Below are 72,089 nucleotides of genomic sequence, written 5' to 3'. Positions count from 1 at the left end.
AAGATCTGAACTCTGCTGGATTCTTCTAAGGTCACCCCTGTATGAAGGCTCAGCTGAGGGACAACGGTACCTCAGTCCAGTCGAGGACCACCATTCTTCTGTCTGTGTGTATCCCACATCCATGCAGAAGCTTTGGGGCTAGAGTGGTCTGAATCTCAAAGTCGTGACATGCAAATGGCATCCTTGATTCCCTGAGGTATTCTGATCCCTACAGCATATGCAGACATGCCTGGATAATGCCCAGACCACTATGGATAATGGACATGGGACCACAGAGGACAGGTCCCTACCACCAGTTAAACTGACACCAGTAAGCATGATGAACGGGCCAGGTGAACCCTGCGTGCTCAGTCGCTTCAATCGTGTCTGACTCTTTTTGACCCTATGGACTGTAATCCACCAGGCTCCTCTGTCTATGGGATTCTCCAGGCAAGAATACTAGAGTGGGTTGCCATGCCCTCCTCCAGGGGATCTTCCCAACTCAGGGATCAAACCTGAGTCTCTTCGTCTCCTGCATTGCAGGCAGATTATTTATACACTGAGCCACCCGGGAAGCCCTGGGACAATAATTCCATGATGTAGCCATGGACATACAATCTGGGGAAACATTGAGTTAAAGTCAATTATATCAATTTCTTTATGTCAGGACATCTAAAAACTCAGTGTACTAATATACATGGTGAATTTTCACAGGCTTCCCCAGTGGCTCAGCAGTAAAGAATCCACCTGCAATGCAGGAGATACAGGAGACATGAGTTCAATCCCTGGAATGGGAAGACCCCCTGGAGGAGGAAAAGATAACCCACTCCAGTGTTCTCACCTGGGCAATCCCATGGACAGAGGAACCTGGCGGGCTACAGTCCATCAGGTCCCAAAGAGTCGGACACAACTGGGTGACTGAGCACACATACACATTATGAATTTTCAAGAAGTTTTATTGGCCCATAGGAAATGTATTTGATCATAGGGAAAAAGTAAGGGAGCTTCCCTTGGGACATTCCTGAGGAATTGCTTTGGGAAATGAGAGTTAGAAAATGTCTAGTCTCTTCTCATATAAACTCTACCCTCCGAGTCTCAGGTCTCTACTACATGGGGATGAGTCTAAACTAACCAACAAGACTCAGAGGTGAGATTTAAGCCAACCATCTACCTACGAGCTAAGAAGCAGATTTTTGTGAAGCCTTTGAGTGTTCCTCCTGCTCCCTCTCCATCACCTCACTGGAGTAAGAAAGTGACTTGGTGCGAAAGAAAAACCAAGAGAGGACTCTAAAATACTAAGTTTCAACTTTTATAGGTGTGTTTTAGACATTTTCTTTCACTACTTCGTATATAAAATATTTGGATTCAAATATTCTTGCCAGCAGAAGTCTGCTTTGCCTGGCGATCCTTCCAAGAGGACAAAGCACCTTGGTGGAAACCACTTTTTCTTAAAGAACAGCAGCCATTACATTTTGTAAATGGATATTCAAACAGTGAGCCCAGAATCAGAAACCGTGTGACCTCTTCTACTAATTTCTCTCACTTGCTCTTTAAAAGAAATTTTATTGGAGTGTAGCTGCTTTACAATGTTGTGTTGGTTTCTGCTGTACAGCAAAGTGAATCCATTGAATGTATAATAGATCTCTTTTTTTGGATTTCCTTCCCATTTAGGTCACCATAGAGCACTGAGTAGAGTTCCCTGTGCTAAACAGCAGGTTCTCATTAGTATCTATTTTATACATACTGTCAATAGTTTCACTTGCTCCTTAGGCTGTGATACATGACTTAGTTTGGCACACTACCAAATCCAGCAGTATTCAATGTTTTTGGCTACTGGTGATGTTGTTTTCTAACATCTTAAATGCTTTAATGTTCCAAAACAGCATATTACTGTTACTTCACCTGTTACTTTAATTATTACCTGTTACCTTAATTATATATGCTATGATTTCATTATATCCTTTGATATTCACAGTATTAATATACTGATGAAATAAATATTGTCAATAGTCCCCTTTCATAGGTGAGAAAACCAGGTCTGAATGACGTTAAGTAATTATCCTAGGTTACACAATTAGTTGCAAGCAGAACCAGAATTTGAGCCCAAACCATCTTGAAATCAAGGCAATGGCAACCCACTCCAGTACTCTTGCCTGGGAAATCCCATGGACAGGGGAGCCTGGTGGGCTGCAGTCCATGGGGTCTGGAAGAGTCGGACATGACTGAGCGACTTCACTTTCACTTTTCCCTTTCATGCATTAGAGAAGGAAATGGCAACCCACTCCAGTGTTCTTGCCGGGAGAACCCCAGGGACGGTGGAGCCTGATGGGCTGCCGTCTATGGGGTCCCACAGAGTCGGACACGACTGAAGTGACTTAGCTTAGCATCTGAAATCAAAGCCTTTATCCTTCCCACCACCATAAATTGCCTTCTGTAATTATTGGAATAAGATTGAGAAAGAAAATTTGAATGTTCAAGATAATTCCTTATATGAAACCTCAAAATGCTTTCAAATAACCCATCATTTAAAACTGGAGAGGGTTGGATTCTTGTAATATCCAAACACGAAGTTAACAGACTAAAAAGATCCAGAGTTTTCATAATCTGCAAATAATCATATCACACTGATGACAGATTTTACAGCAAATAAATAGACAGCTCCAGAGATAAAAGCTCACAGCCCAAGGGGTGCTGCAACGCCTCAAAAGTACACTGTGAGATGGACTCCAAGCTCTCCAAATCAAGGAGTTTGTTTAAGAAAACACTGTAAAGAATCTTTAAAAATCTTTATTTCTGGGCCACCAAATTGATTTTAAAAAAAGAGAGAGCCAGCGAGAGAGAAGTTTACAGTTTGGAAAATGCAATTAATCTTCAAGTATGATTTGCAAAGCTCATTTGTAGCAATTAACTTCATCATTCTACTTGAAAGATTTCTCTTTCTCTCTCTCTCTGTATTCCAACCTTCTTTTAAGTTTTAAATCCAAGCCATTTTTACAGCTTTATTTCTCATTAAGATTGCAATAATTTGTCATTGGTGTGCAGACACTTTCTTAACTATTCCTGTGTTAGAAATAAAAGAACCAGTATTGCTCGGAGGTTATCTCTAGGGCCCTGCAAAGCCAAGCACTATAAAATGGTTAGACATTAAGATGAGGGGAAAACCCCATAAAACAACACATAAAAATGTGTCTTGCTTTGCCATTTATATGGAAAGATGGTGCTGTTCAATCTTTCAAGCCAAAGACTATTTTAGAATTAAAGTTTCAATCAGGACAGGAGTGGAGAGAGGTTTCACTCTTTTCTTTTTGACCCTCTTTCTTTGCTTGTAAAACTGCCAAAACAAAAATCATGTGCTGTGTTGGCTCTACCGCTGGCCTTTTGATCTCTCTCTCTTTCTGCTTTCCCCTCCCTCTCTGTCTTTGTCTCTTTGTCTGTCTGTCTGTCTCTCTCTTTCTCACACATATATAAACACATACACACACACACACACTGCAAGGGAAATCTGCTTCTTCCAGCTCAACAAAAACCTTTGGTAAATCAGACCTCAAACTCTTGGAGAAACAACTTTGATTTGTTTGTTCGAGTAGACTTAATTTTTTTTAAAAAACACTTGAGAAATGCGGCTCTGTTCATACTCACTGGAGAATCACTCTGGTTGCCCACAGGAGAATGGGGTCACACTTACTGACTACAGTAGGAACTGTGCTGGCTTTCTCTACGCTGATTTCACACAATCCTCAGTGTGTCTCTGTGAAGCAGCTGTTTTTATTTTCCATGTGTTTCAGAGAGGATATGTCTAGCCCCAGGTCACCCCGTCAAGTTATGGAGGTAGGGTCTGAATCCAGCTATAGCTCGTCTCAAAGACGGGGCTCTAAATAAACCTCAGGACACTCCTGAGAACCTCTATGTAAATTCTCTCCCAACTTATTACCCAACGCTTGTTGATGTTCTCAGGGGTCCTGTCATTTGTATTCACAGAATCCATTGTATTCACTAGATGGCTACCTAGTGCAAATTTGGGGCTTCTCTGGTGGCTCAGCTGTAAAGAATCCACTTGTCAATGCAGGAGACATGGGTTTGATTCCTGGGTCAGGAAGATCCCTTGGAGGAGGAAAATGGCAGCCCCATTCCAGTATTCTTGCCTGGGAAATCCCACGGACAGACGAGTCTGGCAGGCTACAGTACAAGGAGTGGCAAAAAGTCAGATACAATTTAGTGACTGAACAATAATGAGTGTGACTTTGAGGTTTTAATAACAAGGGGCTTTGTCTGGGAGGGAACCCTACTTGCACAGGGCTGCAGGTGTGCCTTCTTCTGCTCATGAACCGATTGTACCTGTTTGTGAGTGATGCTACATTCTCAGCATTCTGTGGGCAGGTTGGAGGGACAGCAGGGTATCACCCAGCACCAGCGTAACTTGGGATCCTTGAGTTTCTAGAAATTCTTTCAGTAGATTCAGGCTGGTGCTAAGCTTTTGACTAGAATCTCAGTGGTGTCCTTATAAAACCCTATCGGGATCTTCTGTGGACACTTGTCTGGGAAAATCTTTGTGCAAACGCAGAAGATTACAGTGTATCTTGGGGAACTTCCCTGGTGGTCCAGGAACTAAGACTCTGTGTTTTCAATACAGGGGGCCTGGGTTCCATCCCTGGTCAGGGAACTAGATTCCACATGCCTCAACTACTGGAGTGGGTAGCCATTCCCTTCTCCAGGGGATATTCCCAACCCAGGTATTGAACCCAGGTCTCCTGCATTCTTTACCAGGCAGATTCTTTACCAGCTGAGCCACGAGGGAAGCCCAAGAACACTGGAGTGGGTAGCCTATCCCTTCTCCAGTGGATCTTCTCGACTCAGGAATTGAAACAGGATCTTCTGAATTGTAGGTGGGTTCTTTACCAGCTAAGCTACCAGGGAAAGGCCAATTAAGACTAGGCACAGCCAAATAAATAAATAACTAGGTTTTTTTAAAGTGCATCTTGGAACAGCCATCCCTGCTTCCGGCAGCTTTAATTTTTCTCACCATAACTGACAAGGATGGATCAACTCTGTCCTTAAATCTCTATAAAAAGAGATACCACAGGTTTTGCATTTCAGGAACATATTTTCAGGTTGAATTTACAGAAACATGTCACTCTCCGCATACCACCTGGAAACTAACCAACCCCAGCTCCAAGCTCCAGCAATTACAGTTCAGTTCAGTCACTGAGTTGTGTCCAACTCTTTGTGACCCCATGGACTTCAGCACGCCAGGCTTCCTTGTCTATCACCAACTCCCAAAGTTTGCTTTCCATCAAGTCAGTGATGCCATCCAACCATCTCAACCTCTGTTGTCCCCTAATCCCCATGACTTCAATCTTTCCCAGCATTGGGGTCTTTTCCAGTGAGTCACTTTTTCACATCAGGTGGCCAAAGGATTGGAGTTTCAGCTTCAGCATCAGTCCTTCCAGTGAATATTCAGGACTGATTTCCTTTAGGATGGACTGGTTGGATCTCCTTGCAGTCCAAGGGACTCTCAAGAGTCTCCTACAACAGCACAGTTCAAAAACATCAATTCTTCAGCACTCAGCTTTCTTTATAGTCCAACTCTCACATCTATACATGACTACTGGAGAAAACAGAGTTTTGACTAGATGGAGCTTTGTTGGCAAAGTAATGTCTCTGCTTTCTAATATGCTGTCTAGATTGGTCATAGTTTTTCTTCCAAGGAGCAAGCGTCTTTTAATTTCATGGCTGCAGTCACCATCTGCAGTGATTTTGGAGCCTAAGAAAATAAAGGCTCTCACTATTTCCATTGTTTCCCCATCTATTTGCCATGAAGTGATGGGACCAGATGCCATGATCTTAGTTTTCTGAATGTTGAATTTTAAGCCAACTTTTTCACTCTCCTCTTTCACTTTCATCAAGAGGCTCTTTAGTTCTTCACTTTCTGCCATAGGGAGGTGTCATCTGCGCATCTGAGGTTATTGATATTTCTCTCGGCAATCTTGATTCCAGCTTGTGCTTCATCCAGCCTGAGATTTCACATGATATACTCTGCATATAAGTTAAATAAGCAAGGTGACAATATACTCCTTGATGTATTCCTTTCCCTATTTGGAACCAGTCTGTTGCTCCATGTCCAGTTCTACCTGTTGCTTCTTGACCTGCATACAGATTTCTCAGGAGGCAGGTCAGGTGCTCTGGTATTCCCATCTCTTAAAGAATTCTCCACATTTTGTTGTGATACACACAGTCAAAGGTTTTGGCATAGTCAATAAAGCAGAAGTAGATATTGTTCTGGAACTCTCATGCTTTTTCAATGATCCAATGGATGATGGCAATTTGATGTCCGGTTCCTCTGCTTTTTCTAAATCCAGCTTGAACATCTGAAAGTTCACAGTTTACATACTGTTGAAGCCTGACTTGGAGAAATTTGAGCATTACTTTGCTAGCATGTGAGATGAGTGCAATTGTGCAGTAGTTTGAACATTCTTTGGCATTGCCTTTCTTTGGGATTGGAATGAAAACTGACCTTTTCCAGTCCTGTGGCCACTGCTGAGTTTTCCAAATTTGCTGGCATATTGAGTGCAGCACTTTCACAGCATCATCTTTCAGAATTTGAAATAGCTCAACTGGAATTCCATCATCTCCACTAGCTTTGTTCGTAGTGATGCTTCCCAAGGCCCACTTGACTTCACATTCCAGGATGTCTGGCTCTAGGTGAGTGATCACACCATTGTGGTTATCTGGATCATGAAGACCTTTTTTGTACAGTTCTTCTGTGTATTCTTGCCACCTCTTCTGAATATCTTCTGCTTCTGTTAGGTCCATACCATTTCTGTCCTTTACTGTGCCCATCTTTGCATGAAATGTTCCCGTGGTATCACTAATTTCCTTGAAGAGATCTCTAGTCTTTCCCATTCTATTATTTTCCTCTATCTCTTTGCACTGATCACTGAGGAAGGCTATCTTACCTCTCTGTGCTATTCTTTGGAACTTTGCATTCAAATGGGTATATCTTTCCTTTTCTCCTCTGCCTTTTGCTTCTCTTCTTTTCGCAGCTATTTGTAAGGCCTCCTCAGACAACCATTTTGCCTTGTGTGTTTCTTTTTCTTGGGGATGGTCTTGATCACTGCCTCCTATGCAACATCATAAACCTCCGTCCATAGTTCTTCAGGCACTCTGTCTATCAAATCTAATCCCTAGAATCTATTTGTCACTCCCACTGTATAATCATAAGAGATTTGGTTTAGGTCATACCTGAATGATCTGGTGGCTTTCCCTACTGTTTTCAATTTCAGTCTAAATTTGGCAATAAGGAGTTCATGATCTGAGCCACAGTCAGCTCCTGATCTTGTTTTTGCTGACTGTATAGAGCTTCTCCATCTTTGGCTGCAAAGAATATAATCAATCTGATTTCGGTGTCTACCATCTGGTGATGTCCATGTGTAGAGTCTGCTCTTGTGTTGTTGTAAGAGGGTTGTTGCTATGACCAGTGTGTTCTCTTGGCAAAACACTGTTAGCCTTTTCCCTGCTTCATTTTGTACTCCAAGGCCAAATTTGCCTGTTACTCCAGCTATTTCTTAACGTCCTACTTTTGCATTCCAGTCCCCTATAATGAAAAGAACATCTTTTTTGGGTGTTAGTTCTAGAAGGCCTTGTAGGTCTTCATATAGCTGTTCAACTTCAGCATCTTTGGCGTTAGTGGCTGGGGCATAGACTTGGATTACTGTGATGTTGAATGTTTTGCCTTGGAAACAAACAGATAATTCTGTCGTTTTTGAGATTGCACCCAAGTACTGCATTGTTGACTATGAGGGCTACTCCATTTCTTCTAAGGGATTCTTGCCAGCTATTACAAGTCCCTGCAAATCCCCCACAGCTTCCCAGATGCTCCCATTCACTGTCTTGTTTATTTAATGATCTCAAATTCCTTACAAGTTTTATTACCTGCAATAATCAAGACAGATTGAGATGGCTCCCTGGCTTACAAGGATGCCCCCACCCCCATAGTGAGTCACTCTTCCTGCCACGTTCACTCTTCTTGCAAAAGGTGGTGAACCCATAAGGTGGTAACCCGTCCACAGTGTCCCACCACTGGTTCCCCTGCCCCAATTCAAGGACTGAATGGATGATTTAGAACTGGCCAATAAGAGTTCTTAGGATATTTTTTCCTAATTAAACTAGAAGGGTAAAAGCCTTTTCCTTTCTCCAGACATGGAGGTATTAAGATACGCATCTGGATCTGCTGGGGGAATTCCCCTCTAGGCACTTGTGTGGCATTGTGATGACTAGCCATGAGCAGAGGGAAGCAGAGAATGAAACTGAGAAGTTTGGATGCTATTCATGTCCTTCCTTAAGAGGGCTTACTCCCTCTCCACTTTGGTGGTTCATGTGAGTCACTAAATTTCTCTTCCATCTTTAAAATGCTTTTAATCCTAACTAGATCCAACCTTTCTTGGAATAACAAAGAAATAAATTAAAGAACAAGTAGAAACATTTCAAATGATGAGACAGCATAACTGCGTAGGAACATTTTATGGTCAAGGGAGAGAACAGGGGAGCTAAAGGGCAGACACAGTGTATACTCTGAGTGTTCACAGTAGCTATCCTAAATCTTTGCCAAAAATTTTATGTTCCATAGACTCTATTTAAGTCAAGAATAAAATATCTTAGAAATATTGGGTGGGCCAAAAGATTTGTTAGGGTTTTTCCATAAGACGTTATTAAAAACCAAATGATGTGCTTGGCCAACTCAATATTTAAATCCAAATGGAGACTTTTTTTTAAAATCAGGTGTTTGAAAGACTGAATGCAGTTATTAAGAACCACAGGCTGAATTCCAGCTAAAGTATTTTTTAAAGGGTCAACCATATCCGATTTACAATTTCTTCCCACACTGAAATTGTTTTCTCCAGCGGATACCAGCTTCTATTCCAAATGCAAACACGTGGATGAACTTGGGTTTCTTTTCTCTTCTTACATGTTTCTTCTTCTTGTTCAGCCCTCCTCTGTTTCATTGTCTGGGTTACCTGTACCTCACCTGCCCTACCTTCAGTGCTAACTGTGTCCCTGTCCACAGAAAGGAGAGTATTACAGAAGGCGCTCAGATTCAAGATGCAAGAACTCTACTTTCTAGCTTAGGTTCAAGATGCAAGAACTCCACTTTCTAGCTTAGGTTCAAGATGAAAGGACTCCATTTTCCTTGAAGTAGGATTCCAGGTTGTATTAATATTAGGAACTAGAGAGGAAGGTCTGTGAGTTAACAGGGTCTCCCATGAACCTAAAAGATGCTTGGTCCCCTTAGGATGGAGGTGCCGCCATGTTCTTGATGGTTCCCTATAAGGAAGGAGTCACTTTGGCAAATTTCAGTTGAGCAGCTGGAATCTTGCTTCCAGACTCCCCTATGCCAACTCCATGATTCTCCAGCGATCACATTCCTCAGATGGGCTCTTCTCCCACCCACCAGGCCACACTTGACAATGTTACTGGAACCCGTTTACCACCTGTTCTCTCCAACTATGCTGTAAGACCCCACATGCCAAGTGTCTTTCCTTATGACCACGTCCTCTCCACTCTGCCAACTCCTGGCCAGCCCCTCTGGGTCCACACTGCAGACTCCCCACAGCAGCTAACATTCCCCTGACTTTATGTTATTTGTCTTCTTGATTCCATTCTCTGAGTTTTTCAAAACTGTGTCTCAATGCACCATCTCCCAATCCCAAAGTAGGTATTTCTAATCTATACCCAGCTTCTTGTTTCCATTTATATTGGGTATTACAAACCCTCTTTTATTAGTGTGATTTCCTGAGTACATGATTCTCATACACTTTGGCATGTGAATCCTCAAGGGTTTTTTTCCTCTAATTATTCTAAACTTTACATAGATTTTCCAATAACCTGTAATGAGTATTACATTATATCTATCAACCCCTGGATCATCACTCCCTACCATCTTCTTATAACGTCTACCCGTACTTGTGATTTTTATGTCATCTGTCTGTATAAAACTTTCTTCTTCCCCCTTTCAAATGTGGTTTTTCAGCATTATGCCATTCTCACCACATCGTTCATTTCATAATTCCACCTCCTTGGCAAAGGAGGATTCCTACTCTTCAACATTTCCTTTTAGGTTAATATTTATCACCAACCCAAAGAACATGAATTTGTGCAAACTCTGGTGGTAGTGGAGGACAGAGGAGCCTGGCATGCTGCATTCCATGAGGTCTCAAAGAGTCAAATATGACTTAGTGACTGAACTGAGCTAAATTTTCTGAGAATTGAAAAATTTACTGAGAATCTTACCCTTTTCTTTCAAGTCAAGCCATAATTTAATACAATACAAAATACATACTCATTTATCATTTAGCACTTTCTCTTATTCCAGTGGTTGGCATGAGAATCACCTTCACACTAATTTTTGTTATTTCATGAAATATTAAAGACAGTCTTCTTCCAGGAGACCACCTTACTGACATCCAGAAAGGCAGCAGAATTTCTTGATTCAGTTCATCTGATACTTTCAAAAATCCTCTACATATGCATTATTCCTGCTCTTATTTTCATTTTCCACTTATTTTTCACACATATGAAAAGTAGACTCTTTCTGCATATCAGATACTGGCAGCTCCTGAATTTCCTGTTTTGCACATCCTCCCCATCCAGCTTCTGGAAACTCTGTTAGGCACCTCTTTGCCCCACTCCCCTTGTTAGTCTCATCCTTCAGTCTCACAGTGGTTGCCCTGAAACATCCCTGTGGGTGTGCGTGCTAAGTCATTTCAGTATTGTCCAACTCTTTGTGATCCCATGGACTGTAGCGCCAGGTTTCTCCATCCATGGGATTCTCCAGGCAAGAATACTGGAGTGGGTTGCCATCCCCCCACCTCTGAAATATCCCTAAGGAGTTTCAGTTTGCTTTCCAATAAGGGTGTCTGTTCTGAAACACCGAGTGCAACTATTTTAATTCTAAATACATCTTTGTATCATATGACTATAAAGAAAAAGTCATTTTCCTTAAAGAAAACAGAAAAAACAATTTGCAAAGATAAACAGCAATAGAGAAATAATCAAAGACTGGGAAGAGATCACTGATTTAAAAATTCAAATGAACCATAAACATATCAAAAATATTCTCTCTCAGATTCAAAAGTGAAAATCAAAATCACAAGATGCACCTTCCATCTATCAGATTGGCAAGACTAAATACATTCTCAATCTCAAAATTGAGGAAACTTTCTAAGAAATTGCATTTTCATTGCTAGAAAAACCACTCTCTCTAGAAGGCAGCTCAACAAAATATACCAAAATTCTGAAACTATGAGTCAAATTCATGCCAAATTTTCTAAAAACTTAATTTCTTTGTTAAAGAAAATAAATAGCAATATGAGTAAAATTTTATCCATTTGTATAGTTATAACAACATTATTTAGAACAGTATAAAAAGGAAAACAGAAAAAAATGTCCATCAACTCAGGATTGGCTGTATCAGTTCTAACACAACCATGGATGGAAACCATGATGCCATTAGAAATCCCATCTTTAAGTATGTGCTAAGTGAAATAAATCAAGCATGAAAATAATATCAGTTCAGTTCAGTTGCTCAGTTGTGTCCGACTCTTTGTGACCCCATAGATTGCAGCATGCCGGACTTCCCGAGTCCATCACCAACTCCTGGAGCCTACTCAAACTCATGTCCATAGAGTTGGTGATGCCATCCATCTCATTCTCTGTCATCCCCTTCTCCTCCTGCCTTCAGTCTTTGCCAGCATCAGGGTCTTTTCAAATGAGTCACTTCTTCTCATCAGGTGTCCAAAGGATTGGAGTTTCAGCTTCAGCATCAGTATTCCAAAAAATATTCAGAACTGATTTCCTTTTGGATGGACTGGTTTGATCTCCTTGCAGTCCAAGGGACTCTCAAGAGTCTTCTCCATCACCACAGTTCAAAAACATCAATTCTTCAGCACTCAGCTTTCTTTATAGTCCAACTCTCACATCTATACATGACTACTGGAGAAAACAGAGTTTTGACTAGATGGAGCTTTGTTGGCAAAGTAATGTCTCTGCTTTCTAATATGCTGTCTAGATTGGTCATAGTTTTTCTTCCAAGAAGCAAGCATCTTTTAATTTCATGGCTGCAGTCACCATCTGCAGTGATTTTGGAGCCCATTTGTATGATGTACTCTGCATGTAAGTTGAATAAGCAGGGTGACAATATACAGCCTTGACGTATTCCTTTCCCAATTTGGAACCAGTCTGTTGTTCCATGTCCGGTTCTAACTGTTGCTTCTTGACCTGCATATAGATTTCTCAGGAGGCAGGTAAGGTGGTCTGGTATTCCCACCTCTTGAAGAATTTTCCAGTTTGTTGTGATCCACACAGTCAAAGGCTTTGGCATAGTCAATAAAGCAGAAGTAGATGTTTTTCTGGAACTATCTTGTTTTTTTGATGAAAATAACATGCATAGTTCAATTATAATTATTTTTGATCATTTGTAGAGAATTGTGCCTATACCTAAGACAGAATACCAAAAGATGACAAAATAAAAAGGATTTCTGGGTGGTGATATTTGGAGAGAATTTATTTTCTCTTTTGTGCTTTTCTATGTTTTCCAAATTATTTATAATAAATAAAACTAACACCTTTTTTGTACTGTATTTTTGTTTGTTTGTTTTTATTTTGTATTCTTTTATTGAAGTATATTTGGTTGACAATGCTGTTAGTTTGGGTATACAGCAAAGTGATTCAATGATACATATATATACATATTATTTTCTAATTTTTTTCTCTTGTGGGTTATTACAAAATATTGAGTATAGTTCCCTACACTACACAGTCGGTCCTTGTAGCATGTGTCTGTTAACCCCAAACCCCTAAATTATCCCTCCCAAACCTAACTTTCTTAAGGTCAATATTTCATTGAAAACATCCTATCATTCAACATCAGTATCTGTCTGTTTCCTCTTTTCCCCTAATTTACCTTATTTTAATCAAACAGCAATACCTATGAGGGAAAAAATACCATCTTTTTTTTATTTTGCTATTAATATTCCACGAGTATTTCTTTCTGTCCAATCAATGATTGAAACAGACTCAGCACCATGCCAATTACTAGAACCAACAATGATGATAGCAAAGGGTCACAATGTGTTTACTGGGTTCCAGGAACCATTCTAAGGGGGATGTGTGTGTGTGTGTGTGTGTGTGTGTGTAATTCTTACACAACAGCTCTATGAACTAGATCTCAATATCGTCCCCTTTCTATGGACAAAGAAACTGAGAAGTTAGGTAAGTGGCCCAAAGTCACACAGCTAATGCTCGTCCAAGTGCAGTCAGCCTGTCCCAGACACTACACCCCAAACCAATGTGTGATATCATTTCTATAACAAAGAGTATTGGTGGCTGTTGTGTTCCACGTTCTCCACAGCAGTACGTCAACTGAGGCATGTATGAAGTAAGAGTTGGGGGGGCTAGCGAGGCGGCTGCGGGGGCCAGGGGCCAGGGGCGGCGGCCGAGAAGAGCTAGAGCGGGCTGTCTGAGCTGAGAAGAGAAGAGAAGCGAAAAGCAAAGGAGAAAAGGAAAGATATTTCCATCTGAATGCAGAGTTCCAAAGAATAGAGATACCAAAGGAACATTTCATGCAAAGATAGGCTCGATAAAGGACAGAAATGGTACGGACCTAAGAGAAGCAGAAGATATTCAGAAGAGGTGGCAAGAATACACAGAAGAACTGTACAAAAAAGAGCTTCATGACCCAGATAATCACAGTGGTGTGATCACTCACGTAGAGCCAGACATCCTGGAATGTGAAGTCAAGTGGGCCTTGGAAAGCATCACTATGAACAAAGCTATTGGAGGTGATGGAATTTCAGTTGAGCTATTTCAAATCCTGAAAGATGATGCTGTGAAAGTGCTGCACTCTATATGCCAGCAAATTTGGAAAACTCAGCAGTGGCCACAGGACTGGAAAAGGTCAATTTTCGTTCCAATCTCAAAGAAAGGCAATGCCAAATAATGTTCAAACTACCGCACAATTGCACTCATCTCACATGCTAGTAAAGTAATGCTCAAAATTCTCCAAGCCCGGCTTCAGCAATACGTGAACCGTGAACTTCCAGATGTTCAAGCTGGTTTTAGAAAAGGCAGAGGAACCAGAGATCAAATTGCCAATATCTGCTGGATCATCGAAAAAGCAAGAGAGTTCCAGAAAAACATCTATTTATGCTTTATTGACTATGCCAAAGCCTTTGACTATGTGGATCACAATAAACAGTGGAAAATTCTGAAAGATATGGGAATACCAGACCATCTGACCTGCCTCCTGAGAAACCTGTATGCATGTCAGGAAGCAACAGGTAGAAGTGGACATGGAACAACAGACTGGTTCCAAATAGGAAAAGGAGTACGTCAAGGCTGTATATTGTCACCCTGCTTATTTAACTTATATGCAGAGTACATCATGAGAAACGCTGGGCTGGAAGAAACACAAGCTGGAATCAAGATTGCTGGGAGAAATATCAATAACCTCAGATATGCAGATGACACCACCCTTATGGCAGAAAGTGAAGAAGAACTAAAGAGCCTCTTGATGAAAGTGAAAGAGGAGAGTGAAAAAGTTGGCTTAAAGCTCAACATTCAGAAAACTAAGATCATGGTATCTGGTCCCATCACTTCATGGGAAATAGATGGGGAAACAGTGGAAACAGTGTCAGACTTTATTTTTTTTTGGCTCCAAAATCACTGCTGATGGTGATTGCAGCCATGAAATTAAAAGATGCTTACTCCTTGGAAGGAAGGTTATGGCCAACCTAGATAGCATATTTAAAAGCAGAGACATTACTTTGCCAACAAAGATCCGTCTAGTCAAGGCTATGGTTTTTCCAGTGGTCATGTATGGATGTGAGAGTTGGACAGTGAAGAAAGCTGAGCGCCGCAGAATTGATGCTTTTGAACTGTGGTGTTGGAGAAGACTCTTGAGAGTCCCTTGGACTGCAAGGAGATCCAATCAATCCATCCTAAAAGAGATCAGTCCTGGGTGTTCATTGGAAGGACTGATGTTGAAGCTGAAACTCCAATACTTTGGCCACCCCATGTGAAGAGTTGACTCATTGGAAAAGACCCTAATGCTGGGTAAGATTGGGGACAGGAGGAGAAGGGGACGACAGAGGATGAGATGGTTGGATGGCATCACTGACTCGATGGACATGGGTTTGGGTAGACTCCGGGAGTTGGTGATGGACAGAGAGGCCTGGCGTGCTGCAATTCATGGGGTCACAAAGAGTCGGACACGACTGAGCGACTGAACTGACCTGAACTGAACTGGGGGGCTAGCTGGGGTCCTGAACCACCATTTATAATATCATTTCTATGGAAAATTCCTTGTGCATTCCAAACAACTGACCTACAAATGAAATTTCTGAATCATCTATTTGCAAGTTGGGGGAAACTATATAGTATATCTCGCAAGGAAATTATTGCCAAGGGAAAGACACATGTTTCCATCCAAAATAAATGTCTGGAAATTATTTGACCTTTGAATAAACTCAGGCCATCCATCTCCGGCCAGGAATTTACTCTGAGGACTCTTCATCAAGTGCTTACATTGCGAATAAAGACTGTTCAGAAGGCTGACAGCAACTGGCAGACGTGGATAAGGGAGGCTTAGAGTTTTCACATGGACACACACGTGCTCCTGGGGAGAGAGTCCTCCTTGGCCGCCTGGCTTCTTGAAAAGACGAAACAGCACGAGTGCTGAAGCATTTTCTGGTCCTTTCAGTAGCAGATGGACGTTGAACTCTGTCCTTCCACAAAGATAAGATATCTAGGATGGGGAAAAGGCTGAAAATGAAGAGAACTTTATTATTTTTTTAATGTTTTAATCTCTTTTTTTTTTGTTGCCATTATCAGACTTTTACTTTTTAAATTATTTATCTGAGTGTAGTTGCTTTACCATATTGTGTTAGTTTCTGCTGTACAGCAAAGTGAATCAGCTATTGCTGTTGTTCAGTCACTAAGTCGTGTCTGACTCTTTGCGACCCCATGGACTGCAACATGCCAGGCTTCCCTGTCCTTCACTATCTCCCAGAATTTGCTCAGATGTTGACCCCTGTAACATCTTGATTGCCTTAAACCTATTAGTCTGCCTTATCAATCTATTTACAATGACAGTCCAGGAATAGGAACAGTAGGGTATTGGAACCATCTCTCATGGGCTTCAAAGAGTCTACTGTGTGGACCTCTTCCCAACTCTGGCTTCAATGACATCACATCAGTAGTGTGAAACCAGATAAGGTGAGAGTATTTATGCCATAGAAATCAAATGCTACAATCAGGGATTTCTTCCCCCTTTTTTCTTTCCTCTTTCTCTCTTTTCTGAGAGAGACAGAGAGCACACAGAAGTTGTCACACATTAATCACACACTGTTGGATGGGCATGACTTGATTTGGGTCCATGAGACCCAAGGAGATAGTTAATCAGGCTTTTAGGAAACCGCTGGTGACTCTATTCCTCTGGGTAAATCATAAAGAAATAAGATCTCAGACAACTGAAGCTACTTTGGCCACCATAAGAAGACCCGTCAGAAGATGAAGTTGATATACATGAATCAAAGCAATCTGGAGTCAGAGTTCTGAAGTTGTGGTCTTCTGAACCAACCCTACTGTGACCTATATATTTTTTTTACTCGAGTTAAATGAGACAGTAGAGTTTCTGTCTTAAACTAGTTTGAACTGGGATTTTTTTTTTATCATCATCGATGGAAAGATCTTGAATTGATACACAGAATTATGACTTATGAGCAAGGCCACCCACATGGCACAATCCCAAGAGGATCACTCACATTGACATCATTGTGAAAAGTGGTTCTTAGAGTTGGGCAGGACACTGCCTCTGCAGCCATGTGTGGTATATGAGGTGGCTGTGCCTAAGAAACACGTTTACCCATTCCTTATAACTCAGCAAGAGCCAAAACCCCTCGCTGGATCCCCCTTGGTTCCATTTATTTCCTTTCGCCATTTTGATTAATCTCTTTCTTATTCCCCTGCCACAAGTGAGACACCCACTACCCTGTTTTTATTTCCTTGCTTCATCCAACAACCAACCTTTACTGCCTTCTATCCTCATTTCAAGTTTTCTGTGGCCTCCGGGAATTCCTAAAAAGAATGAATAGACTCTTTAATGCTGGCCAGCTCCATTGATTAATCAAAGTTTTCCCACCAGTCTTGCAAACATTTATCCTGCTATTTTGATTTCCATTTCCCCCATATTGGCCAGAAGGACCTATTCATCATCCTCCAAATATGTCCAACAAATCTGTGTTTCAGCACCTCTGTGTGCGTTGTTCTTCTTGCCCTGAATTCCAAGGTCCCTTTATCTTTCCCTATTGAAATCTTATGTTTCCAGCAACTCCCAATTCAAATCCCTTCCCTTATGAGTAAGTCCAATATTATTACAAGAAACAGATCTCTTTAGCCAAAAGAACTAGTCGGTTGGATTAAAAAAATACACACACACAGTGCTCACTCACAGAACCTAGGGCACCAAATAAAGCCATGTCCCACATGACACCAGAGTCAGAGGAGTCAGAAAAATTGGGGTGGAAATTGCCCTCGCCATCTCTGGGGCCCCAGGTTTCCACTTCTCTGGTCTTCTCTTCTTTTATACTCTGTTGTTCTCATTCCTTCACACCAGTTCTCTGCATTTAGTGGGTCCAATGGCATATTTGTCCCATCAGCTCCAGAATTCGATGGAAACAGTACATTCTCCATATGTCCCCGTTCCCCCAATTCCTTGGAGAAAGAAGTCAGGAGTTCCAGCTGAGCAAAGGAGTAGACTCCCTTCAGTCTGATGCCCATCCCTTGACTAGTCAACTGTGTAGACAGGAAGAAAGAGCATGATTGTCAATACATGGAAACTTGGACTCTTCCTTCTAGAGATGTGGAAGAATCTGAGTCTTGAAGGAGGAGGAGTCCAGACATGGAAGAAATGACTGGCATCCCACAAATCATCACACATGGAGTGATCTGAACACCCACCACCCCCACTTTTTATTCAGTTCAGTTCAGTCGCTCAGTCGTGTCCGACTCTTTGTGACCCCATGAATTGCAGCACGCCAGGCCTCTCTGTCCATCACCAACTCCTGGAGTCTACCCAAACCCATGTCCATCGAGTCAGTGATGCCATCCAACCATCTCATCCTCTGTCGTCCCCTTCTCCTCCTGCTCCCAATCCTTCCCAGCATCAGGGTCTTTTCCAATGAGTCAACTCTTTGCATGAGGTGGCCAAAGTATTGGAGTTTCAGCTTCAACATCAGACCTTCCAATGAACACCCAGGATTGATCTCCTTTAGGATGGACTGGTGGGATCTTCTTGCAGTCCAAGGCACTCTCAAGAGTCTTCTCCAACACCACAGTTCAAAAGCATCAATTCTGCGGCGCTCAGCTTTCTTCACTGTCCAACTCTCACATCCATACATGACCACTGGAAAAACCATAGCCTTGACTAGATGGACTTTTGTTGGCAAAGGAATGTCTCTGCTTTTAAATATGCTATCTAGGTTGGCCATAACCTTCCTTCCAAGGAGTAAGCGTCTTTTAATTTCATGGCTGCAATCACAATCAGCAGTGATTTTGGAGCCAAAAAAAATAAAGTCTGACACTGTTTCCACTGTTTCCCCATCTATTTCCCATGAAGTGATGGGACCAGATACCATGATCTTAGTTTTCTGAATGTTGAGCTTTAAGCCAACTTTTTCACTGTCTTCTTTCACTTTCATCAAGAGGCTCTTTAGTTCTTCTTCACTTTCTGCCATAAGGGTGGTGTCACCTGCATATCTGAGGTTATTGATATTTCTCCCAGCAATCTTGATTCCAGCTTGTGTTTCTTATTACCTATGTCTTTTGTTGTTGTTTAGTCACTAAGTCATGTCTGACTCTTTGGGACCCCATGCGCTGCAGCACACCAGGCTTTCCTGTCCTTCACTATCTCCCAGAGTTTGCTCAGATTCATGTACATTGAGTTAGCGATGCCATCCAACCATCTCATTCTCTGCCATCGCCTTTTCCTTTTCCCTTCAATCTTTCCCAGCATCAGGGTCTTTTCCAATGAGTCACTTCTTCACATCAGGTGGCCAAAGTATTGGAGTTTCAGCATCAGTCCTTCCAATGAATATTCAGGACTGATTTCCTTTAGGATTGACTGGTTTGATCTCCTTGCTGCCCAACAGACTCTCAAGAGTCTTCTCCAACACTACAGTTCAAAAGCATCTATTCTTCAGGGCTCAGCCTTCTTTACAGTCCAACTCTCACATCCATGCACGACTACTAGAAAAATCATAGCTTTGACTGTATGAACATTTGTCAGCAAAGTGCTCTCTCTGCTTTTTAATATACTACACGGCAGTAACTTTATTCATGTCTCACTTCCTCCACTAGGGTACATGCCCTAGTTTATTTCATGTGCATTTATGTGAGAACTACCATCGTAGTTGGGTTCTCCAGAGAGCAGAGTCTATAATTTATGTGCAGGATGTTCATTCAAGAATGACCTTGGGAATGGTCTTGGTATCCAGACCCGTGAAGGCAGAGGAAGGAAGCGGGACTGGGAAGAGGGCAACAATGAACTTCAGCAAAGGCCAGAGGGCAAATTGGTCTATTCTTTAGCCTGCTGTGGAGCTAGGAGGTAACTTGAGCTTTGTCCTAGTTACTAGGGCTTTCCTAGTAGCTCAGCTAGTAAAGAATCCACCTGCAATGTAAGAGACCCCGGTTCAATTCCCGGGTCAAGAAGATCTGCTGGAGAAGGGATACTGGCTACCCACTCCAGGATTCTTGGGTTGCCCTGGTGTCTCAGGTGGTAAATAATCCATCTGCAATGAGGGAGACCTAGGTTTGATCCCTGGGTTGGGAAGTTCTCCTGGAGAAGGGAACAGCTACCCACTCCAGTAATCTGGCCTAGAGAATTCCATGGACTTGTATAGTCCTTGAGGTCACAAAGAGTCTGACACAACTGACAGACTTTCACTAGTTACATTGAGAGAACCAGGTCTCTGGACCCTGAATTTACCTGCCATTTGCTCTGAGGCTCCACAGGAAAGGGCATATATTTGTGAAGGGGAAGCTGTATGCAGCTGAGGCACCCTGGAGGGACCAACAGCTGGGGGCTGTGTGCTGACAACATGCGCAGCAGCTGCAGCAACACGTTCTTCATTAAAGTGGATCTGGATGGCAGGACTCGATGATCAAATGCAGTCACCATTGTGCATCACAGGAGATGTGAGTGTGCATATCTGTTATCAGCTTCAAAGCAGAGAGGGGGCCAGGATGGAGATGGGAAGAAGGGAGACAGAGCAAGAGAATAATTGTTGAATGGAAGAATAGATGGATGGATAGATGCAAATGAGTCATTTTTACACAGATTCTATGGGAAAAATAGAGGGAGGGGGAAATCCTTATGTGTGAAGCTAGCCATGTGGGCTAATTCCAACGGCTTTAACCAGGTCACTAAGCATCTCTATTGCTTCTCTGCTCTTCCATCTGATTAAAGCAAATACACTCCCTGATGTCTGTCCCTAACATTTGCATGACCCAAAGAAGGACACAATTGGGGGTCCACACCCCACAGAAGTGAGTTGCACCTCAACCCACACAATCAAGTCCTGCCCACACTCCTTCTCCAACTCTCCTATGAGCAGCAGCCCCTTGGACAGCCATGAATCTGGAGGCATGTCCAGGGGTGGGCCACCCTTGGGTGAACAGACCCACAACAGAGACCCTCAGGCTCTAAGGGGGTCCTAGAATGCTAGATTCCTGGAATTCTGAGAAAAGCTTAATTAAAATGGTGGCTCATTTAATGAGAATCTACTCTGTAGCATAGAGAAATTTACTTAATGCTCTGTGCTGACCTAAATGGGAAGGAAATCCAATAAAGAAGGGAGATATATACATACACACACACACACACACACACACACACAGTGTAGCTGGTTCACTTTGTTGTACAGGAAAAACTAACACAACATAGTAGAGCAAATATACTCCAATAAAATTAAAAAAAAAAAAAAACAGTTGCTTATGAAGGGGCTGCTGCTGCTGCTACTGCTGCTGCTGCTGCTAAGTCGCTTCAGTCGTGTCCAACTCTGTGCGACCCCATAGACGGCAGCGCACCAGGCGCCCCCGTCCCTGGGATTCTCCAGGCAAGAACACTGGAGTGGGTTCCATTTCCTTCTCCAATGCATGAAAGTGAAAAGTGAAAGTGAAGTTGTTCAGTCGTGTCTGACTCTTAGCAGCCACATGGACTGCAGCCCACCAGGCTCCTCCGTCCATGGGATTTTCCAGGCAGGAGTACTGAAGTGGGTCCCCAGTGCCTTCTCCATCATGAAGGGGAATTTCTAACTAATAATCTGTGGATTCCCTGCAGGTCATTTTAGCCTTCTTGTGTGCAAACTGAAACTCCCCAGTCTGCTCTCAATAACTCCCCCTACCCCATAGCCCCTCTCAGGGGTGACTCAGCTGCCTGAGCCCCCAGCTCAGGAGCACCCCAGCCTCTGCCCTGCCCCTTGCTTCATTTGCCACAGTTGGCAAACAACACAACCTGCAGATTCTGCCTCCTTACTGCCTGTGTAGTCAGGGCCACCTCTCCCTGCAGTCACCTCTTTTGTTCCAGCCACCATGATCTCCACCCTGAAAGATTCCAGCAGCCATGTATGCATTGGCTCTGCCTCCAGTCTCACCCACATCCAATCCATTTGCTGCTCTGTGGCCAAAGAGATCATTTTGACAAGAAAATCTAATCATGTTACTTTCCTACCTAAAAGTCTTTCTGTTATTCCCCTCTGCCCTTGAGATGAAGTCCCAGCTTCCCAAGAGAGCATGAAAGACCTTTCATTTCTGCCTCCTTCTTACTACTGCGGCTTTTAAAAAATATGTCACACAGATATTTATGTATATAGTATATTCCACATAGGAGTATAGAATATATACATATGTGTACACGTATACAATGTATGGGCTTCCCAGGTGACCCAGTGGTAAAGAACCGGCCTGTCAATTCAGGAGACACAGGAAATGTGAGTTCAGTCCCTGGGTGAGAAAGATCCCATGGAGAAGAAAATGGCAATCCACTCCAGTGTTCTTGCCTGGGACATCCCATAGACAGAGGATCCTGGCGGGCTAACAGTCCATGGGGTAGAAAAAGAGATGGACACAGATTAGTGGTGGAGCATACACATACACATACATGCAATGTATAGCCCACATATACACATACATACACACATGTACGTATGTATACAGAATATTCCCACATACAATTAAGTACAAAGGAAACACGAAACAGATACAAGTGTGCAATGACTTACATGTAACAGACATTATCATTTTGTCCTATTTATTTATGTAATTATAGATACTGTTTTAAAGAAAGAAAGTTTGACAGATATACTTGAAAACTTACCCTCCACCCCAGCCCCAAATCCCACCCTTTCCCAAACCCAAACGTTGTCTGGTAGAATTCACCTTTACTTCCCCCTGCCCAGCAAAGTCCATTAGCCCAGCATCCTTTAGTGAATGCTCCGTCCTTTGCACACATTTGCAAACATTCTCTTCCGTGTGTCTCTGTCCTGAATCAGCTGTTTCTCAACCCTCAATTCTGTAATTCGCTTCCACCAGTCTGCCTCTCTCTCTCTCTCACACACACACACAGAAAGTTTTTATTACTATAAATTTAAAACAATTCAGAAAAAGATACTTGGCGCTTACCAATCCTATGTGCCTGAGCCACATAGCTCTAATGGGAAAAAAAAATCCAGCAAAAAAGAGGATGAGAAATAAAAACACTTCAGGGATAGGTGCTGAGCTCCTCAAACATTGTTCTGGTGAATCTTCAGCTACATGTCTCAGTAACATTTCAGATATTAAGACGGGATCATCTTTGGAAGTGATTCTGTGAAAATTATCTGTGTGTCTCCAAATCAGCTTTGCTTTCTATGGGTTAGAAGAGAAAAAAGTACATTAAACCTAAGATCAGCCCTCATTAAGAGAGAAGAAATAGAAAGCACTAATGGTTAGGTATAAGTGCTCCAAATATTCTTAACTTTCATAGCCAAGCCCCTTTTTAAAAAAACCACTTTCTCAAATTTTCTAGGAAAGCATTTTTGACATTCCCTCCTGTTAAGACTGCAAGGAGATCTATCAGTCAACCTAAAGGAAATCAACCCTGAGTACTCACTGGAAGGACTGATGCTGAAGCTGAAGCTCCAATACTTAGGCCACCTGATGCGAAGAGTCGACTTATTAGAAAAGACCCTGGGAAAGATTGAGGGTGGGAGGAGAAGGGGACGACAGAGGATGAGATGGTTGGATGGCATCACCGACTCAATGGACATGAGTCTGAACAAGCTCCGGGAGTTGGTGATGAACAGGGAAGCCTGTTGTGCTGCAGTCCATGGAGTCATAAAGAGTCAGACACAACATAGCGACTGAACAACAATCTGTTGAGACGGTTTTCTTTTGGTTGCTCTTAGGCAGTAACTTCAAGAAACTGTCTTTATTAAGCTCCCGCTGTCGGTGGCTTGGCTTCCCGGGATGTTATATCCCTGGCAGCTGCATCCCCAAAGCCATCAGTTACCCTCTGGTCTGCCCTGTGTCCCTGTGTCCTGTAGAGTAAATACTCAAATTCTCCCCTGGGGGTGAGTTTTCTTTCATTTAAAATTTTTTTCAATCTCTTCATTCATCTGTATTCCTTTTGGCCATCAAGTCAAGGTGAGATTGACACATGCTGATAGTTGTTACAGCTGCTGCTGGGCACCGGTTATCCTAGCAATGGAGAGAAAACAAACATAGGAATTCCAAGGAGCCATAGGGACACCCCTCAGCACTAGGCTTCTAAAAATTAGAGGAGTAACTGGATCGCAAGCCCTGCCCACATCTGTCTGGCTGAATTTGTGGCTGAATTTACAAACCACAGAGGAAGAGCCGATTGCTACCACCAGTACTGAGGAGGAAATCTCCCTGCTTTTTCTTTTTTTCTTTCTTTTTTAAAACTTTTTATATTACATTGGGGTATAGCTAATTAACAATGTTGTGATAGTTTCAGGTGAACAGCGAAAGGACTCAGCCATACATATACATGTATCTGTTCTCCCCCAAACTCCCCCCCCATCCAGGATGCTGCATAACACTGAGCAGAGTTCCCTGTGCTTTACAGTAGGTCCTTGTTGGTTATCCATTCTAAATGTAGCAGTGCACTTTGATTTATAGCTTGTGATCTTACGGGCAAGAGGACCCCTATCCCCAAGTATTTTGTGTCCTGACCTGTGACAATAACCCTGATCCATCTCCCTTTATGCAGAGGTATCTGAAACTTAGCAAGCTAAGGGGTTGCCAAGGTCTTGAGGGGCAAGAACCAACCATTGTCTTTGGCCATTGGCACAGTCTTTGCAGTAGCAAAATTATTATTCCCATTAATGCAGTGGGGGAGGGACTTCCATCTTTTAATGAGAAAATGGAGGATTGTTTTCATTTTTAATTGCAGGGGCTAATTAAGGCCTGGGGCTCTGTGGCCGGGGACCCTTGTGGGTATGCATTCCCATCACCTCTGCAGAGCCTCCCCCCAGCTGTGGGTAAGCCCCCTGCCCCAACTTCCTGCTGTAATTAGTAAGGGCTTCTATTCCGATTAAGTACTTTATTACAGAAGCTAATTATGAAGCCCAGAGCGGGTTAGCTGTGCCTTAGGAGAGATTTCCTTGTGCTTTGTGAGGGGAATTCTAATGGCAGCAAGGGTGTTGTTTCGACCTTTGAAGGACAAAGGTAGGAATTGGCAGATCACACGGATGGTCAAATGTTCATCTATCCATGGAAAATGGACATATGTTAAAGCCACACCAGGAAAACCAAGCAAACAAAGCTCCTTTTCAACTGAGATTTCAGCTGGAGGTTAGAGAGGAAACAAACGCTATGGGCCACCAGCACCTACAGACTATTACAACAAAAGATCCACCTTGGACCCCCGAGCAAACCCGCAGGGTGAGAAATCTGTGCTTTGTCTAATGCACGAACCCAAGCTGAAATCGTGGAGTGAAAGGGTTTCAGTTATAACTACATATTTTATCCTGTAATCGTCTGTGCATTCATGTTTTCTCAGAATCACCGTAGTATCTGGAGAAAAGACAAATAGTGAAGAAGACGGAAACTGGGAATTGTTGGGAATTTGTAATAGTCTTTTGTTGTTTTTTACATCATTCATCTTAAAGCCCTTTGGATAAAGAGAGTTGAGAAAAAGCATGTTCTTTATTAGACATGTCTTTATAATTCTATATGGCTTCCTTACATTTCTAGGGAGATACAGATATCTATATTTGTTGTTGTTGTTTAGTTGTTAAGTTGTGTCCAACTCTTTTGCGACCCCATGAACTGTAGCCCACCAGGCTCCTCTGTCCATGGGATTTCCCAGGCAAGAATCCTGGAGTGGGTTGCCATTTCCTTCTCCAGGGGATCAAACCCTCATCTCCTGCATGTAGGTGGATTCTTCACCACTGAGCCACCAGGGTCTGGAAGCACATTTTGTTCATTCAAGATCCCCACTTCCCATCGAAAACTAGAGTGGCCTTCAAAGTGGAGAAAACCCTGCAGAACTTCACTGACACTTTCTACTTTGAAAGGCAAAGGCAGACGGTGGGGTTTCAACATGCACGGTGCAGGCCAGGGCCCCCACCCCACCCGTTTAATCCACCATAAGTGTGTCTAGCAGCATCAGCCAAGACAGACAGGAGATGTCCTTTCATACAAGGTGAGTCTCCAAGCCGTGACTGCCTGGTCTTCCTCTCAGCATCCATTCAGCTACTGAATCCCTAATAAAAATGCAGACTCATGTCCATGTTCTGTCTTCCCCTCACACAGAACTATAAAATTTGAGTAGGAACCCCCATTGATTTTTTACAGAATATTATGATTTTTATTTTTTTTTAGTTGAAGCATTTCAGTTTATTTCACTAAATAAGGTACTTTGTATGTGTTAATAACTCTCTACTTTGCTCCAAGTTATTTATGTGGCTTACAAAAATACATATAAAATAAAAAAGAATCAATGGAGACAAAAAAGAGCATGCTAAAATGTTCAGTTCAGTTCAGTTGCTCAGTCGTGTCTGACTCTTTGCAACCCCATGGACTTCAGCACACCAGGCTTCTCTGTCCATCACTAACTCCCTGAGCCTACTCAAACTCATGTCCATCGAGTTGGTGATGCCATCCAACCATCTCATCCTCTGCCATCCTCTTCTCCTCCTGCCTTCAATCTTTCCCAGCATCAGGGTCTTTTCCAATGAGTTGGTTCTTCACATCAGGTGGCCAAAGTATTGGAGTTTCAGCTTCAGCATCAGTCCTTCCAATAAATATTCAGGACTGATTTCTTTTAGGATGGACTGGTTGGATCTCCTTGCTGTCCAAGAGATTCTTAAGAGTCTCCTACAACACCACAGTTCAAAAACATCAATTCTTCGGTGTTCAGCTTTCTTTATAGTCCAACTCTCACATCTATACATGACTACTGGAAAAAAACAGAGCTTTGACTAGAGGAAACTTTGTTGGCAAAGAAATGTCTCTGCTTTTTAATATGTGGTCTAGGTTGGTCATAGCTTTTCTTCCAAGGAGAAAGCGTCTTTTAATTTCATGGCTGCAGTCACCATCTGCAGTGATTTTGGAGCCCAAGAAAATAAAGGCTCTCACTGCTTCCATTGTTTCCCCATCTATCTGCCATGAAGTGATGGGACCGGATGCCATGGTCTTAGTTTTCTGAATGTTGAGTTTTAAGCCAACTTTTTCACTTTCCTCTTTCACTTTCATCAAGAGGCTCTTTAGTTCTTTGCTTTCTGCCATAAAGGAGGTATCATCTGTGTATCTAAGGTTATTGATATTTCTCCCGGCAATCTTGATTCCAGCTTATGCTTCATCCAGCCTGGCATTTCAAATGATGTACTCTGCATACAAGTTAAATAAGTTAAATAGTTAAAATGTAACTACAAGTAAATACAGTTGACCCTTGAACAATGCAGACTTAAACTGTATGGGTTCACTCATACATTGTGTGTTGTTTTTTTTTTTAATGACTCCATTCTAAAGGATGACATGATCTGCAAGCAGTTGAATGGTTGGTTCCCAGATGCGAAACAGTGGATACAGAAGACCGAGTGTGAGGTAAAAGGCGAAGAAGTTTTTCTCAAAGAATGGCCTAAAGGAGAAAAATCCCAGGATCTAAAATGACAGTGCTATTCCAGGAAAGCATCTTCTGAAAAATAAGACAAAATGCCTCTCTAGGGAATGAATTTGCCATAGGAATCAGCAAGTTTTTAGAAAACTGGTAATCCATGGACTGAAATTACAAGTGGGTATTGCATTTATTAATCCCATGAAGCAGTTTTGAGAAGAAAATAATCTCTGAGCAAGAGAAATAGACATTAAAAACGTGTAAGATGCTAAACATGGTGACCAAAGGAGCAATTGGGGTTAGGGGAGGAATAAATTAGGAGTTTTGGAGTAACACACACACACTAGTACTTATAAAGTATATAACAAACAAGGACCTATGGTGCAGTACAGGGAATTACACTCAATATTTTGTAATAACCTATAAGGGAAAAGAATCTGAAGATACCTGTATATATATGTATATACAACCGAATCGCTGCTGTACACTGGAAACTAACACAACATTGTAAATCAATTACACTTCAATTTAAATACATATATTTCAGAAAATGGGCTTCTCTAGTGGCTCAGTAGGAAAGAATCCTCCTACCATGCAGGAGACACAGGAGATACAGGTTCCATCTCTGGGTTGGGAAGATCCCCTGGAGGAGGAAAAGGCAACCTACTTCAGTATTTTTCCCTGGGAAATCTCATGGACAGAGGAGGCTGGTGGGCTACAGTCCACTTGGTCACAGAGTCAGACATAACTAAGCACACATCACCACTATCACCACCATCACCACCACCACCACCATATATATCAAAAAATTAGAAAATAAAACAAATTTTAAAATATATGAATTTTTAAATAGATAAACTGTGAAGTTTGAATATATGAAAATATCTGATAGGGGAAAAGAGGTGTGTTAACAAAAAGTCATTTGATAATCAATATACCTGATTACATTAAATGTAAATGCTTTTGCCTCAAGAAATGAAAAGATGCTTTCTGTTAAGAGATCAAAAGTCACAGTATATAAATACACCTTACAGGATACTAAAAAGATATTTATTCCAGTATAAAAATAGGCCATAGATATAAACAAAATTACAGAAGAATTAGAAAAGATCGCTAAACACATGCCAGAATAAGAAAAAGAAAAAAAAAAAAAAAAGAACATCCCCTGAGACTAAAGAAGGAATGCAAATTTTAAAAGCAAATTTCCTTTTTCTAATTTCCATGTTCAGTTCAGTCACTCAGTCATGTCCGCCTCTTTGCAACCCCATGGACTGCAGCAAGCCAGGCTTCCCTGTCCATCACCAACTCCCGGAGCTTGCTCAAACTCATGTCCATTGAGTTGATGATGCCATCCAACCATCTCATCCTCTGTCGTCCCCTTCTCCTCCTGCCTTCAATCTTTCCCAGCATCAGGATCTTTTCCAATGAGTTGGTTCTTCACATCAGGTGGCCAAAGTATTGGAGTTTCAGCTTCAACATCAGTCCTTCCAATGAATATTCAGGACTGATTTCCTTTAGGATGGACTGGTTGGATCTCCTTGCTGTCCAAGGGACTCTCAAGAGTCTTCTCCAACACCACAGTTCAAAAGCATCAATTCTTCAGTGCTCAGCTTTTCTTATAGTCCAGCTCTCACATCCATACATGACTACTGGAAAAACCATAGCTTTGACTAGATGAACCTTTGTTGGTAAAGTAATGTCTCTGTCTAGGTTTTTGGAATTTTTTTTTTTTTTTTTTGCTCTTGTTGTGCTCAAATAATTGCTTGATGAAAGGAAGAGAGAATGGCTTTGTTCAGACACTGCTTGTGCAATGGTCAGTAATGTAATTTGTCTGATGTTTAATTTGGCAATGTGTGCTTTGAAAGCCTTAAAAATGTTTATATTCTTCACCCCAGTAATAATGATTTTGTATTTTTAGAGTGAAGAAATCATCAGAGCTGCACACCAAGATTTACATGGTTCTTAGTATAATTTATGATATAAAAAAATGGGAAAGAGTCTATATATTCCTTAAAAGTTTGGTTAAACACAATTGGATATGTATAGGCATTAAAAATATATTTGAAGATTTTTGTGAATTTTTAAGGAAAGGAAAATGCCAAGTATATCTTAAGTGAAAGCTCAGCATATATAGAGCATGACACAATTGTGTACAGACAAAGCAAAGATGAAACAAATTTATAAAGGGAAAGAAAGGCCAAATGCTGCAATTAACACTGTTTATCTCTGGGTTGTAATGTTACAGGGCATTATTATTATTATCCAAATGTTCTGCAATAAACATTTATTACTAGTGTAATCAGAAAAAAATTCCTTTTCTAAAATTCTCATTCAAAATACTTCTTCCACCTGGGAATGATTTGTGATTCTTTCCCTGGTAATATTAGCTTAGAAAAAAAAAAATATCCACACCTCAATTCATTTGCTATTCCCATCTCCAGCTAGATCAAGTGAAAGTGAAAGTCACTCAGTCGTGTCTGACTCTTTGCAACCATGGCTATACAGTCCATGGAATTTTCCAGGCCAGAATACTGGAGTGGGTAGCCTTTCCCTTCTTCAGGGGATCTTCCCAACCCAGGGATCGAATCCAGGTCTCTCGCTTTGCAGGCAGATTCTTTACCAGCTGAGCCACCAGGGAAGCCAGATCAAACCTGACCTCAAATCAACAACAAACTTGTAGGAATCAAATATCACCAACATCTTCTCCCAGAGGGCCGGAGCTTTTTTAAAAGTCTTTCTCAGAAGTTAGTGATGCCGTTTGGCCCATGCATTCTTTTAAGAGGGCTTGGGGGGAGTGTCCAGGGGTAGCAGTCATGCCATGAATGGACTGTTGGTTAGAACAGATGCACCAGGAACAACCGATGAGAACGAGGTTATAGACGGTAACTACATTTGCCTACAGCCTCCATGTCAATCCAGATAGAAATTTCCAACACAGGTGAGTATAAGGAAAGAAACTTATCATCACTGATGGATTTTTTTTTAACAGATACCCATTCCATACTTTTGAAAATGCAAGTTATCTCTGGCTAGTGCCTTTCTAAGTGACAGTGACCGAAAGTGGCAGATGGTCCAAGAGGATCTCTGAGGCCACAGTGTCACAACAAAGTCTTCACTAATCTGCTAGGTATGTGCAGTGACAGGCCCCCCAGCAACCAATCAGGATGAGAAACAGAATGCTTTAGTGGACTTGTTAAGCATCTTTGGCTCTCTGTGGATGACAGTCGAGTATCTGCCTTTCTCTATAACAGTAAGTCATTCTCCCCAGGTAGTGACAGCTGGGAGACGTCACACAATACTAGAAAAATCTCAACAGTGATTGCTTTATTTTGTAGATGACATTGAGAACACCAGAGGTGCTGGTTACAAACACACAGAGATTTATTTTTATGAGGTTTAAGCCTCAGGAATGATTTATAGGGCAACTCCTGAGACAAAGTAATAATTCACCATGGACTATGGAGCTGTGTCTCTGTTCTGAAGCCTCGAGAATACAAGATTCATCTTTTATTGTGTCTGTGATCATGAAAGCAAATGCTAAAAGTTAGCGATCGGTGGGAACTCTGTCACAGTGATGTATAGACTTGCCACTTTCAAAATTAATGCTCCTTCACCTGTGTGTTTAGAGGTTCCTGAACTCACCTATCTCAACTTCCTCATACCATGCATCACATGTATTAATAGTTGAAAACATCATTTTGTATTGGATGAAAAAGATGAATGCAGTCCTTCCAGTGATTAACTTAGTGCCACTGATCCTTGTGACAAACAGAGGGTGAATCAAGAAGCATCAGGAAAGGAAACTCATGGGCAATCAGTAGTCACCGAGTTAGCCAAGCTGAGATGATATTTGACTATGACTGAGAGACCTCCGCTCAGACAAAGGGAAATACATTTATCACTTGTCAGAGCTTTGGTCTCCACATGTGCTATCTCCGGACACGTGTTTATGATAACCTTGTAGCTCTGTGTCTCTTAAAGCAACAGTCCCCAACCTTTCTGGCACCAGGGACCAATATCATGGAAGACAATTTTTCCCCAGACTGGGGGCAGGAATGCTTTCAGGATGATTCAAGTGCTTTACATATATTGTGCACTTTATTATTATTACATCAGCTCCACCTCAGATTATCAGGCTAAGTTAGATTGCAGGGGTTGGGGTCCCCTGTCTTAAAGTAAGGTTGTGATCCCTGGTTTTAATTAATCCAGTAGTCCTTGGATCGTTCAGGTATTTCAGGTGGAAAAAAAAAAATGATACCATTTTGATCTCAGAGATTTCACAAATACAACTGTACAATGATGATTTCCTCCAAATCTCTCCATGTTCCCAATCACCCATTATTTTGATAAAGGTTGCACAGTGACTTCATTGATTGGGCTCCGCCCATCCCACCCCACCCCCACCCTCTCCATAAGCCTTATCCCTTCACTTACTGGTTATTACTGATTTTTGTTAAGTATGCATTTCTAGCTCTGATGATTGGATTGCATTATAATCTCAACCACAAAAAAGGGAAAAAAGTCAACCGTTGATCACGAAAACAGTGCTGCCTTCAAACACCACTGCTACTCTGCCTTTTGAGATTACTCAGGTCACATACAAGAATTCTTTCTCCTGCCTAGTCTAGATTTCACCGTCTGTTCTCAGATAAGGACTCTTGCTTTTTTTTCCACCCTTGACACAGCAGCTAAATTTACAATTTGAGGTTCCAAATATGCCTACCCAGGGCTCAGAGTGTAATCTCTTAGTCCTGGTCATGGTAATCTCTGCTTGCATTTTAGCATTTTATCCTGAGTACTCACCCAGTGCAAAAACTGTGCACTCCCCACTGGGGAGGAGGAGGCATGTCTGTGGTGTGGAGGTAATCTTGTGAATGCAGGGGGAGACACTTGAGAGAGAAGGCTAAGTCACTTCAGTCGTGTCCAACTCTTTGCGACCCTATGGGCTGTAGCCCACCAGGCTCCTAGGTCCATGGGATTCTCCAGGCAAAAATACTGGAGTGGGTTGCCCTTCCCTTCTCCAGGGGATCTTCCCAACCCGCAGATTGAACCCACATCTTTTATGTCTCCTACATTGGCAGGTGGGTTCTTTACTACTAGCGCCAAGGATAGGATGTAAATCAAACTATTAACAGTCGTGAACATTGGTGAGGAGTGGGGCCAGGAGAGAGTGGAGTGAAAAGAGAAGAAAACTCACCATTTACTCTATGCATGTTGGTTCCAATTCATCCATAGATCTTTCCAGAGCCCCTTGCCATGGGCTGGTAGGGGGTGTCAACAGGAAATGCAGGGGTCCCTGCTCTCAAGGAGCTTACCTTGTAGAGGGAAAGCCTAATTTGTAAACATATAAACACGGAAATGCAATAAACACACATTGGATCATGGCATCCAGTCCTATCGCTTCGTGGGAAATAAAAGGGGGAAAGGTGGAAGCAGTGACAGGTTTTATTTCTTGAGCTCCAATATCACTGCAGACAGAGAGTGCAGCCATGAAAACAGAAGATGCTTGCTCCTTGGAAGGAAAGCTATGACAAACCTAGACAGCATATTAAAAATCAGCGACATCACTTTCCTGACAAAGGTATGTATAGACAAAGCTATGGTTTTTTCAGTAGTCATGTACAAATGTGAGAGTTGGACACAAAGAAGGCTGAGCACAGAAGAATTGATGCTTTCCAACTGTGGTGATGGAGAAGACTCTTGAGAGTCCCTTGAACTGAAAGGAGATCAAACCAGTCAATCCTAAAGGAAATCAATCATAAATATTCATTAGGAGACAGATCCTGAAGCTGAAGCTCCAATTCTTTGGCCACCTGATGTGAAAAGCTGACTCATTGGAAAAGACCCTGATGCTGGGAAAGATTGAGGGCAAAAGGAGAAGGGGACAGCAGAGGATGAGATAGTTGGATGGCATCACTGACTCAATGGACATGAATCTGAGCAAACTCCAGGAGATAGTGGAGGACAAGGAAGCCTGGCGTGCTGCACTCTGTGAAGTCACAAAAGTTGAACATGACTTAGCGACTGAACAACAGCAGCAGCACAGGGAAGAAAATGAAGAGCCCAGGGAGATCTGCCTTGAAGACAAGGATGGGGCCTGAGGAGCTGACCACACCATCCCCTGGGACACTTGCACAGTTGGAACTGTATTCAAGGTCCACATACTTCTTTTAAAGAAATGCTTTTGAAGAAAACAAAAGCAGAGCAAGCCAGGCAGCACCTCAGCGGGATTTTGGACTTGAAGTTTTGGTGTCTGCCCTCCTCTCCCTTGGCAGTGAACTTGGCTCGGATGGATGGGAGGAGGGCACATAAAGGCTAGACAGAGGCTTCGCTGAAGCAGAAGCAGAGCCTTGTCAAAGGCACAGGCCACGGAACATGAGACCCGGAGCCACCATTCATTTTCTGAAACCCGAGGACGGGCTTCAGCAAATGATGGCAATGTGGCTTCCTCCAGCTCAAAGGACTGGCGGGTCCATCCATCTATGCTGCTGCTGTTTCTGATGCAGTAGGTGCTTAATAAATGCTACCTGAGAAAAATACCACTAGTCATAGGACTTTTGCACCTATTCAGGGATGTGAAGAGGTCCATTGTGATGCAGACCCCAACTGGAAGGGAAATTCATCTATTTTTGCAAAGCATTCCTGAGCACTTGGAGTTCTATAATCTTCCAACTGCTTATAACCCTCCTCCCCATAAATGTGCTTGGAGCCACCAAATATCTGGGCCAATTTCCTGTCCATCCATTCACTGAGTGAGACAGAGCTGAATGGGGAAATCAAAAGCCAATCCCACTGGAGGAGACTGGAAGGGCACTAGGGCTGGAGCAAGACACTAGCCCCAATGGGAAAGATTGGCATTCCAAGTGGATTCACTGCCAGGAATGGAAGGCTGGAACAAACTTATTTATCTCTGCTCCATGGCACCTCCCCCAAGTGAAGGCAGAAGAGCACCCGGCCCCAGGGTGCTCCCCTGGGGAGCACCCCAGGAGGCTCCCCAGGAGCCTCCCCCTCCACCCACAAAGGAACCCTAGGTGGTCAGAAGCAAGCAGAGCAAGCACGTTTCCATCTCACACAACGGAGAATCTAACCCAGTGGAGACCAGTGGAACCACCCAGCAGGTGCCACCACCTCATCAATGAATGCAACTGGAAAATCAAGGAAATGCCCCGTTCTCTCCACCGAAGTTGAGTATAAAATTCCAAAGGGAAAGTCAACTCTTCTAAACAAGCTGGGGAGAGTTAGAAACTTGCTCTACCATTCCTAACTGCTCTGCCAGGCTTTATGTCCCTGTGCGAAGTTCTGCCTGGTATGAATTTATGCAAGTACCTAAAACACTTGGAGCATCGGATTCTTAATAAACCTTGACCAAGAAAAAGACTCCTGAAATCCAGAGGTGTGAGACCTCAGGAAAGCCCCTTGACCCCTACTTTTCACTCAAGACTCTTACACAAAGAGAAGAGAACCTGGGATCAGACCATTCCTAAAGCTCCTTTCGGGCTTCTCCCATGGCTCAGTGGTAAAAAATCTGCTTGCCAACGCATGAGCTGTAGGAGACACAGTTCGATCCCTAGGTCAGGAAAATCATCTGGAGAAGGGAATGGTCACCCACTCCAGTATCCTTGCCTGGAGAATTCCATGGACAAAGGAGCCTGGAGGGTTACAGTCCATGGGGTTGCAAAGAGTCAGACACAACTGAAACCACTTAGCATTCATGCATGCAAGGCTTTTTCTAGCACTGCCTGGGGAAAATAATGGAAAGATCTAGAATTGTCTTTGTCCCCTTTTTAACTGAGCACACTTCTGAGCTCAAAGAATGAAATCCAGTAGCTGGGAAGTCCTGGAGGAAGGGTGCAAACAGCCGTTCTTCCAATAGCATTATGTTTGGAAAAGAAATTCTGTGAAAATGATTCCTTAGATTTCCCATATTTATTTTTTCTCAAAGACTTTCCTATCCAACAGAACAAAAGAAATAAACTCACTACCATTTGTTAAGGTAGTTCCAAAGCAGATTATCTACGGGTGCCTCAGCTTTAAAGACCAGATGTAACTAAGTCAGTGAGCATTGTGTATAAAAATCACTTGCCTATGACACTGATCTGCTTCCAAATGTGGCTTGAATGTGTGCAGCAGACAGGGCAAGAGTTTCTTCATCAGTGCTAGGAAAGGTTGCTACTTTCTTATTCACAAGGAGAAAATAACCCCTCTCCCCAAGTGCCCTTCTAGGAAGAGACAGGAGATAAACACAAAAACTTCCCTGGAGCTTGGTCATTACATCTGGAGAGTCAGAAAGGGCTGAAATGTGATTCTGTCCTCAAAAGGCTCATTGCAGATGTGCAGACAGAGAGAGCAGAAAATTCCAATGGGAGTGACAATAGGTGGACTAGAGGAGATTGCATGAGGCCAGGTAAATGCAGCACAAGGTGTATCTAGATGATACCAAACGCCAGGTTATAACACTGGTGATGCAACCCTGATATTGATTGTACCTCACTTCTGCCAAACGCAGCCAATGAATGGCTGATTTGATGCCGCCAAAAAAGAGATTGATTGGCGGGGTGGGTGGCCAAAGGAATACAGTTTAGTAGCATATTAAACATTTGCAGATGAATGAAATGGAGCAGTTGACGACCTGCACTAGATCAGTGTTAATGCCCAGTGCCCTTGGCAATGGCTTCACCAGGGTGGCCTTAACATTCTTTGGTCTCATGTAAAACATTCCTTTTTAGTTCTGATTTTCTGTAATCCTTATACAAAACCCTGGCAACCCTATTGCACCCTTCCTCCTATGGGAGATAGATTTTATTCTTCTTCTTCTCTGTCTCCTTCTCAGCTGCTTCCGATAAGAAAACTGAAGCTTTCTAAAAAGTACAATTCAGAAGAGCTGGGGAAGCGAGCATATTATGGAAATCACAAATTGTTTCAAATTGGAGGTGATTTGAGCGAAAGTGCTAACTCCATCAGGAGGTTAGGAGGTTGCAATAAGCTCTATGTAAGGTACCACAAAGAATTTAAAGAGAAGAACCTAAAAAAAGAGGCACTGAGGGAAGCTTTGGGATCCATTCCTATAAAATCTGGTGCAATGCAGCCTCAGTGAGGGGTATGAGGAATTCAGCTGAGTGGAAAAAGATAAGCAAGATTAACCAGGTGAAGAGCAGAGTGAGAGACATGGCAGGCGAGAAGGAACAGCATATGCAAAGGCTCAGAGGGAGGTGGTTGCTGCTGTTTAGTCACTAAGTCGAGTCGGATTCTTCTGCAACCCTATGGATTGCAGCCCATCAGCTTCGGAAACATGTAACGAGGGACCAAAGAATAGGCAGTGTAACCAGAAGAGAGAAGGAGGAATTCTGAAAATCTAGTGGGACCACAGCAGCTGAGAACTAATGTAGCAACAGTAGATTTGAAGAAAAGAGGGCGACTGGAGAGAAAACACAAGGGATTTGATGATGGTTTGGGCATCAGTTGAGAGAAAAGGAAAAATCAAAAATGATTCCTATGCTTTCCAGCTGAATCCATAAGTGGTAACACACATGGGTTCAGGAAAGTCTCATGACTGTGTGTCATGTCGGGGGAGGATGTGTGGTGTGGGGAGACTGTGTGTCGTGTTGGGAGTGCGAGGGGCTTTTTCAGAAGGAGGAAAATCAGGAACTTTGTTTGGGTTGTGCTAAGGTCAAGTGTTCTCTGTGACATCCTGATGAATAAATCAGGGAGTTGAAGTGGATCTGCACTCAGAAGAAAGGCCTGGGCTTTAGAGAAATTTGAAAATGACCACTATCAAAATGGTACTTAAACAGAGAACGGAGACACTCACCTAGGAGAAAGTTAATATCTAAGCCTTAAGGAACCTCAACAGGTTCAAAGTTTGGTAAAGAAGGAGGAGGGCTTCCCTGGTGGCTCAGTGGTAAAGAATCCATCTGCAATGCAGGAGACACAAGAGATGAAGGTTCGATCCTTGGGTTGGGAAGATCCCTTGGAGGAGGGCATGGCAACCCACTCCAGTATATTTGCTTAGAAAATGCCAGGGACAGAGGAGCCTAGCAGGCTACAGCTCATGGGGTCGCAAAAGAGTCGGACACAGCTTAGCAACTAAACAACAAAGAAGGAGGAGTAAGCATAAAGGACTAAGAAATAAAGAACAAGTTTGAAAGTGAAAGTCACTCAGTCGTGTCTGATTCTTTGCAACCCCATGAATTCTCCAGGCCAGAATACTGGAATGAGTAGCCTTTCCCTTCTCCAGGGGATCTTCCCAACCCAGGGATCAAACCTGCAACTCTTGTGTCTCCTGCATTGCAGGCGGATTCTTTACCACTGAGCCACAAGGTAAGCCCGAGAATGCTGGAATGAGTAGCCTATCCCTTCTCCAGTGGATCTTCCCGATCCAGGAATCAAACCTGCATCTATCTCGTGTCATAAGGGTCTAAGAAAAAAAGAACCAGTTGAGAGAAGAAGAAAAAAAAAAGAGCTTTGAATTATGAGCCAAGCATAAAAATGTTCTAAGAAGGATGTAGCCATCATCAATGCCAAAAGCATCTAGGAACATTTTTTTATTTGCTATGTTGGAGAAAGACAAAGTGACACTTGTTCGGGAAGCAAGAGGTCCCCAGAGCCCTTGGCAAGGTGTTTCAGATGCATATTAGGGGCAAAAGCTCTAATGTGGAAAGTTGAAGGATAAATATGGTGGGGTAGAGGGTGAAAGCATAGAGACCACCCCTTGGGAGATGCTTGGCTGTCAAGGTTAAGGAGGAGAATTTGGACTCCAGGAAAGTTTGGGGTTTGTTCATTTTTAATGAGTTATACTTATTATTTGTTTTTATTGGTGGTGCATTGGTAAATGTTTAACCATTGGCTCTCTGGAGTTAAACTTTGGTCTGTAGTGTAGCATTGGCCAATTTCTGCAGCGTAAAGGCTCTCATGCGGATTGATTTCCAGCTACCCATGTTATATCACTGTAAGTAAAGATAGAAAGAAATGCTTGGAACTGGCCTTTACTAACCAGTGACTCTGGCTCCAGTACAGCTCTGCTTTTCTCATGTTTGCATTTTGAAAACATCTAGTTCAGAGTGAAGGATGCACAATGCAGGATATGGAAACCAAAGAAACAAAATCTTTACAAAGGAGAGAGGGAGAGACTTGAGAACAAGAAGGAAGCTGGCCTTTACCAAGAGGAGGAATGTTGTAACAGGAGATACGGAGAAAACAGGTGTAAATGAAGATGCTGGGGGAATTCTCCTCTGTCTTTTCTCTAGGTGCCAGGCACCAGGAACCTTCAAGCACTTTACATAGATTATCTGATTTAATCCTCACAGTCACCAGAAGAGAGACACTTTATTAGGGGACTTTTTCACAGGCTGAGGCTTGCAAATGAAAGATAACTTGGTTAAAGTCACCCAGTTAGTAAGATTAGAATCCAGGTGATCCTAACCACAGAACCCATGTTCCTGCCCACAAAACCCAAGTTCATAGGCTGGAGCTTCTGCAGCTGTTTTGTCACTAAGAGGAAAGAGCCTTCCTGAGGAAAAAATAGCAACCAAACCAAATCCCACAAACAAGAAAGGGGAGAAATCAAGTTCTGATCATTTCATTTGAACCTGTAGATCAAACCATACATCAAGCTAAAACTACCTCTGGGCTAAGAGAAATATGCCAGTAAAATTCTCTCTCTCTCTTAGCTTCTGTAAATTTGATCTCCTTATTACTGGCAACAGAACAAAACAAACAGTTGTTGCTGTTGTTCAGTCACTCAGTCCTGTCTGACTCTTTGCAACCCCAAGGACTGCAGCACGCCGGGCTTCCCTGTCCTTCACCATCTCCCAGACTTTGCTCAAATTCATGTTCATTGAGTCAGTGATGTCATCCAACCATCTCATCCTCTGTCATCCCCTTCTCCTCCTGCCTTCAATCTTTCCCAGCATCAGGGGACATAATTTTAAAAAATGCAAATATTTCAGACTAGAACTTTAGAAATTCTATGCCAGAATACATTGCAGAGTCAGGAATCAATATTGTGTGGACCAATACCCAAGCATAGCTAATCCATGTATGTGGATTACAGCTGTTACACGTACAGCTCATGTATGTGAGCTTGGTGCTTTCTTTTTAACATTATCTAAGTTATGCTCGGAGAAGGCAATGGCAACCCACTCCAGTACTCTTGCCTGGAAAATCCCATGGATGAAGGAGCCTGGTAGGCTGCAGTCCATGGGGTCTCGAAGAGTCGGACACGACTGAGCGACTTCACTTTCACTTTTCCTTTCATGCATTGGAGAAGGAAATGGCAACCCACTCCAGTGTTCTTGCCTGGAGAATCCCAGGGACAGGGGAGCCTGGTGGGCTGCTGTGGGTCACACACGGTCGGACACGACTGAAGCGACTTAGCAGCAGCAGCAGCAAGTTATGCTAGAGTCAAAGGACCATTTTTAAAAAGAACAAAGTATTATAAACAATGATCAACCAGTACAATCAACCAGGTTGTTTCGGTTATCAGTGAAACTTCATTTCCAGGATCCTAAACCTGCTCCTTTGTTTTGGCAAAAGACATTCTGCAACTGAGACGTGGGACTGCGTGATTCCCTGGGGCTTATAAAGTAGAGCAAAGATCACCACTACGGAATAGAATGTGATGCTTCTAAAGAGAGATGACCTCCTAGAAAGAACACTGCCATGGTAATGCCCTCACAGAAACAGGAGACCGAGGACATCACGGTGGTTACAAAAGGGTTCTCACTTCCATATTATATGGAGTCCCTGACTGGGGTACCAAGGATTAACAGGAAGCGAAAATAAAACTGTAATAAATGAGTCATTGAGACACAAACCTCTTTCTTGTAAGCCAAGATCTAATTTTGCTAGTGGTCCTGCTCTTGTTCTGAATGGTTGGCTAGCTGGTATCACAGTCTTCCTCCCCATCCCCCCACCATCCAAACCCTCCAGGCTTCGCCCTAACTCCAGTGGATGAGAACACTGCAGCACAGACCAGGACCGGCCGCTGGTAAAGAAACCCTGATCCTCGATCCCATTTGGTCCTGGGTCTTATTAGCCTGCAGAGCCTGACTGGGAATTGATGTTGGCGGCGGGGGGGCGGGCAGGCGCGGATTTATGCCTGCGGAAACGATAGTAATTATGCTAATTGAAGAGACTTCTTTGTTGTGAGATTTCCAGAGCAGGAAGCAGCTTGTGTCAGACATTTACAGTAGAAGTCCTAAAAATAGCACCCTCAGGTGTGCCCCAGGGGGTCATGACAGAGGGAGCAGGGAGGTTAATATGAAAACAAAGCAAATGAGCTGCAACCGACCGAGAACAAGCACCAACAGAAGGTCCAAGACTGTGAACCTTGTGAATAAGAGCGCGGAGGGGGGGACCTGGGGGGCGGGGGCGGCGGCGGGCAAGAAGGCAAAAAACTGCAAAGAAGTATCCTTTCTGGAAACACGTGCATTAAAAAAAAGTCAAACCCAAAACTAATTTTAAACAGCAAAGAAAATAAAGGAGGCTGCACAGCTGCGGATCAGAAATGAGGTCAATCTGTTGAAGTGGACCGCGGCGATGTGGCAGGTGATGCGGCGGCGCATGCGTGCTGCATCTCCAGGCAGACCATGGACCCGCAGAGACAAAGGTTTGAGCGGATGCTGCCCGCGGGAGGGGCTGGGGCAGCAGAAGGGCCTCTTCTCAGCGGCACCTCAGAGACTCTACATGGGCACTTAAGAAGGTGCCTTTAAACCTGGGAACACGGAGCGCCTTGGACTGTTTCCCCATATTTAGGCCAAGGGAGTCGGACACGACTGAGCGACTGAACTGAACTGACCTGAGACCAAGGGAAGAAAACCGCTTTTTTTCTCTAAACTGTATCCTTTGCAAAATATCAACGCAAAACCCGAGGAAAGGAACTGCTGGTTTACCCAGATAAACCTTTAGTTAAAAGGACATCTCTTCCTGATTCCGAAAATGAGGAATCTTTTTTTTTTTTTAATTTCCAAACACCAACCCTTCTCACTTTGCAGGAAATTCTCCATTTCCAAACCTTTTTTTTTTCCACCAAAAAGGAAAACAAAAATCCTCTTTGCATGAACTTAATTGCCACCTCCAGACACAACTTAAGTTTTCTGTGCCTTTTCTCAGCCGAGGATCTGCAACAAACAGGCCATATACACTCCCACCGTTCTTTACCATCTCCTCTCCCTTAATCCTGAAAATCATGACTCGTGCACCCTCACCTCTCCACTGAAACTGCTCTGGGAGACCTCTGCTCCCCTTGTCAACTGAAGCCAACGTCTTCCCTCGGATCCCCATCACCCCTGGTCATTCTGTAGCAATTAGAAGTGTTGTCTTAGAGACATAGAGATGGACAAATGTATGGAGACAAAGCAAGGATTCATCGGAGGTGGGATTAATTAAGAGATTAGGATGTATATACACTACTGATACTATGTGTAAAATAGATTGTTGTAGCCACACATTCCTGGAAACAAACTCACTCAGAAGGACAATGCAGATAGTGGAGTGCAGTTTGTTATACTGGTGGGCCCAAGGCAGTGTCTCCTCTTAGCCAAGGACCCCGACCAGTTTTTGTGAAAATCTTATATACCCTAAGTGTACGTGCTCAAGCTCATCTCCCCAAATTCTCTGAAACTAATCTGAACGAAGGAAAAGAAAGATACAGTCAAAGTTATCCCGTGATACGTATGCCTTAAACCCGTGATTCGTATGCCTTAAGCCTGGGTAGTTAACAGTGGACAATTATCAATAGGCCTGTGGTCATACCCCAATAAGCGTCATAGAATTTATGATTCTACTCGGTTACACAAATAATTAGGGTATTTCTTTTAGGCGACGGAGAATCTAGGTACGAGCCCTGGGGCTCTTGCATCCAGGGGGGTCTGATTTTCCAGTTTGTATGTTGTTTCCATAGATACTGGGCACAGAGCTCCAAGTCAGTCTGGCCCAAGATGGAGTCCTGCTTTCAGGATGGAACCTGTTCTGTCTGTTTCCTCCTTCAAGATAACTAATGAGAACCTACTATATAGGACAAGGAACCCCATTTAGTGCTCTGTGGTGACCTAAATGGGAAGGAAATCCAAAAAGGAGGGGATATATAAATGTGTGTGTATAGCTGATTTACTTTATTGTACTGCACACACTAATACAACATCGTAAAGCAACTACACTTCAATTTAAAAACAAAAACTTTTAAGTTAAATAAAAAAAAAACAAAGAAGTGTTTTCCCAGAATTGTCTTTCCTTTGGTGTCAGTGAACCCTCAGGGATATGACTCTAAACCACCGAGCAACCCTGCCATAGTGCATCTCATGCCATATCAGAATGCCCTGGGGGCCTATTAAAGGCAGATTGCTGGGCCCCACACCCGGAGTTTTGGACTCAGTACATCTAGGTGGGATCCAGAATTTACCTGTCAAGCAAGCTTCCAGGTGATGCTGGTATATACAGTACAGGAACCATTCTTCAAGAACCACTTCTACAACAGTTGTCAACCCAGGATTTTCTTTACAATTGCCCAGGGCTGAGGTACTTTGAAAAGTAAGATCACTGGCCCTGACCCTGGATGGTTACAGGGAGACTGTCTGGGTTGGAGTCTGAGCTGTCTCTGTGATTCTAACATGCTTGACTCTATGATCAGCAGCCTCTGCATCTGCCTCCTGCCCCAGCTCTGCTTTGTCAAGCCAGCCTCCCCAGTGACCACCTGTCAGGCTCAGTCCCCTAGATCTTTGCCCTTAAGCTTGGTGACAAATTAGGAGACCTGTCCTAATGAGATGGCTCTAGGGAAAGAGTCGAGGGCAGCTTTGAGAGAGATTTGGGATCCAAAAATAACTCTTCTTAATGACCACGCGGACACTGTGTGGACACTGGAAGAGACAAATAATTCACTTATTTAGTAGTATGTATAGAAATAGTATTCGCAACCTTTTTCAAATCCTGAGAAGACCACAGTCCTTATGCCCCCTGGCCCCAACAGTTTTACACGAATATTATGCTAAAACTTCTGTCTACCAGATGGAAAATAGTTTACTCATCTACTCAGGGATCAGAAGGCAGAACTTCCCTTGGTACCTTGCCAAAAAAGTAATTAGGCCTATTTGGAAACAAGATTTTGTTTGTTTCACATTCTTGGAAGTTTTGCTTTTTTTCCTGATAAACCCAAACATCAATAATAATACCACACTTGCTGTTCACATTTTTAGGTCCGCTTTCTTTTTCTCTGCACACGTTCACACAGAGCTCTCTTCTTCCTTTTCTTTTACTGTTTTTTCCTTCTTTGCCTTCAAACTAGTCACGTGTTCTAGGAATGCAAGATGGGTCAATATGAAAACATCTATCTATAAAATTCATTGCAACAACAAATTAAATATGGAGGCAGTGAAAAGGCATTTGATAAATTTCAGCAGTCACAACTATTGCTGAAATAAACAGAAATGCTTCAGGCATGATAAAGACTATTATCAAAGCCTAAGATCAAACACAATATTAAATGTAAAATGGTAAGCAAGCTCACTGAAGCCAGAAAGAAAAAAGAGATGCATTCCAGCATCATTTGTATGCACCATTGTCTTGGTGATTCTAGCTAATGCAATAATAAAAGAAAATAAAATGAGTGGCATAAATTTGGAAATGAAAATAGCAAACTATATTTATAGACTAACCATATGCCTAGAACACTCAAGAAAATATAGTCATTTTTTAAAAAGCTATTAGAATTAAAGGGCAAACTTGGGTTCTTTTTAAGATTAGTAAATACACAAAAGTGAAAAATTGCCTTTATACTAACAGAAGTCATTTAGAAGAAAAAGAGTTTTTAAAATTCCATTAATGATCACATGATAAACTTTAAACTCCTAAGGAATCTACATGAAAAATAGGAAAAGGTCTATGTGAAGAATGAAATGAAATGTGGGTTGCCATTTCCTACTCCAGGGGATCTTCCGGACCCAGGGGTCCAACTCACATCTCTTATGTCTCCTGCATTAGCAGCCAGTTACTTTACCACTAGTGCCTTGTGGCTCAGCTGGTAAAGTATCTGCCTGCAATACGGGAGACCTGGGTTCGATCCCTGGGTTGGGAAGATTCCTTGGAGAAGGGAAAGGCTACCCGCTCCAGTATTCTGGCCTGGAGAATTTCACGGACTATTGACTTTCACATATATAGTGCCACCTGGAAAGCCCTACACGTATACATACATCCCCTCTTTTCTAGATTTCTTTCCCATTTAATCACCACGGAGCACCGAGTTCCCTGTGCTATACTGTAAGCTCTCATTAGTTATCCACCAGCCAATTCAGGAGCCACAAGAGACACAGGTCCAGTCCCTAGGTCAGGAGGATCCCTTGAAGTAGGAAGTGGCAACCCACTCCAGTATTCTTGCCTGGAAAATTCCATGGACAGAGGAACCTGACGAGCTACTGTCCATGGGGCCACAGAGTTGGACATGACTGAGCAAATGAGCACACATATAGTATGTTCTCAATAGTTATATATTTTATACACAGTATCAGTAGTGTATATATGGCAATCTCAATCTCCCAATTCATCCCACCCCCGCTTTCCCACACTGTTGCCGTTTAGTCGCTAAGTCGTCTCTGACTCTTTGCGACCCCATAGGCTGCAGCCGGGCTCCTCTGTCCTCCACTGTCTCCCAGAGTTTGCTCAGATTCATGTCCATTGAGTCAGTGATGCTATCTAACCATCTCAGGCTCTGCTGCCCCCTTCTCCTCCTGCCCTCAAACTTTCCCAGCATCAGGATCTTTCCCAATGAGTTGGCTCTTTGCATCAGGTGGCCAAAGTATTGGAGCTTCAGCTTCAGCAACAGTCCTTCCAATGAATATTCAAGGTTGATTTCCTTTAGGATTTACTGGTTGGATCTCCTTGCAGTCCAAGGGACTCTCAAGAGTGTTCTCCAGCACCACAGGTGAAAGCATCAATTATTAGGCATTCAGCCTTCTTTATGGTCCAACTCTCACATCTGTCCATGACTACTGGAAAAACCACAGCTTTGACTATATGGAATTTTGTCAGCAAAGTGATTGTTAAATTAAATAATAATAATTATTATTAAAAAGCAAGGCTTTTTAATACTCTGTCTAGGCTTGTTTCCACCTTGATGTCCATAAATTTTATATTAAAAATCCATATGTGAGAATTGCTAAGATAATGTAGAAAAACAAAGAGGAGGCAAAGACTATATGTGAACTGGTGCAATCAAAATAATTAGGGACTGGTCAGGATTGGTCAGAGAAAGCGATGCCAAAGAGTCCAGAAATAAACCCAAGTATGCATAGGGACTTCAGTCAGTTCAGTTCAGTTGCTCAGTCATGTCCAGCTCTTTGCGACCCCATAAACTGCAGCACCCCAGGCCTCCCAGTCCATCATCAACTCCCAGAGTCCACCCAAACCCATGTCTATCCAGTCGATGATGCCATCCAACCATCTCATCCTCTGTCGTCCCCTTCTCCTCCTGCCCTCAATCTTTCCCAGTATCAGGGTCTTTTCCAATGAGTCAGCTTTTTGCATCAGGTGGCCAAAGTTTTGGAGTTTCAGTTTCAATATCAGTCCTTCCAATGAACATGCAGGACTGATCTCCTTTAGGAGGGACTGGTTGGATCTCCTTGTGGTCCAAGGGACTCTTAAGAGTCTTCTCCAACACCACAGCTCAAAAGCGTCAATTCTTCAGCGCTCAGCTTTCTTTATAGTCCAACTCTCACATCCATACATGATCACTGGAAAAACCATAGCCTTGACTAGATGGACCTTTGTTGGCAAAGTAATGTCTCTGCTTTTTAATATGCTGTCTAGGTTGGTCATAGCTTTTCTTCCAAGGAGCAAGCGTCTTTTAATTTCATGGCTGCAATCAACATCAGCAGTGATTTTGGAGCCCAGAAAAATAAAGTCAGCCACTGTTTCCCCATCTATCTGCCATGAAGTGATGGGACCAGATGCCGTGATCTTAGTTTTATGAGTGTTGAGCTTTAACTTTTTCACTCTCCTCTTTCACTTTCATCAAGAGGCTCTTTAGTTCGCCTTCACTTTCTGCCATAAGGGTGGTGTCATCTGCATATCTGAGGTTATTGCTATTTCTCCCGGCAATCTTGATTCCAACTTGTGCTTCCTCCAGACCAGCGTTTCTCATGATGTACTCTTCGTATAAGTTAAATAAGCAGGGTGACAATATACAGCCTTGATGTACTCCTTTTCCTATTTGGAACCAGTCTGTTGTTCCATGTCCACTTCTAACTGTTGCTTCCTGACCTGCATACAGGTTTCTCAAGAGGCAGGTCAGGTAGTCTGGTATGCCCATCTCTTTCAGAATTTTCCACAGTTTCTTGTGATCTACACAGTCAAAGGCTTTGGCATAGTCAATAAAGCAGAAACAGGTGTTTTTCTGGAACTCTCTTGCTTTTTCGATGATCCATCAGATGTTGGCAATTTGATCTCTGGTTCCTCTGCCTTTTCTAAAACCAGCTTGAACATCTGGAAGTTCATGGTTCACGTATTGCTGAAGCCTGGCTTGAAGAATTTTGAGCATTACTTTACTAGCATGTGAGATGAGTGCAATTGTGCAGTAGTTTGAGCATCCTTTGGCATTGCCTTTCTTTGGGATAGGAATCGAAACTGACCTTTTCCAGTCCTGTGGCCACTGCTGAGTTTTCCAGATTTGCTGGCATATAGAGTGCAGCACTTTCACAGCATCATCTTTTAGGATTTGAAATAGCTCAACTGGAATTCCATCACCTCCACTAGCTTTGTCCGTAGTGATGCTTCCTAAGGCCAACTTGACTTCACATTCCAGGATGTCTGGCTCTAGGTGAGTGATCACACCATCGTGATTATCTGGGTCATGAAGATCTTTTTTATGCAGTTCTTCTGTGTATTCTTGCCACCTCTTCTTAATATCTTCTGCTTGTGTTAGGTCCCTACCATTTCTGTCCTTTATCGAGCCCATCTTTGCATGAAATATTCTCTTGGTATCTCTAATGTTCTTGAAGAGATCTCTAGTCTTTCCCATTCTATTATTTTCCTCTATTTCTTTGCATTGATCACTGAGGAAGGCTTTTTTATCTCTCTTTGTTATTCTTTGGAACTCTGCATTCAAATGGGTATATCTTTCCTTTTCTCCTTTGCTTTTTGCTTCTCTTCTTTTCACAGCTATTTGTAAGGCCTCCTCAGACAGCCATTTTGCTTTTTTTGCATTTCTTTTTCTTGGGGATGGTCTGGATTCCTGTTCCATACAATGTCACAAACCTTCATCCATAGTTCATCAGGCACTCTATCAGATCTAGTCCCTTAAATCTATTTCTCACTTCCACTGTGTAGTCATGAGGGATTTGATTTAGGTCATACCTGAATGGTCTAGTGGTTTTCTCCACTTTCTTCAATTTCAGTCTGAATTTGGCAATAAGGAGTTTATGATCTGAGCCACAGTCAGCTCCCAGTCTTGATTTTGCTGACTGTATAGAGCTTCTCCATCTTTGTCTGCAAAAAACATAATCAATCTGATTTCGATGTCGACCATCTGGTGATGTCCATGTGTAGAGTCTTCTTTTGTGTTGTTCGAAGAGGGTGTTTGTTATGACCAGTGCGTTCTCTTGGCAGAACTCTATTAGCCTTTGCCATGCTTCATTCTGTACTCCAAGGGCAAATTTGCCTGTTATTCCAGGTGTTTCTTGACTTCCTACTTTTGCATTCCAGTCCCCTATAATGAAAAGGACATCTTTTTGGGGTGTTAGTTTTAGAAGGTCTTGTAGGTCTTCATAGAACTGTTCAACTTCAGCTTCTTCAGTGTTACTGGTCGGGGCATAGCCTTGAATTACTGTGATATTGAATGGTTTGCCTTGAAAACGAACAGAGTTCATTCTGTCATTTTGAGATTGCATCCAAGTACTGCAGTTCGGACTCTTTTGTTGACTATGATGGCTACTCCATTTCTTCTAAGGGATTCCTACCCACAATAGTAGATATAATGGTCATCTGAGTTAAATTCACCCATTCCAGTCCATCTTAGCTTAGTTCACTGACTCCTAGAATGTCGATGTTCACTCTTGTCATCTCCTGTTTGACCACTTCCAATTTGCCTTGGTTCATGGACCTAACATTCCAGACTCCTATGCAATATGGCTCTTTACAGCATCGAATCTTGCTTCTATCACCTGTCCCATTCACAACTGGGGAATTAATATGTGGTAAAAGTGGCATTTAATTCAGGCATGAAAGAATCATTTATTTTATAAATGAGACTGGAATATTTGGCTATTCATCTGGAATAAAACAATATCAGTTCCTTTCTTCGGGCCATAGACAAAAATACACTTCACATGGATTAAAGATCTAATGTAAAAAATAAAAATAGAGGAATAGTGATTATTGGGAGAAAATTCAGAAGAAGATTTATCTAGCCACTGGGTGAGAAAGTTCTTACTAAGCAAAAACAAAACTCAAAAGCCATGAAAAAATTAAGCATTTTATAAAAAATCAACAATGTCTAAATGGCAAAAGACACCATTAAAAAAAGTTAAGTGGCCTATAGTAGATTGGAAAAACTATGAGCTGATATTTGAGAGTGAGTTCATATTCCTGTTGCACAAAGAAAGAGAAACTAATTTTTTACAATCGAATAACCAGCAGACAAACGGGGGTGCAATAATAAACAGGAAATCTACTCAAGAGGAAAACTCAAAAGGCCGATAGACATGAAAAGCGGATCAATCTCACAAGCAGCACAAGCAAGCACAAATTAAAGGGAAAATAAAATGTAAATACCCTACTCCTCTCTTTTGTAGTAATATAGTCCTTAAGGTGATTAAATGTGACTGGAAATGAATTTTTCCTGAAAGTCTACCAGCTGTTTTTGACAAATTGTCATTTTTGTCTGAGAGACAGTCTTCATGACAGCAAAAGTGACTTACACCAACACCACTAACTTTGAAAATTCTGTGGCCTACGCTGAGATGCTTGGCAATTTTTATTGCCTTTAACTGTCTGTTCTATGAATAGACTATCCCTTCATAATTAGTCTAAATGATCAAATGCAGCGCAACTTTATTTTATTGAGTTTTATTGAACTTTTGATTGTTGCTTCAAATTAAGTATAAATATGTAGTCATTCTCCAAGAAAGGATGCATGTATTGCTTATAAAACTTGTGTTATAGGGACTTCCCTAGTGGTCCACTGGTTAAGACTCCACACTCCAAGAGCTGGGGTCTTGGGTTTGATCCTGGTCAGGGAACTAAGATCCCAAGTGCCAAAGAAAAGAACTGAAAACATCTTTTTAAAAAAAATTTTGTATTATAAATTTTTTAAAAAGCAAATGAAATGCCTTTTCCCACCCACTTACTTGAACAAAAAGTGAACGCCAGACAGGAGGAGGAAGAGGGGGAAGGAGGTGAAGAAGCCGATGATGATCACATAGCTGTATTTTCTTACCAAGAGCCAGCTACTGTTCTAAGCTTTTGACATGTAATAGCTCATTTAATTCTATTACTATCAACAACCATGAGGTAGGCACTATTATTATCCCCATTTATAGATGGGAAGACAATACAAAATTCTCATAAAACAATACTTACCTTGATTACAGTGAGTTCTCTGATAATTACTATTCCATCCTATGTTACTTTACTTAAAAATTCCCGATCAGGACCCAGTAATTAATTTTATGGTACACAAATGGTTAAACCTACAGTTTGAAAAACACTGATCTAGAGAGACGTTCGTATTAAATTTGACATTCCCGATCAGGACCCAGTAATTAATTTTATGGTACACAAATGGTTAAACCTACAGTTTGAAAAACACTGATCTAGAGAGACGTTCGTATTAAATTTGACAAGTTTCTGAGTAATGTGTGTACGGAAATCTCATTTACAGAAGAAAACTGAAAGAAGGACGGAAGGGACATGGGGATAGGGAGATAAGGAGGGAGGGAGGAAGAGGCAAAAGGCGAGGGAGGGGAGATGCTGCGTGTTTATGAGAATGGACTCTGTAGTAACAGGTGTGTGTGTTCAAGTAGAAAAGAAGGGACTGTGCCTCTCTGTATCAGCTACCTCAGTTGGTTGGATATAGTAGAAGAAAGATTTTCAGCTTTGCCTTGTGCAGCTCTGTTTTGTTTTCATGCTGCAAAACAAATGCTTTGCTTTTGGAGTTTTTAAAGCACAATCTAACACACTGGGACAAAAGAGTTTTGTGATCTACAAATTTCTGTGCTCCGGGATAAAATCTAAGTTTTTTTTGTTTTTGTTTTTTTGGTCGTAGTTCATGCTCCAGTGACCCTCACTCAGCATTTGGCTCCCATTTATTAAAAAAAAATAAATCTCTCAATTTCACCTATGAAACTTCCTGGGAGAAAGATAAACCTGATTATGGTGTCTTCTTATCAAGGGAGAAGGGTGAGTGCTTATTCTTACCTGTTGTAGTAATGCAGTTGAATGAAATTGGAAGGATCTCCATGGAAAAATACCCAAGAAGAGTTACAGAGGATGTTTATAGGAGAGAAGTGTAAGTCCACTTGAGTGAAGTCTCTCATTCATTCATTGAACATGTCCCTGATTTGTTTTTTATTTTATTTTGTATTTTATTTTCTGTCTGCACTGAGAGGCATGCAGGATCTTGGCTCCCGGGACTAAGGATCAAACCCGCACCCCCTGCAGTGGAAGTGCAGAGTCTTAGCCACTGGACTGCCAGGGAAGTCTCTGATTTGATTTATTTTAGCTTAATTTTACATACCAAAACTGCCACTTCTCTCTCTGTTTTGCACTCTACATGAAATAGCTCATTTAACTGCTAGAGTTTTCCCCCACGAACCAGAAGGTTTAGTATCTCCTTTAGACCTTCCTCCAGCCAAACTGTTCAAGATTCTGGAGTCTTATTCAGTGCAACCATCAAGCAAGCCTGGTTCTTTCTTCCAAAGTCTAAAAGGAAAAAAAAAAAGTAGAATTTTCAATCAGCTTCCATGGTGGCTGTCAGCTCTCTTTGCTAGCTCCATCTTCCAGGCTCAAGCTAGGGCTGCACTGCTCTGCACACTTGAGGTCAGATGCAGGTGTAGGTCTTGCTTTAGCCAAAGGAAGAAGTGAAGATGTGATGGCTCATGTAAGATTCAGTGTGTGAATTTGCCATGTCCTTTGCTGCCTCAGCAACAACGGATGTGGTCTCCATCAGCCTGTCCTCACGATGGACATACAGAGGGGTGGGAAATAACCTGGAGTCATGTTAAGCTGCTGAAACTTCAGAACTGCTTGTTACATAGCATGACATATCCTATCCTGACTGATACACTGCATGAGCACTAAGTCTTAATTGCAAACTCCTGACATGCATTACTATTAAGATCCATACCTTGCCACTGGGGGAATGTTTGTCCACAGCTGTGGTGCTCTCTCTGCTCTCTGGAAACCTACAGAAATTTTACAGAACCCAGTGGGCTTTGTGACTGTAAAATTTTTACTTACACTCAAATTCTGAACCATTGTTTTCACTGAAGGATTGGGGAATGAAAAGGAATAGAGAATAAAGACAGGATCAGTGATGTTTGGATGCAAAGGGAAGGAAAGTGGTCAAGAGCCAGCAGGGCAATGAAGACTTTAAATTTTTTTTTCTGGGACTTCCTTGGTTGTTCAATGGTTAGGGCTCCCTGCTTTTACTGCCAAAGGTGAGGGTTCAATCCCTGGTCAGAGAAATAAGACCCTGCAAGCTCCTGGGCCAAAAAAACAATAACTTTTTTCTGCACATTTGGGAAAAGGCCCAACTTTCTTAACTCTGAACAATGAATGTAGTCTGAGAGGCCATCAGCATCTCCCATTCTGGAGCAGCCAGTCTGAGACAATAGTCTCTGTAGATTCAAAGACGTCCAGAAATCTGTCAAGAAGGGTAGTAGCGTGGATGAGCTGGAGATTTATGTGCTGAATTATGAACTGCATCAAGACACTCTCATCTTAATTTGAAGTGGTCTTTTGAAATCAGAACTTCTGGCAAGAAAAGGAAAACCACAAATTATACCTAAGGAAAAATACACTATGGAGATATCCCAGATCTTTTGAGTTCCATGAAAATAACCTCAATTTCTAGGGAAATTGGCCCATCTGTGTTAGAAGTACATGGACCCCCTTGACACCAGCATAAGAGGCCCAGGGAAGGCTGCTCCAGTAGAGAAATACTTCTTTGGGGGAAGGGCCCTGGAATAGGCTTGACTCCTTGGATCATGCAGGCACACGGAGTAGCCAAATAGCAAAGCCTGGATGTCATGCCACCACTCTTGCAAGAAAAAGTCAGTATAAATTAGGTTGTTTACCCTTCCATTTATTCACATACCCAATAGACTCTCCCTGGCACAATGCAAAACACCGGCGATATTTGACAATAACAACAGCAAAATTAAAAGGTAGTCTTTGCCTTTCAGGTTCTAATGAGAGAAATAATATCATAATAATATATCAAGGACTTCCCTGGTGGCTCAGTGGTAAAGAATCCATCTGCCAATGCAGAAGACAGGGGTTCAATCCCTGGTCCAGGAAGATGCCACAGAGCAACAAAGCCTGTGGGCCATAACTATTGAGCCTGTGCTCTAGAGCCGGGAAGGCTCGATGACTGAGCCCACATGCCTCAGCTGTGAAGCCCGGGCACCCTAGAGCCTGTGCTCCGCAACAAGAGAAGCCACCACAGTTAGAAGCCTGCACACCACAACTAAAGAGTAGCCCCCACTTGCCACAACTAGAGAAAAGCCCACACAACAACAAAGACTCAGCACAGCCATAAATAAATGAATAAATAAAATTATAAAAAAAGAATAATCTATCAGGTTAGCTGACATTATAATTAATTTTTTCTGTAGCCATACGAAATTTTTGATCTACTCAATAGAGTAAATATATTCTAATAACAGAGCTATTGTAACCAGGAAGAGTTAATTTTGAATTTACACTGGATCTGCTTCTGTGAGTTTAACCCTTCTCTTGCCACTTTTGCAGCAGGCATACATGATGGTCTGCCCCAGGGAGATAATCTGACCCTGCCCACCCGTGAAGAACTGTGACATTCTTGAATTCTTTGTTTGGCAAATGGCAGCACCCAGCTCCCCTGTCTGCTGCTTATGGTGGGCCCAGAAATTCACATTTGAGGAGGCCTGAATCACAGACAGATGTGACATCTTTGTTTGTTGATATGACAGGAGATATTCCATTTCACACCGCCCATGAAGAGACTGTAAGGAAGTGAAACTAACACATCCCCTTACCTGAGGCTTGCCATTCTAGGAGATATTTGCAAGAATTACAAGGCCTCTTTACTTTGTTTCCTCACCTTCTCCGCCATCTCTGATCCATAAAAGAATCTGACATCCAGGCCCCAACAAGACGGTTATTTTGAGGTGCTAGCCTGCCATCTTCTCGGTCAGCTGGCTCCCAAATAAAGTCCCTTCCTCATCCCAACACCTGACCTGGTCTTAGATTCACTGATTTATCATGCAGTGAACAGAGCAAGTTTGGACTCGATAATACTATGAACAACCTGCTATGGTCGGATGGAGCAGAGAAGGAAAGACTGACTTCTGGGTTCACAGAACTGGTAAGAACCAGGGATAAATGCCACTTTCCTGGACTGGGACACAAGAGACCTAATCATGGGATCCCATTTGTGACTGATGTTGGGAAAATTGAGGTATAGTCTGTAGAGTTCCAGAGTTGTCATGATGTGTGTGAGTGTGTATGTGTTTTAACTACCATGCATTTGTGAGGCAGAAAAGATTTGCACCCAGAGCAGATTTAAAAGACCTCTGAGAGCAGAAAACACACACAGGCTCTCTTTATCTTTCCATCCATGTTCCCAAATACAGTGCAATTTCCTTGTCCTGTCTGATTAAGTTGATCATAAACAGACTGTGATTTTCCAGGAAAAAGAAAAGAAAACTGAGCCTTTCTAACAGTTTCAAATCATTTATCTTGATTAACTAGACAGTCTTAGATCCAAACAAGCCTATCTTATTTAAACTTGCATGAAGAACAGGCCTTCATCCTCAGGAATGGATGAGCCATATTTTCTGTGATCCTTGATGAAATTGGGGTTACAAGACTGTCTTGGAAGCAAACACAGAAATCTGGAAATGGACCTCTCTCTGCATTAAAAGGAAACCAAAACCACCCAACCCAGCAAAGAAACTTTTTATGACCCTACAGACCCTCTAGTTATCACTGTTTCCTTCTCTTTATCCTTGAAAGTCAAGCTGACTTCTTTTTTCTCACCTTCTTCTTGTACCTGCAGCCAACCTGCAGCCAGACACCACCCTGACCCTCCTCCCAAGCTGCGTTTTCCCGGGTCAACCCTCTCTTCTTGTTGCCAAATCCAGCCAGGCTCTTTGACCTCATTCTAGATGAGTAAGTCCCAAATTTGGACACTGCTCTCTCTTCCCTGGGACACCCCTCCCTCCAGTCTTGCTCCTTTGAAAACATGGCCTGTTTCTCCTGCCCCCCAGACTCTGCTGAGGATTTTATATGTCCTTATTTGCCTATCTGGTGGCTCAGATGGTAGAGAATCTGCCTGCAGTGCAGGAGACCCAGATTCAACTCCTGGGTCGGGAAGATCCCTTGGAAAAGAGAATGGCTACCCACTCCAGTATTTTTGCCTGGAGAATCCCATGGACAAAGGAGCCTGGTGGGCTACAATCCATGAAGTCACAAAAGAATCGGACACGACTTAGCAACTAAACAACTACGCAGACATTCCCTACGTGAGCCTCTTCCTGTTTTATCTCCCATCTCTGCTTATGGCCTCACATATTCTTGGTGTCACAGGCTCAACACCTTGTCATCATGTTAGGCTAAAAATCCTTGTCAGGTGTAACTGTCTATTTCTAAAGCATCTCTCTTCCTTGTCCTTGTTACCTCCACTGCCAATGCCCAAGTTCACTGACAAGTCTAATCCCCCTTCCACGTATCCTCTGTCCAATGACAAAAAAAAAAACTTTCTAAAGTATACATCTTACCATGCATCTTCTTTTCTCAAAATCTTTAATGGTTTCCCCTTGATATAACACAAAGGCACAATGTAAATACTAACAGAAGATGGCTGAAGGCAGAGGAGAGATGAAAATGGGGCGGGGAGGTGAACTTGAAGTCAGATTCCATGCCAGAAGGAAGCAGAGGTTTTGTTGAGAACAGAATTAACACACCTTCCTTTCTGATCCCAATCCTTCGGACATTACTGCATCTAAATCAGAAAAAAATGGTATTTGTTAGACTTCCCTTATCAGATGAGTAACATAATAGTGATGGGTTTTGACAGTCTAAGTATTTCCACTGAAAAAGTTTTGAGAAACAAAGCAGAAAAAACTATCAGGGTTTTGTTGTCAACATTTTGATGCCGTTACAATGCTCTTGCATTGATGATTCCAAGGGAAATGGAAGTGTGGACAGTTTTGCTACCGAGAAACAGGCCAAATATTTAGGACTTGAATTGAAGAGTTACTTTTGACAGTTGAGGACTTAGAACATATTTGAATGTTCCAGGAACGCAGTTTGAGATTCTGCCAGGCAGAATCAGAATCCCCCAGATTCAAGGTGGCAAAGAGCTATTTCAAATGTTTTGTAAGTGGGTGAAGTAGACATCAATCAACCGGCAAAAATCCTGGGACTCGATTTATTTCAATTTCTGTTTTCAGTTCCTGTATATTTGTGAGGCATATAAAAGGGAACAGTATGGTTCTGAAACTGTCCATACCAAAATAATGTAACACCCAGCTCAGCCTAATATTACATCAACTTCCAAAGTAATTAGTACGTAGAATATATTAGATATCTATTCCTAGCACTCATGGAAATACCTGAAATGCAGAACAGGTGCTATTATTAGAGTTATACCAACACATTAAAACCTTAAGGGACTTCCCTGGTGGTCCAGTGGTTAAGAGTTCATCTTCCAAGGCAAGGCGTTCAGTTCAATCCCTGGTTGGGGGACTAAGATCTCACATGCCTCAGGGTAAAAAAACAAAACTTAAAACATAAGCAATATTGTAACAAATTCAATAAAGTTTCTTTTAAATGGTCCACAGCAAAAAAGAATCTTAAAAATAAACAAGTAAAATTTTAAATAAAATTTTAAGACGTTTAAGCAACGATATTCCTTCCTACAAGCTACCAAACTCCTAATCTTTAGAAATATTCTTAAAAAAAACAAAAAAATTATTTTTAAAAAGGCATCTGATTATATAAAGGTTATATAAAGGTGACCCATTAGACGGTAAAGAATTTGTCTGCAATGCAGGAGACTGGGGTTCCATCCCTGGATCAGGAAGTTCCCATGGAGAAGGGAGTAGCAACCCACTCCAGGATCCTTGCCTAGAGAATTCCATGGACAGAGGACCCTGTCAGGCTACAGTCCATGAGATTGCAAAGAGTTGGACAGGACTTAGCAACTAACATTAATTTACTCATCTTCGGAGACAAATTGAGAGCCAAGCTTTTTTTCTCTCAATTAATGGATGGAGACCTCACTGTTGACATTGTCAAGAAGTCCAGGATCCCCTCCTTGAGGCCTCCTCCCCTCACACCCACTCATGTATTGTCCAAATCCCCAGGCAGAGAGAGAAATGGGTGGTGTGACCAGTCCCCTAAGGGGACCCAGGCTGGGTTTGCCATTGTTCTCACTGCTGCCACCGAAGCTGGGTCCTTGAGCCTTGCTCTGCCCCTAGGAAACATCCTTTCCCTTGGCTGCTGCCCTCAATGACCTGGTTCCCTGCGCTGCCTTCAGGAGGGCGAGGTTCCCAGGCTGGGTCTTGGGACCATGTACACAACCGTGTGGGGCCACTGGGTGTTGAGAGGAGTCCCAGCCAAGGAGACTGTCTGCATCTACTAGGGCCAAGGGGGACTGGAAGCATCTTTTGACAAGTAGGTTGTTTCAATGTCACGAGTCCTGCTCCTAGGTCAGTGAGGCTTTGAAAAGCCCCTAGAAGGATAGACACTGAAATGCATATGCTATCAGGTCCACCCAGTGAAGCTGCAGCTGAGTTTCATTTTTCTTTGAATTTCTGTCTTTTCTAAATATCTCCCGTGAAAATATATTACATCTGTAACCAGAGTTTTCATGCTATAATGTGTTTTTTAGAGAATAAAGAGAAACTGCCATAATGTTTTCCCTGGATTGTTTAATAAATATCTATCGAGTGTTTCTTATATGCAAGGCACTTCCCAGGCACCAGGGTTGTGAAAGAAAAGGATAGGCTATATTCTACTAATTCATCAGCAAAGAAGCTGAATGTAAGTCAGTCCCTATGGGCATGCGTGGAGGGGTGGCCACCAACCACTAGCTAGCGGGCCATCGGGATACCATCCAGTACGGAGGAGGCAGGCACTGAACTGTCTTCACTCATTTAGGAAAATCACACAAATTGTTGAAAAGAAATTCATCTTCTATTGCAGACTAAAACTTTATTACTTCTGAAATGATCTATAAGTAGACTGATATCTCTGTTAGAAATAACTTTAAAAATGTTCTTTTTCTGGGACTTCTCTGGTGGTTCAGTGGTTGGGACTTTGTCTTCCAGTGCAGGGGGTTCAAATTTGATCCGTGGTCTGGGAGCTAAGATCCCACATGCCTCCTGGCCAGAAACCAAAACATAAAACAGAAGCAATGTTGTAACAAATTCAATAAAGATTTTATAAAAAATGGTCCATTTCACACAAAAAAAAATTCTTAAAAATGTGTTTTTTTTCCAACTAAATTCAGGTTTTCTATCAGCATCTCTCCTAATTATCGTCTCTCCCTCTTACCCTCTCGACCTCCAGTCTTCCACTTTGCAGCCTAGCCCTCAAATATCTCTTGAGCACAGAGCAGCCGGTTACCATGGAGACCACTGCCACCCACCCTCTGCAGAGCCCCGTGTCAAGTGGGTGGCAAGTCTTTCTTCCTCATCAAGGCCCTCTGGACTGGCAGCCAACTTGGACTTCAGAGACTGGGACTCAGGAGAATCCCTTTCCACCAAGCAGAGTAGAGTCTCTGAAGTCCACCTGCCCCTGGCAGTCTGGGCACCACGGCTGAACGTTGCCACATTGAAGCAGAGCATCTGACTCACCGAGAAACACAATCCACAGCCATATTTGCTTCCCTCTTTTGGAAACAGTCTGATTGACTTTCTTCTTCTTTTGGCTTCTCAGATGTTTTTCAGTGTGACCCAGGGTATCCCAGGAGGCCCCTTCATGGCTCATCCAGTGTAGCCAACAGCCACACAAGGACACAACATACACTCACGTGACAGCTTCTCAGAGATGCTTCAGAGAAAACACAAAGAAAAGAATCATCAGAAACCAATGAGGGAAACCCTTAATGAGACACCAACGTGCATGCTCAGTAGCACAGTCGTGTCCAACTCTTTGTGACCCCATTGACTGTAGCCCTCCAGGCTCCTCAGTCCATGGGATTCTCCAGGCAAGAATACTGGAGTGCGTTGCTGAGCCCTCCTCCAAGGGATCTTCCCAACCCAGGGATCAAACCTGTATCTCCTGCATTGGCAGACAGAATCTTTACCACTGAGCCAACTGGGAAGCCCTGAGACCCAAAGCAATCAAACAAGTAAATATTAAAAAAAAAAAAAAAAAAAAGGCATTTACAGAGCAAGAGCCAACCATCTGGGAATTCACTGACAAACGCAATGTGTACTTCCCTTCTGGTACAGGCTACTTGCATTAACTCCAGACACATCTATAGAAGCTTCCAAAAGAGAACTGGACTCTTTTAAATCAGGAAGATTCAGAAAGTTTTCTCCCAAAAGGTCCTGGACCAACCACAATAGCTTTCTCTATTCATTCTTTTGTTTCAAATTCCACAAAGGCAAATCCCTTTGGATTTCCAGCAGACTTATCAAGTGGAGTACATACATATACAATATTGCCACATTCCCCAAATATTCTTTCAATACAGCTGTGATTAACTTTTGGGGGGAAACAACTCCTCTGATAAGTTAAAAGCAATATTAAATAACATATTAAATCTTTAAAAAAAAAGAGAGAGAAAGAAATAGATACCGCTGTGGTGTCAGCTACTGTGCTGGGTCCTGAGACTATAAAAATCTGGAAAATATGCTTTCTGCCTTGGAAAGGCCCCCCAGTTTGATGAGTTTAATAGTTAAAGGACATATTACTTTACACTCTATGGACACTGAGATCTGGAGTTGGCAGAATTCGGGACCAGAGAGAATCTCAAACATAGGTCAACCTTGTCCTTCTGCTCACCGTTCAGGTTTTGCTGAACTGCAGAATTCCTTGCCTCTGGAAAAAAGCCCTCATTTTTGAGCATCCTTATTTTTTTTTCTAAAGCTAAGTAGTGATTTTATTTCAACCTTGGGAGGAAAGTCCTTGCATAACAGTGACTGTTTTTCAGAATTGAGCATCCTTTTAAATGGGGATCATTTCTACACCCTCACTAAGCAAGAACCTTCAGGAACTTGCTGCCAGAGTGGAATTCCCTCTAGATTTTTGAGCAATAAACAGGACTTGTCAGAGCTGTCAGAATCCAGCAACTTTGAAACCACCAGTTTGGTGAGAGAGGAGACATGACGTTGAAAAAATATGCCGTAATTCCCCAGACTCGGCCAGGAGAAGCTGTCTCAACATGAAACGTTCCGGGACTATCTGTGAAAATCTATGGAAAGTGACAAATACAAAAGTAGGAACAGACTAGGGTAGCGTCATGAGCAAAGCCTGTATCAGGGTTCTATACATCTTCCTTGAATGAATGAAGAAGATACAAGCCTTGCTCCTGTGGCTTCTTTTTAATAGAAAAGGGCTATAAAGCTGAGACTCTGACATAGTGAAGGGGTTCAGTCTCTGAGTGGGGCAGCCAATCGGTTCTCCTCTCTCCCAGCCAAGGAGTTCCAAATGCCCTGTTTGTCCATCTCTGTGTCAAATCCACAGCCTAGAAATGTCCCATAAGCGGGAGCTGACCAAGGTTTGGCATACCAAGGGCAGCTTCCCACTAATCCATCCTCAATAAACAAAAAGCAACATGGGCTCATATGCAGAAAGCAGTTTTCAGATGACCCTGCAGAAAGACCCTACTTAAAGAGAAAGCGTTGGAAATTCTCACGAGCCATTGGCGTCCCAGTGCAATGATCATATTCTCCACCCTTTGAAGTTGGCGAGGAATCTGAGAAGCCAACCGCAGTTTCCATGGGGCCAGGGCGAGGGCCCCACAGGAACTGTGTGAACGGGAATCCTGCGGGCTTTTGCCCTGGGTTCCCATCTATAAAAATCACCAGATTTGAACAGACAGCTGCTATTCGGGCTCTTAAAACAGTATCTGGACAGAGACATGAGGCTCGCCTCAAGCCTGTAGCCTAGCCGTCAATCTGATGAGAAATACAGTTGAAAGGACAGATTGGAAAGCCAAGGACCTGTCAGGCTCCTTCACACTCCAGCATTGCCAGGAGGTCTATAAAAATGTCATTGTCCCTCGGCTGCCGGTGATTATGTTACCCTATACATTGGCCGTCGGTAATAAAATAAAAAAAAAAAAGCAAATATCATTTTTGCACTATTCTGGCCTTCCTCTGGCCTTTTTCAAACAATAATAGACTAAATATAAAGAGACAGAAGTCATTACCCGGCTCTTTAACTAGTGCCAAGGAAAATGAATAATTAAGGAAACATTACTTGTAAGAAATGTACACGGTTGCTTTTAAGGTAGAAGCAAATAAGAGCTCTTTAAAAATATATCATTTCCCCTTTATCTTAACATGGCGTTCGGACTCTGGCATAATATATTAGGGTCGCTACTGTTTAGATCTTAGCAGGAAAAAAATGCTTTTAGTTTCCATTATCCTATTATAGGTCCCAAATCAAACAGAGACTCAGAGGAGAGATGAAGAGGGTTGAGGAGGGGGTGGATCTGTTTGCACAGCTTCCTGACCGTCTAGCAGAGCATCTGATGGTTGATTTTGTTCACCTGGGATGGCAAGGCCCCAGCTTGGCTCTCTGACCTCCCCCGCATCAGAACATCCAGAGCAGTGGCTGGAAGCCAAGTGACTTCAGTTGATCCTTAAGTTGCCAGGAGGAGGCCCACCCAGGGGACCTTGCAGGTACCTCAGCACCTGAACAGCATTAGACAAGGCAGTCCTCCCGCTCTCTCTATGGCTCTCTCCCCCTCTCACTTCTTCTCTCCTCCCCTCATCTGGGTCTTCAGCCTTCCTTTGGCAGGAGCATCGGGTGGAGTAGGCAGCAGACCCAGCTCAATCCCCTCTGCCCAGCCTCTACACAAGTAGCCATCTTGACCAGCTAGAGAGAGCAGGGCATGAGGAACTTTGCTCAGCCCAGGGCAACCACAGAGGCGGTCTGGAGACTGCCGGCATGGCTCGTCCAGCACTGAGGGCCAGAACCACAGACAGGCGAAGCCAGAGTGAGCCCAGGCTCATGAATGTGAAGCTGTGCTCAGAGAGACCCCCTTGGTCCTGGCGCCAACTCTGTGTTGGATGGATGAGGCCTGAGGCATCGTCCTCGGGCGCTGTGTGACTCACTTGGTCAAGCAGAGAGCCAGTGTCTGCTGTTCCCTAATGCCTGGCTCCCTGCTCCCCTGCTTCAGGTGGCAGAGCCCTGCTCCTTTCCTCTGTGTTATGGGCTGACTTATGTCCCCCAGATTCAACTGTTGAAGTCCCAGCCTCTTGTACCTTGAATGTGACCGAATCTATGGACAAAGTCTTTTAAGAGGTGATTGTGTTAACATGAGGCTCTATGGGTGGAACCCTAGCCCCATACATACAGGTGAGGTCCCTATAAGAAGATGAGATGCCGAGGGAGCATCCAGAGGCAGCTAGAGGGTGGCTATTAGGGAGCCAAAGACACTTTGATCTTGGACAGCCATCTCCAGAACTGTGAGGAATTAAACACCTGTTGTTTACGCCATCTGGTCTATGGCATTTTGTGATGGTGGCTCCAGCAGACTCATATACTCTATCAAAGTCAATCATTTGCCACTCCCTGAAAAGTTACTGCCCTGGTTCCCTAAGGTACCACAAACAAGGCTTGGTGAAACAACAGAAACTTAAGATCTCACAGTTCCGGAGGCTAAGGGTCTGAGATCAAGGTGGAGGCAGGGTTGGTTCCCCTGAGGCTGGGAGGGGATTCTGCTCTATGCCTGTCTCCTGACTTCTAGTGGTTTGCTGGTAATCTTCATTTCCTTGGATTGGAGCAGAATCACCCCATTCATTGTCTTCCTCTTATATGGCACTCTCCTTTCGTCTGTTTTTTTCTCTGTGTCCTGATTTCCCTTTCTATAAGGTCTGTATAGTCAAAGCTATGGTATTTCTAGTAGTCATGTACAGATGTGATAGTTAGACCATAAAGAAGGCTGAGCACTGAAGAACTGATGCTTTTGAACTATGGTGCTAGAGAAAACTCTTGAGACTCTCTTGGACTAAAAGGATAGCAAATCAATCAATCCTAGAGGAAATCAATCCTGAATATTCATTGGAAGGACAGATGCTAAAGCTGAAGCTCCAATACTTTGGCCACCTGACGCAAAGAGCCAACACATTGGAAAAGACCTTGACGTTGGGAATCATTGAAGGCAGGAGAAGAACGGGACAACAGAGGATGAGATGGTTGGATGGTATCACTGACTCAGTGGACATGAGTCTGAGAAAACTCAGGAGATAGTGGAGGACAGGCAAGCCTGGCGTGCTACAGTCCATGGGGTCGCGAAGAGTCAGACACAACTTATCGACTGAACAACAACATAAAAACACTGGTCACGTTGGGCCAGGTCTCATCCTAATGACTTCGTCTTAACTTGATCACCTACAAAGACCCTATTTCCAGACTAGGTCCCATTCACAGGCAATTGGGGTCAGGATCTCAACATCTTTTTGGAGACTATCATCAATTCATAGCAGTTACATATAGCAAAGCACTTACTTTCTAGAATTTCCAGGGCTCAGACGGTAAAGAAACTTCCTGCAATGCAGGCAACCTGGGTTTGATTCCTGGGTCAGGAAGATCCCCTGAAGAAGGGAATGACAATTCACTCCAGTATTCTTGCCTGGAGAATTCCCTGGACAGGGGAGCCTGGTGGGCTACAGTCCATGGGGTCGCAAAGAGTTGGACACGACTTATCAACTTACACTTTACTCTCCAAAATGCCAATGCCAGAGAGTTATTTATGAGTTAACATAGGAGAAACCATCTTCTCCCCAGCTCCTTAATCTTCCCCATCCATTCACCAATGTTTTGAATTGTCTTAGAGAATAGAACTTTCCCAGGCTCCCTAAGAAAAAAGGCTTCCACCACAGGTTGACGAACTCCTACTGCAAGACACACACCCAGAGGGGAGTTTCTCTTGGCAGATGGTGTCATTACCAAGGAGGTACAAGACAACTAAAGGGCTAATGCACAAAGGACCCCCAGGTTGGGCCCGGGAGGAGGAAGAACAAAAGAGGTTAAAAGAGGTTGGGAGCTGCAGAGATCTGTGCATATGCTCATCAGACCTTTGTATTTTTCCATCGTGTGTCTGTTGTCACGTAGACATGGCCTTGCAGCCCGAAGAGAGAGTGGTTCAAAGGAGCCACTGTTGAAATGTACGTGGTCACATCAGACTCTGAGCAAATCAGACGGGACCTGCAGATTCTTCTGACAAGAACAGGACGGGGAGAAAAGAAGAAAGACTGACAGCATCTTTAAAAGCCACCTTGGCTTGCTGGCTTGCCTGGAGCTGATTAATTATGCACCATTGCAGGAAAGGCACATGTTCCAGAAATGCTCTTCAGTGAACTGCATCCATTCGTGCCTTTATGGAGTCAACCCAGGTGATTCAGGTGGGAGGACTTGGATAAAGAGAAAACATACAAAGCAGTTGCGTTCCACACATACTTCCTCTTTCAAAGCACATTCAGAAGGAAATCAAATCATTGTGCAAACCTCTGCATTTAATTCATTCCCGGGGGGTGAGGGGGAGGCGTGGGAGAGGCCCACGACCAGGGCCATCATTCCAGAAGCAGAGACATGAAAGTCCCATTATTTGAAATATAGTCATTGAATTTTTGTTTCGATCCAGGCTGTACATTGAGAAGTTATCAGTAAATGGGAGGAAAGTCAAGAAGGATGAGATGTAATGTTGTGGTACTTTTTGCCAACAGGACTGAGAGCAGCTTGGCAGCACCTGGAGACTGTTGGTAGACTTTGTTTAAAAATCACAAGTTTGGGTTGGGGTGAGTATGTGAGTGTGTGTGCACGCACGCGTGTTGTGAAAATACAATCCAAGTGATTTATGGGAACTTTTGCTTTGCGAAGGGCCGGCCTGAAAACTCACAGCAGCATCTCTAAAATTGCTTGTTTTAGGAGAATCCATGGTTCATGAGGGCTTCCCTGTTAGCTCAGTTGGTTAAGAATCCACCTGCAATGCAGGAGATTCTGGTTCAATTCGTGGGTCAGGAAGATCCGCTAGAGAAGGGATAGGCTACCCACTCCAGTATTCTTGGGCTTCCCTTGTGGCTCAGTGGTAAAGAATCCGCCTGCAATGCAGGAGACCTGGGTTCGATCCCTGGGTTGGGAAGATCCCCTGGAGAAGGGAAAGGCTACCCATTCCAGTATTCTTGCCTGGAGAATTCCATGGACTCTACAGTCCATGGGGTCGCAAAGAGTCGGACACAACTGAGCAACTTTCACTTACTTCACACTTATGGTTCATGACAATCAAACTTATAAAGTCTGCACAGTAAGGCACGTGGCTGCACATAACTGACTTGCTGGGAAAAGAGTTAAAATAAGAACAGGGTAAATTGTTGAGAAGTCACCCTGGCTTCACTTACCTCCACCCCAGCCCTGCTGGGTCTTGGCACCAGAAGTCACCTGTCATGCATTTTCCAGTGCTCGTTCACTCCAGACACAGCCTCTGCAACACCCGGGATCTCCCCAAGCCTGACTTACAGTCCTCTCTATGCTCCATTATTGGGACCAGCTGAGCCCGTGCACTGCAACTACTGAGCCTGTGTTTTCGGGCCTGGGAGCCACAACTACTGAGCCAACACTCCACAACTACTGAAGCCCTAGAGCCTGTGCTCCGCAACAAGAGAAGCCACTGCAATGAGACGCCTGTGCACCGCTAAGAGTAGACCCTGCTAACCGCAACTAGAGAAAGCCCGCAGCAGCAACAAAGATCCAGCACAACCAACACCTAATTAATCAATTAAAAAAAAGAATTCTGAAATTTTAATCAGACAACTTGAACATAGCACAAAAACTTTAAAGCACACACACACACCCTCCACCCCTCTCTGCGTCCCTTCAGTAGAGAACCTCGGTGCAGTGTGAGGACCCACACATGATGGACACCCTGTTCCAGAAGGTTCCATCCAGCTCCATCACCTCTCACATGAGCCCAGCAGGGGCTGCACATTAGTGCACAGATGGCAGCCAGGGCCAGGTCACTTTCCTCACACCTGCCAGACCCCAGTGGATCAGACTCCAGGTAACCTGTGCTCTGGCAGGGCTGGAGCGTCAGCCTGTGTTACCCCATCTCATTTGTATGAGTGATCTTTCTGCTCCCATGTGATGACCATGTCTAGTTTGGCCAGAAGGACCAAGCTGACCTTTTTCCTGAGGGTCCCAGAGGGGACATTCTGCATGTGTTTCTGTAACTACAGCAAGTTACAGAGCACAAGGGCTTAGCAATCCACAATTGCTTTCTTTGCCTCCCTTCTTCCTCTCCAGGCAGAACCCTAGCCTTTTCATGGACTCCTCCTCACACCCAAAAACACAGAGGGGGAGGAGTCATCATCACCATCATCATCACCATCACCACCATCATTTCATCTTCATCATCTTCATTGTCTTCATCACCACCATCATCATCTTGTCTTTATCACTATCACCACCTTCATTGTTTCATCTTCTTCATCGCCATCACCACTATCATCATTTTTTCTTCATTACCATCACCACCTTCATCATCTTTATCATCCTCATCTTCATTATCATCTAACTGGTCCATCCCTTATAAGCCCATTTGACTGGTTACCTCACTACTAACCACTCACTGTTAATCAGCTTCACCAGCTATTTCAGCTCCACACAAACGTAAGCCAAACTTTTCTGGGAAATAACCAAGCAACCTGTCATAGCACCATGCAAAGCACTAGCTCCATGCAGAGTATGAAATAAATAAAAGATAGAATTCATAAGCAGCACAAATGGCATTCAATAGGAAAACTGTTTTAAAAAACGAATGGGACACCCATATGATGAAATCTCCATGCTGGTTAAAAAGAAAGAATTACCTCTCTATGACTAACACGGTCTTCCTTCTAACATATACTGCAAGTGCTGATGCACATTACAAAGCACTATATGTAGCATGATCTTCTGTATGTTAAACATCCCAAACTATTTTGGTGGAGGGAGAGAAAAGAAAACTTGCATTATTGTATTTGTGCAATTAAAAAAAAATATGGGTTGGCCAAAATGTTCATTCAGGTTTTTCTGTAAGATCATGAATGTTTTGGCTAACCCAATAATAGTAAAAGGATAAGTTCTTTCCCTGAAAATCTTCCAGTCGTGAGGGAAGAAGGCAGACCAAGAAACATGACATATCCTGAGAGTTGTTCACCTGTGGGACTAAGAGCTCCCTGGAGGGCAAGCCAGGAAACCTACCAGCAGAGGTCAGGACCTGATGGGGGTTTTGAGGAATGGGTAAGATGTGTTAAGATGGGGAAAGACACAGGAACCAATTAGACAAGACGCCTTATTCACCCTCCCTGTGGGAGGAGTAGAGAAAGATAAGCTGTACCCATTCTTGGTCCCTCACCCCCACAAGGCAGTCATTTGTATTTTCTCCAGGCAATGAAGTCATTAGAGAGGTTTGCTCTCTGGCAGTTGACAAAATCTTAGGGAAACATACATTTGTGGAAGGAATAGAAATACATGCTGTACTTCTGCAGTTAGGTAAATGTTACATTTCCTTTAACATGAATAACAATCAATATAAAGCAAAGAAAAAAGAAAAAAAAAGTATCCAGCCACCTGGGTCCAGGAGAGTATTTTACCTCTTAACTGACCTTCCATCATCTTCTGATAATCTGTCCTCTCCTCCAAGGACCACTATTTTAAACCAAAGCCCATTAATTCTGCATTCATATTCTTCTAATGGAACATAGATTAAGAATGGCCTTCCCAATTGCCCTACACTGATTCTCCTTTTAGTTATAATAAGCCATCTAAAGCCTCCCACTCAGGGGCCCTTTCTGGTTCCAAGAACTTTCAGTGCCTCTCGGCAGCTTCCTCAGCTGCACACAATTAATCCTCAACCAGGATGCCTCTGGATGAGTGATTCAGCAAACCTTTCGAAGGACCCAACTCATCTTTATGCAGAAACAACATATGCTACCACAAAGTTAATCCAACATGGAACATCAAGACGTTAAGCAGATTTATTCGCGGGAGGTCGGAAAGAAACGGCAGGCAGAGAGGAACAGGGCACATTTGGCTAAAAGCAGGAATTCTGCTGGTCTGGGAAGGGATGGTCTTGTTTGCCGAGGTCAGCCAAGTCCTCATGATTCAGACCAGCATCTCCATGTGCCGCCCAGGTCTGCAGCTTTGGCAGTAAATCATATTTGGATGGGGGAAAAAAGGAATTTGTGGACAAAACAAGCGTGAGAAACAAGTGGCCTGATGGAAGTTCCATGTTTTGTTTTGTTCTTATTGCAGGACTTCTCAGAGCCTTTATTATTGAGAAAGTGCACAGTGAATCCCTGGGACGGCTGACAGTCAACATTTCCCAAAATGTTCTCAATCAACAGTCCTTGGTGATCATCAGTACATGCTTTAGGAAACAGTGACTTAGATCGTGGAGTCATTTTTCTTGGGAAAATGTATTTCCTGGGAAAGCGTGTCATGCCCTGTGGAATTCTGAGAATAACTGCACTTAGTTACTTGGAGTTACAGCAACCTGGTGGGCAAACTTCAACCAAGGAACTGTGCTTCTCTTTAGCTAATGTTTGGCCCTTCCTTTCTGTTAGAAGCATCTTGATTATGACTGTCAGGCTCCCTCTAGCTTCGGTCTTCCAAGTGCGGTCCATGAACCAGAAGTCTGCAGATGGCCAGGAGTGTGCCAGAAATGCAGCATCTCATGCCATCCTCAAAGGGATTAGAATTTAATTACTTGCCCTGTGTCCATGGGGCTCTTGAGAACTGGTCTTTCCAGCCAGCCATCCCAACCCCCGCCCCCACCACCCCCAAGCAAGACACTCTGGGCAACTGGAGCACAGCTGGTCACAGGCAAGTCCCCTAAGCCAGTGGAGACACGTGCTAGTCATCAGCAGGAGGCCTGGGGTTTCCTGCCGAACAGCCTTCAACCCTGTTCCCTCCCCCGACCACCACTGCCACCACCGCCCATGTGTAGACAAGTGTTCTAGGATCAGGGGGAGATTGTAAAAGAAATAAAAGACACAGTCCCCATCTTTAAAAACGTATCATCTCGTTGGGAGAAGCAGACCATTCACATATGTACAAAGCAACTTAAAAACGCGTTTATAGAGAAACATAATTAAAAGCCTAAGTGGAGGAAACCACTTCCTGAACCGCGTCACAGTCGTAGGATGTGTGCTGGGTGCCGGCAAAGAAAACCTCCCTTTCAGACTCTATCATCCCCTTTGGTTTACAGTTTGCCTTATTCTAGAAAGGTTTTGAGAAAATGTGGAAAAATAGGCTGAAAGAAAAATGGAAAACTAGAACCAAGGGAAATGAGAACACAAAAATGGCCCTAAAGAACCTAAGTCAACATATGGCTTCCCAAGTGGCTTAGTGGTAAAGAATATCAATACAGGAGACACAGGTTCAATCCCTGGGTTGAGAAGATCCCCTGGAGAAGAAAATGGCAACCCACTCCAGTATTCTTGCCTGGAGAATCCCACGGACAGAGGAGCCCAGTGGGCTACAGTCCATGGGGTCACAAAGGGTTGGGCAAGACTGAGCACACACAAGTTAACATGCTAAGTTAACATAAGCATGATATCACTATGCTTCAAAGTTATGGCTTCTTCTTCCTGGTGAAAATGTTATGTGGATTCCTTGGTCCGATATTGAAGGAACACTGAATTCTAAAACATTACTGCTCATAGCAAGGTCCTTGGACTAGCACCGTTGGTGTCAACAGTAAACTTGTTAGAAGTGAAAAACCCCAAGCCAATCCCAGACCTACTGAACCAAAATCTGCATTTTAGAAAGCTCCCAGGTGATTCATAGGAGCATTAAAGTTTGAGAAGCACTCTTCTAGAAGTCATCCTTCACCTAGAATTTCACAGAGGAGGTCCTGAATAATAAAAGAGAAAATCTATCCACAGAATTCCCACAACAAATGTGGGAAGTAACTGAATGGCTGTTTTTGACAGCAGTTTTTGAAACGACAAAGAATGTAATAATAAAGCTAAACTTAACGCAAAGGGTTCTTAGACATGACACTGAAAGCACAATTTATTTTTTAAAATTTGGTAAATTGTAACCTGGATTTCATCAAAATTTAAGTTTCTGGCTCCTAGAAAGACACTGCTAAGAGAATGAAAAGACAAGCTACAGTCCAGGAGAAAATATTTGCAAATAATAAATCCAACAAACAACTAGTATCTAGACTAAAGGATTCAACACTTGACAATTTTAAAAAAGCCGGTTAGAAAATAGACAAAACACATGAACAGACATGTCAACAAAGGGGAGCTATAGATGGCAAGTAGGTCAAAGAAAAGATGTTCAACCTCATAAACCATTAAGGAAATGCAAATGAGAACCATGATGATAAGTCTCACCAGATACGTATTTCAACAGCTCAGAGAAAAAGTAGGGAGAACACCCAGTGCTGGTGAGGATGTGGAGAAACTGGGTCTCTCACGTGTCACTGTTGGGAATGTAAAATGGCACAGCTGCTCTGGAAAAGAATTTGGCAGCTTCTCATCAAAGTAAACACGCACTTACCATGCAACCCACAATTCCATTCTTGGTCACTTATCCCAGAGAAGTGGAAACTTATGTTCACACAAGAACTTGCTCACAAATGCTTACAGCATATGGAGCCATGGCCAAAACATGGAAAAAACACAAATGTCCTTCCCCGGGTGAATGGTTAAATAAGCTCTGGTACCTTTGTACTAAGTAATACTGCTCAGCAATAAAACGGGAGGAACTGTCAATACATAGCAATTTAGATGCATCTCAAAGGCATCATGCTTAGTGAGAAAAGGCAGTCTTGAAAGGTTACATACTGTGTGATTTCATTTATACGATGTTCTCAAAAGGACAAAGCTATAAAGAAGGAGAACAGATTTGTGTTTTCCAAGGAACACTGATAGGATGGGAGGGTAGAGACGGGTTGTCGTTTTGTGGTCTAGTCACTCAGTTGTATCCGACTCGTTTGTGATCCCATGGACTGCAGCCCACCAGGCTCCTGCCATGGAAATCCACGGGATTTCCCAGGCAAGAATACTGGAATGGATTGCCATTTCCTTCTCCAGGGGATCTTCCTGACCCAGGGATCAAAACTGAGTCTCCTGCTTGGGCAGGCAGATTCTTTGGCACTAAACCACCTGAGAAGTCCACCAGATCCTGAATAAATGGGTAAAATTAAGTTTCTGAGCCTGGAAATCCGAAGATCTGAGTCTGAACTCATGTATTCATCCAAACAGATGCTCGGAAAAATATCTACCACTCAGAGTTCCTATCTGAGACCACCCATTGGCTCCATCCATCTCCGGACAACATCTCTCAGCAAATGTTGGAAAAAATGTCCCCAGAGTTAAAAATCTATTCTTCCTGAATCCTGAACAAGAGCTCTAGGAGGTCACAAGTCCAGCCAACGGCTGTCCCCAGACAAGTTTTGTGACACTCATGCTGTGTTCTTTTTTCTCAGATGGAAGCCAACCAGCATTTTTGAAATTGAGAATTTTCTCATCTAAATGCAGGTTTCAGGCCTAGCTTATACCACGAAGCTCACACTCCCTCCTGGCAACAACCTGCTGGGCTGCGGAGGCATGGCTCTGGGACAGGTCACATGATCTCAGGACCCTGCACTGACTCAATGCTCTAATTCTCTGTGTTCTGTACCTGTCCAGTCCCCGGACCTCCAAACTTCCTCCATCCTTCACAGGAGTTTTTGCTGAACAATCTACCTCTCACTCTGTGATGTGAAAACCAGCACTCAGCAGGTACCAGGGGTAAGACATGACCCTCACTCTGCCCCTCTCCAGAGGCTCACCCATAGCAGCATCCACCCCAGACCAGCCTGTCCGAGTCCCTCTGTGTTTACAACACCCATAGGGTCGCATCCCAGTGGCAGTGAAAAACTCCAAAGGCTGAAACTGGTTTTGAAATTGACTTTGAGGAGGCCGACACACGCCACTCAGGGCTGATTTAACACCAGGTCCTTGCATCTAAATGGCCCTTTGTGATTAATATCAGTCATTTGTTCAAAGTTAACAGCCCCGGAGTGACAGCCAGAGATAAATGAACCACATTAGAAAAACAGTAAAGCAGGCATTTATAGAGTTGAGTCATTGAAGAATATGATTGTAATCGAGATCAGCTCTGCCCACCATACACGATGAATGAATCTGCTCAGTTGAAGTCATTTTTACCCAATACATTTTCAATTGTCCCGAAGTTGTCCATATTCATCTTGATTAAAAAACAAGCCAACTCCTAGTGACATTAATGGGTTTTATGTTCTTAGAAGTGAGTATTATAAGCAGATGGAGACAGTGGGAGGGGATGGGAAGAAGGCTTTGCCTTTCCATCTGCACAGTTTGTCACAATGGATCCAAGGCAAGGGAAACAGGGTCACCATCAATTAGGGGACCAGTTACCCCCTAAGACCTCCAAGGACATGTGGCCAAACTTGGCTTTGGCTTCCTCTGCTCACATCTGCCTGCACCTGGTTAGAGGGTCTCTGTGTGGACATGTAAATCTGGCCACAGACCATTGCTTTCAACGCCCCTTGTGGTGT

The sequence above is a fragment of the Giraffa tippelskirchi genome, chromosome 3 (assembly GCF_054371585.1).
Source record: "Giraffa tippelskirchi isolate mGirTip1 chromosome 3, T2T-mGirTip1v1.2.pri, whole genome shotgun sequence".
NCBI classification, from domain to species: Eukaryota; Metazoa; Chordata; class Mammalia; order Artiodactyla; family Giraffidae; genus Giraffa; species Giraffa tippelskirchi.
The sequence above is the reverse complement of the archived record's forward strand: the minus strand, read 5'-3'. Positions refer to the sequence as shown.